The sequence below is a fragment of the Lathamus discolor genome, chromosome 18, assembly GCF_037157495.1.
Source record: "Lathamus discolor isolate bLatDis1 chromosome 18, bLatDis1.hap1, whole genome shotgun sequence".
Taxonomy (NCBI): Eukaryota; Metazoa; Chordata; class Aves; order Psittaciformes; family Psittacidae; genus Lathamus; species Lathamus discolor.
Window position 1 is genome coordinate 6,694,434 of NC_088901.1, and position 69,324 is coordinate 6,763,757.

General features: G+C 55.1%; 2 protein-coding genes across 2 annotated transcripts; both read left to right on the forward strand.

Annotated features, from left to right (window-relative positions):
* Positions 1–2,588: 2,588 nt before the first annotated feature.
* Positions 2,589–32,065, forward strand: SLC9A1 (solute carrier family 9 member A1). Its single transcript, XM_065698006.1, has 12 exons — positions 2,589–2,947; positions 24,028–24,488; positions 25,864–26,114; positions 26,582–26,799; positions 26,935–27,137; positions 27,611–27,700; positions 28,072–28,142; positions 28,703–28,876; positions 28,999–29,113; positions 29,456–29,557; positions 29,722–29,794; positions 30,455–32,065. The coding sequence occupies exons 1-12, from the start codon at positions 2,623–2,625 to the stop codon at positions 30,775–30,777; spliced, it is 2,406 nt and encodes an 801-aa protein (XP_065554078.1). The 5' UTR covers positions 2,589–2,622; the 3' UTR covers positions 30,778–32,065.
* Positions 32,066–36,157: 4,092 nt separating this feature from the next.
* Positions 36,158–43,277, forward strand: TENT5B (terminal nucleotidyltransferase 5B). The gene is made up of 2 exons (XM_065697793.1): positions 36,158–36,488; positions 39,814–43,277. The coding sequence occupies exons 1-2, from the start codon at positions 36,309–36,311 to the stop codon at positions 40,831–40,833; spliced, it is 1,200 nt and encodes a 399-aa protein (XP_065553865.1). The 5' UTR covers positions 36,158–36,308; the 3' UTR covers positions 40,834–43,277.
* The last annotated feature ends 26,047 nt before the right edge of the window (positions 43,278–69,324 follow it).

Genomic DNA, 69,324 nt, shown 5'->3' on the forward strand with positions numbered 1-69,324 from the left:
GCCAAGTGAGTTGGGAATGGATGGTACCAAAGGAGCAAGAAATTCATCTGATGCTGCATCTACTGCTGGCAAACATCCAGCAGTGAGCTTCTGCCCAGCTCAGACCCACCAAAGCTGCCAGTTGATCCAGGCATGAGGAGGTAAGGAAACCTGACCTGATTATTTCATAGAACCCCAGCCTGGTTTGGGTTGGAAGGGACCTTAAAGCTCATCCAGCTCCAACCCCTGCCATGGGCAGGGACCCCTTCCACTGGAGCAGCTTGCTCCAAGCCCCTGTGTCCAACCTGGCCTTGAGCACTGCCAGGGATGGGGCAGCCACAGCTTCTCTGGGCACCCTGTGCCAGCGCCTCAGCACCCTCACAGGGAAGAGCTTCTGCCTAAGAGCTCATCTCAGTCTCCCCTCAGGCAGGTTAAAGCCATTCCCCTTGGCCTGTCCCTACAGGCCCTTGTCCAAAGCCCCTCTCCAAGTTTCCTGTAGGCCAGTCTTTGGTACAGGAGTATTGTACCCGTTTTCTCCTGAGTCTTTAGCATCTCCCACAGCGTGGTCCTGCTTCCGCTGAAGCTGTCAGCCAGGATCAGCTTCTCACCCAGATATGACTAAGCCCTTTCAGAGCCAGAAACACTCAAGATTTCTTGCTTAATTGCTAAACCAGCTCAGTTTGAGTGTGCAGAACATAACCAAGAGAGGAACTGACACACCTACCTGGTTCCTGCTCAGCCTGATGACTTGCCTTAATGGATGGCTCACGTTGGTTGATGATTTCCACCAAGCAGCAAGGCTACTGTGCCCCTTGCCTGTAGCAGGGGAGGCAAGGGGCCACGTTCCTTGCAGCCCTCTCCAGGTGACTCCAACCACCCGCACTTTAGCTGATACCATCTTAAACCAATAACATACCTGCTGCAAACCAGCAAGTGTAACCTCCAAAGCTCCAGGTTTAGCTGCAATGTGGCTCATGTCCTCCCCATACCCTGTGCCCCCAAGGATTAAGGGCTGCATCTTTACCAAAAAGGTTCTTAGCCCCTCAAGTTGAGCAAATCAATCAGTTCAGAACAGGTTTTGATCACTCCGGTCACACACATGTGAGGATGGAGCAGAGCCAAGAAATGAGGGTGGCTGATCCCTGCTGCACAGTGTGAGCCAACACCCCACACACACATACCCCCCCACCCAGTGATTTTATTGGAGCCTCATCAGATTTCCTGGTGACTCACACTTCGCCAGTGACTGGGACGAAGGGCATGGCGGTACCAACAAGCACCATGTCCTATACCCCCGTAAGTCATCCCTTTGCACCTCCCGCCACCCAGAGCTCTCCCCTCTGTGTTGAGGCTCTGCAGCCTATGGCTGGCCCTCTCAAAGCAGCAAACACGGCAGCTTCTCTTCTCCCCAGTGGCCCAGGGTACCTTGGCCAGGCACCCACCATCTCCCTGCCAGGCCCATGCTGCTGGGCATGGTGTCACCCCATTGCACCCCTCCAGCAGCCAGCACCCATAAGGCCAGTCCACGCATCCTGCAGATCGTGTTTTCCTCACTTTCTTTATGGTTCCTTTGGCTTCTTGCACCCCACTCATCTCCATGCCTGGAATTACCTCCTTTAATTTCCCCACAGGGCCTCATTTTGTCCAGCCTTGCATTGGCAGCTTCTGCCTCCATGCACATCCTCTTTGTGTTGCACCCTCTTGTCTCCCTGTACCCCACGTTGCACTGCATCTCCCTCTGAGGCTTACACCCTCACCCACTACTTGCCTCTCCTCTCTGCACCCTCTTTCCAGTTGCATCTCACCTTGCCTGAGCACTCTCCCGTTTCTCTGCTCCCCTTTGTGCTGTACCCCCTTTGCAGGAGCACCCACCTTGTGTTGTACCCTCCTCCCCTCCTTGCATCACATCCTCCTCCCATTAGTACCCACCGCTCGGTGTTCCCATTCTGTGCTCCAGCCCCACTTTGCAGTTGCACCTCTCTTTGCTCTGCACCCCATCTTCCACAGGAACCCCTACTCACCACTTTGTACCCCACCTTGTATCAGGACCTCAAGGTCCCACTCCTCTCCCTGTTCCTCTGCAGGATAGAGCACCCCACCATCTGCCTTGCTCTCCACTTTACATCACATTCAATCCACCGCACCCCTCTTGTATCAGCATCTCAAGGTCCCGCATGCCCCATGCCTACCCCTCCGTTCCTCTGCAGGACACCTGGCTTTCTAGAGCAGCCCATCTCCTCCCTTGCATCCCCTTTGCATTGCACTCTCCCTCCGTTGCACCCCTCTTGTGCCAGCACCCCCAAGTCCAGCAGCCCCCGTTCCCATGCAGGGCACCCGGCTTTGTAGAGCACCCCATCTCCTCCCTTGCATCGCCTTCCCGTTCCTCCGTTACAGAGCACCCCCTCCACCGCACCCCTCTTGCACCAAGCCCCGCGCCTGCTCCCCTCACCCCGCAGAACCCCCCCCATCCATCCCGCTCTCCCCGCCCCGCCGCAGGCGCTGCGCCCGCCCCCCGCCGCCGGTGGGATGTGCCCAGCGCCGCGGCCGCCCCAGCTCGCTCCGGCGCTCGGCGGGGCGGCTCCAGCCCCAGCCGCTGGCGGGCCCAGCGCCCCGCCGTCCCCCGCGCCCCCCGCGCCCGCCGCCATGGGCGCCGCGGCCCTGCGCGCCCTGCCCTGGGCCCTGCTGCTGCTGGGGCCGCTGCTGCCCGGCCAGGGCTTGCAGGCCAACTCCGAGCCCCCGCAGCGGCACCCGGCCCCTCTGCCCGCGGGCGAGAGCGGCGGCTTCACCACGGCGCCGCCCGGCTCCGCGCAGGAGATCATGCCGCTGCACCGGCAGCCCGCCAACGCCTCGGCAGAGGAGCACGCCAAGCCCCGCAAAGCCTTCCCTGTCCTGGGCATCGACTACACCCACGTCCGCATCCCCTTCGAGATCTCCCTCTGGATCCTCCTGGCCTGCCTCATGAAGCTGGGTAGGTTGGAAAGGCGCCGGGGAGGGAGCCTCCAGCACCCCAGGAGCGGGCACCCTGAGCATCCCTTGGAGCATCCCAGGGTGGGACCCCCCAGGCATCCTAAGGAGGGCTCCACTAGAGCATCCCAGGGTGGGACCCCCCAGGCATCCTAAGGAGGGCTCCACTGGAGCATCCCAGGGTGGCAGACACTGGCTGAGCAGCACAGACACCGCAGGGTGGGACTGCCAGAGCGTGCCAGGGAGGAACCTGCCGGAGCATCCCCTGCATCCCCCCCAGGCAGCCTGAGGCAGTGGTGGGCACTGCTCTCCCCACGACCTTGCGTCTGTCAAGGCCTGGTAGACAGGGCAGCAGCATCCCGGCCTTGCTCAACACAGCCTTCTGCATTTCACCGGCTGGGAACAGGGCTGGAGATGCTCCCCAACCCTTGAGCATTCCCCTGCTCGGTTTCCTATCCTCCCTTCGGCACTCTGGAGGAAGCATCCGATTCGTTTCCTGCCTTTCTCAGCCACAGATGCATTTTGTAACCTTGGAGAAGTCACTTCAAAACCTCCCGGTGCTTCAACCTCTCTTTCCTCCCCCTCTGTAGCAAAGCAGGAGGGCAGCTGCCCCTGCTGCAGAGCATCCAGAGGATTCCTGCCTTAAAGCTGAGTAGCATCAGGGGCCAGAGGGCTGGAAAAGTCACCCTCTGCAGTCCCCCTCTCTGGGCAAGCATCCGGCTGCCGGGGTGGGGGTTGTTGACAAACTGTTTTCCAAACTTGTGCAGCTGAATCGATAGCAACAGAAATATCCCGAAGTGATGTAACTTTGGGATACAGCTCAAATCTCAGCCGGGAGGCTGGGCTGGCCCCGCTCCCATCAGTGGTCATACAAAGCCAGGATAGGTGAAGCGTTTGCCTGTTCTGCCATAGTGCGGTGCTGGGAGGGAAGGCAGCTCTGCCTTCATTTTGCCTCTCAATCACCACCAGCGATCTAAGAATGCTACGGGCAGCTCTGCCCCTTGAAATCTTGCTTTGGGAGCTCTTCAGAAGCTGGTGCTTGTTGGAAACCGTGCCCTGGCCTGTCCTGGAGGGGTACGAGAGACCCCCAGGAGCTTATTTCTCCTTGCTCAGCTTTGCCTCATCCCCTTCCCAGCCCCCTGGGGATGCGGAGGCAGCAAAGCTGTTTCCACATCCCTCCTCGATGGTTTATTTACATGCAGGAGTGCAAACAGTTCAGACCCGGCGGCTTCCTGCCTGTCTGGGAGACAAGGCAGGGGCAGATCCAGATGGGATCCGTGGGGTTTCTCCCTTCCCAGCTTTGCCTAGGACGATTTAAGGTGCATTTAACTGGAAGGTGCCTTGCGGGAAACGCAGCCGCCGAATCAATCTGCTTTCCAAGGGCTCTCCCAGCGCGGATCAAGCGACCTCTGGTAGCTGCTCGGAGCTATTGCACTGCGCTTGCAGTCCTGCCTCGCAGAGCGGGGAGTGATGAAAGCAGAAGTATCAGTGCGGAAGCTGGTGGAGAAAGGAGGGGCCAGCAGCGCTGACCTGCGCCCTGCTCCAGGAACCGCGGCTGGAAAGCGCCAGAATGGGCAGCAGAAAGCGGCCCCGCGGGGCGCGGGTGGGGGTGGGACACGGGGGACATCGCCGCCCGCTGCCTGTCCCCCTCCTGTGGGGACCCTCCGTCACTGGGGGTGCGTGAAGCTGCTTCTCGGCTGGAGTTAGGGCTCGGGTGCGCTGCAGAAATTATTTCTGGCGCTGGGCTGAGCCCCACTGGTTCTTCCGTGCTATGAGCATTACGCAAGGCTGGGAATGAGGGGGTATATTTTAGGAGGAGCTGCCTTGCAGGCTTGGCAAGGGGCCTTTGGGGATGGCAGGTGCTCTGCAGCACTCCAGGGATGTGGATTATGCCACAATCCGTACCCTGGGTTGCCTGCCGCTTTCACAATGGCTTCAGCAGCGGTCCTGGAGCATCCTTCTGCTTGGCCTCCTCTCCAGGGTTCTGAAGGGAAGAGCGTTGCTTGTTCACCTTGTCTTGGTGTGGGGCTCCCAAGCTGGTGGTGCCGCTGAACTGTCAGCTTCGCTCTGCTTGTGCTGCTCACTGTCTAAATACTGGCTCCATCAGTGCCACTGTGGATCAGAGGATGTTGTTTGAGAGCAGCAGAATAGCCTTTTTTCCACCCAGGGATAGCTCTTGTGCCTGTGCAGTACCAGCTGTGAGGGCAGGATGAGACGCACAAGTCTCCAGGCTCCCTAAACCAGGCAGGATTTGGAGAACCCAGTTGTCATTTAGAGAGGAAGGGGGATGGTGAGCAGAGCAGTGCTTCCTCTCCCCCCTGTCCTGTTAATGTGTATCCATTGATGCAAAGGAGGAACCGCTTTACTCCAAGAGGGGCAAGTGTGGAGCATGGGCTGTGCATGACAGCTTGCCACCTGCCCCAGCTTCTCCACAACCTCCAGACACCCCTTTACCAGGTTAGTGCTGGTCATTGAGTCTCATGTTGCTGCAAAAGTGAATCTTCACCCTGGTGAATGGCTTTGGGGTGTCACCCACACACTGCACATAGTGCGGGGTGACTACTTGGAGCCCAGAAGCCTTTACAGGGCTCTCCTCTAGGCTAGGAGATACAGCCTGACCCTTGTCCTGTTGCTCAGTTTCCCCTCATCACTCTCAACACTTTAGGCAGTCCCTTCCTGAGGATTTATCCTGTCTCCAGCAGCCCTGACTGTGAGTTAGGTTGGGGAATCAAAGGTGTGAGTGGAGCCCTTCCCTTCTTGACACAGTCTTTGTTGATTCCTGGAGGATTCACACGTGAGAGGGGCTGGCTTCCTGGAACAGTGGGACTGGTTACCCCCGTGTGTCCTACAGGCATGGGCTCTTTCTGCTTTGCTAATCCCAGCTGAGAAGGGGAATGCTGGTGCTGGCTGCTTCACTTCATACTCACACGGTATTTTAAGACTGTAGGAGAAGAGGGGGTGAGGGATAGCTACAACCGTGCCTTTACAAGGCCATGTGCAGACCACATCTGGTGGTGGCTTGACTTGGCCAGCAAAAGTGGAGAAGCCTTCCCGGCTGAGGGTTGCAACCGGACATTATCAACCTGTTGCATCGCTGCACAAGGTCAGAAAACATAGACCATAAACCATCCGGGCCAGAAGCCCTCTGTGCCTGTCTGCAAGGGGTTGCAAGGATATTGCAAGGGTTTCCTTCCCTCTGTGCCCAAGGAGTGGTAGGAAAGGGCCATGGCACAAGAACCTGGTTTCCTGGCACTGAGGAGACGACCTGGCTCCAGGAGATGTTTAGGGGAATTCAGATCTTTCTGTTTCAGGGGGAAGGGAAGGAGTGAGTCAGGAATGTAAATAACAGATTGTGGTTAGCACGCCTTTGGCTGTGGCCTGCTGGTCAGAGCACCAGCTCTTGGAGAAGAATTGGGGTTACCTGTGTCTCCCAGGGACATCTTCCAAAGCCGCAAAGCATAGCAGTCATATTTCCATAGTGCATTAGGAGCTGCCTTCCTATTGTCTGTCTGCACCAATTGACTCTTCAGCCTCTTCCCAAGCACCCCTGGAGCATCCTGGCCATTCCACTTTGCTGCTCAAGTGTGTAGTGAAATGTGATGGCTTGGCCTTGAATGGACACCACATGCTGACCAAGCCGCTCTGTCCTTTCCCTCCTGGCAGGAGAGGATGGGGAGAAAATGAGATGGAAGAAACTCTTAAAGGCAGATAAATAAGGAGAAAGGGAAGGCCATACATGGAAGCAAAGGAAAACACAGAAGATTCATTCTCTACTTCCCATCAGCAGGCCATGTCCAGCCACTTCCCAGGAAGCAGCAGTGGTTGCTCTGAAAGACAAGCATAATAAGGAATGTCCCCAGTCCTTCTTTCTCTTTACTTCTATTGCTGAGCAGATCTCCTGTGGTGTGCAATGTCCCTTTGGTCAGTTGGGGTCTGCTGTCCTGGCTGTGTCCCCTCCCAAGATCTTGACCAGCTCCAGCCCCGTTCTAAGGAGGAATGTCGGAGACAGCCTTGCTGCTGTGGAGTGCTGCTCAGCAGTGGCCAAATCAGTGTTCTCTTCCTGGCCACCAACACCCAACACCGTGGGGAAAACTAATACATAGAGGACAGCTGTGGAGAAAATGAACTCCATCTCATCCCAGTACATGAGGACTTGATGTCCCATGTGCTCATGCTGGCTGTTACTGCAGAGGGTCCCTAGGAGGCACTGCCTTAGAGCTGAGCTCTTACCCTACTTTTGCTCACTGATGTGCACTAGACGTGAGCTTGCTGCCTGATGCAGTGCTCCTCTTGGGCTTGGAGCCTGTAGCAAGAACTGAGTCATTGCTGTCTCTCCCCCCTTCACAGCACTCAGCGTGTGTCTGGGTCAGGCTGTTGTCAGGGATGTTTCCTCTCCTTCCCTCCCTCCCAACCAGCACCAAACTGATACTTGAGAGGCTGGGCTGAGTGAGCAGAAAGGGGGCCCAGAGCTGCAGGGAGCTCTGTGGTATGTGGGGATGTGTTGCTGCTTTGGGGGTGTTTGGTGACAGACCTCAGGCATGGGGCATCCTGGCATCAGGCTCTGGCACTGGCAGTTGCTTTTGGCCTCACCAACTGTCCCCAGTGCTGCTCTCTGAGGAGGAAGAAGATGAAGGAAGTTCCCAGGGCCTGTGGGCTGGTGATAGGAACTGGGAAAAGAAGAGCGAAACATGATGGGTACAAGTGGGGTTGTGGAGCCTCATGGAGGAGCAGGGACGATTTCAAGCTAGAGAAATGTCTAGAGGCTGGCAGTGAGATTTGGCTGCTAAAACTCTCGAGTGCTTTCCAGATGCTTTTAGCAGCCCACATCCCTGAAACCCTGGATTTTGGAAGGGCCAACCCATAGGTCTCACAGGGACCTGTCAGTTAATGGTCTCGAGGGCTGGTTTGGCCGGGGGGGGTGATAAGCAGGGCAGGAAACATGGCACAGGATGTAGGAATTGGATCTGGGAGACCAGATGTGGAGCAGAGCCACTGGTGTGGGGTGTGGGGACGTGGCTGCTGGTGCCACCTTCAAGGGTGGGGAAGGGGACAGCAGAGAAACTTCCCAAGATGTGCACTGGCCCAGCGCTGTCCTCGTGGTGGAATTGTGTGTCTGATGGATGGGATGAGCGCGCTGAGGGTTCTCTTCTGCCACCACAAGATTGGCTTCTTCTGGGCTGTGCTGGGGATGGCCGTCAGCAAAGCCTGGCTGGTGGGAAGGGCTGGAGGTGTCAGGGTTGTTTCAGCTGGATCCATGGGACTGGTTGATGTGGGGAATGTTTGTTTTAAAGCCATGGCTGATTTCACGTGTGGGTGCAGATACCAAGGTGCTGTGCGGTGAGATCACCCCACATGCTGCCTGGTTTGTATTGGTGAGCTTGTGCTTGTTCTGCAGGGAATTGGGGCTCGATGAATAGATGTTAGGAAAGGATTTTGAAATACCCATGCAGCTGGTGCTACAGAAGTGTAAATTGTGATGATAATGAAGTTAAACAGCCTCTTCTAATGCAGACTTGTTGCATTCCCACTTCCTTATTGGAGAATGATCCAAACACATGCTGTGGTTTCCCTTTCTTTCTGCTTTGCCATCTCAGAAAGAACAGCCATGGCATGTTTTTCCCCTTCCCTGCTCTGCCCATTGTTGATGCCTGGGCAAAAACCCTCCAAACTGTTCCCTCTATGGATCTGAGAAAGCCATTACATTAATTAGGGCTGGAAGAGTGAAAGATTCCTGCTGTGAAGTACCGGATGGCAATGGAGTGGGAAAAGCTGAAGACGTCTGTAATCACTGCTGCAACCTCCCCAGTGAGCCCTAGTGTCCATTAAAGGATGATTACACTGGGTTTCAGCCCTGGCTTTGCACCCCACAGGGACCCTCATGCCTGCAGTGATGCCTGGATCTGCTTTCTGTACCTTGAGGCCACTCAGGAGCTGAAGCTGTTGTTTCATCCCGTTTATTAAGGAAGGCTTGGAACACCCAGTGTAGAGGTGGAATGTGGGTGCTGGCTTGCAGGTCCTGCAATGGCAAGAGCCCACATGGGTGCTGGTCTGGCTTTCAGGGAGATTCTGTGAAGTTCTCCCTCCCCTGAGTCCTCCAACAGAGCTGGGCTGGTTTGTGGGGTAGGAGCAGAGGACACCACTATTTGGCTCATGTCCTCCATCCGGCATTGCCCAGGCACCCAGCCACGGCTTATCCATGATAGCCAGAGGTGCTGGAGCTCCCTTGGGAATAAGTGGGGTGGAGAACCAGTCTGCCAGTCTTTTGTCTGTAATTAGTGTGGCTAAATAGGGATTGAGACTCACACATGGGAGAAGGGAAAGCTGCACAGGGGTGGAGGGAAGGGGAGAGGGTGGTTCTATGAGTGACAAACCTGTGGCACCAAGGGACTGGAGCCCTTCTGCAGACATGACAGGCATCTCCTGTATAAACCAGACGCTCTTTAGGCTTCTGTCGTGGTTTAAACCCAACCACACAGCTCGTTCACTCACTCCTCCCCTTCTTTTCTCCCTCTTTCTTTCCTCCCCGACCCTCCCTGCTCCCGGAGGGATGGGGAGGAGAGTTGAGAGAGTGTAACTCCCACGGGTTGAGATAAGAACAGTTCAGTAACTAAGGTATAACACAAATCACTGCTGCTACTACCAATAATAATAATGATAAAGGAAATAACAAGAGGAAAGAATACAACACCTCAACACCAGCTGACCGATAACTCGCCCCACTCCCCCCAGCCGAGTACCGACCGATACCTCCTCCAACCCTTCAATCCCAGCCCTTCCGGGTAACTCCCAGTTACATCCTGGGCATGATGTGCTGTGGTATGGAATACCTCTTTGGCTAGCTTAGGTCAGGTGTCCTGTCTCTGCTTCCTCCTGGCCTCCCCTCCTTCCCAGCAGAGCATGAGGCTCACAAAGCCCTTGGCCAGAACAAACATTACTGAGCAACAATTAAAACCAATCGGTGTTATCAGCTCTCTGCCCAGGCTGGAAGTCAAAACCCAGAGCTTGCACCAGCTACTAAGAGGGAGGAAGACGGCTCCTGGTAAACCCAGGACAGTATCCATCCCTTATTCCGTACCATTCACGTCATGCTCAGATCCCACATTTTCAATATACCATCTCTCTTACATATATATATATATATATATACACATCCACATACACGCACAGACAAAGAAAAAGAAATCATTTCTTAGTGCATGGACCAATCCCTATAATGCTGTCGAGTCCATTCGGTCCATGATGTCAGGTTCCATCCCTTGTAACAGTCTTTCAGGGCAGGAAAGGCTGTGTACAGTGTTGGATCGTTGCCTGCTGATGCTGATTGTTCCTTCACTGCAGAACTTGTCTGGTTCTATCAGAATTCATTCTCTGTTGGGATGATGGTTGGAGGGAAGTCAGGGCCAGTCGCAGGTGACCCGAAGACATCTAGTTGATGGGCTATAAAAGTATTACACAGCAGGCAACAGCATACAGTTAAGTTCATTGGCTGTTTTCCTCTAAAATCAAATCCCCTTGAGGTATACATCGGACTTCCCCATCTTCCCGCATTACCCACCAAGTATATCTGGGTCCCTGAGCAAATGCAATCCCACGAGTGGGTTTGCCTTTACCTGGAGCAGGAATAACCCAGACTGTCTTCCCCAGCAAATTCTTCATGTGCACCACAGGAACTTTGTCCCCCGCTACAATATGTAAAAGTTCTGACTGGGCTGGGCCAGCTCTGTTGGCCGATCCTCTGGTGTTGACCAACCAGTTGGCCTTTGGTAAGTGTGTATCCCAATGCTTGAAAGTTCCCCCCCCCATTGCTCTTAGTGTGGTTTTTAACAGCCCATTGTACCTTTCGATTTTCCCAGAGGCTGGTGCGTGGTATGGGATGTGATATACCCACTCAATGCCATGCTCTTTGGCCCAAGTGTCTATAAGGTATTCCGGAAATGAGTCCCATTGTCTGACTCAATTCTCTCTGGGGTGCCGTGTCGCCACAAAATCTGTTTCTTAAGGCCCAGGATAGTGTTCCGGGCAGTGGCGTGGGGCACGGCGTATGTTTCCAGCCATCCGGTGGTTGCTTCCACCATAGTAAGCACATGGCGCTTGCCTTGGCGGGTTGGTGGGAGTGTGATATAGTCAATCTGCCAGGCCTCCCCATATTTGTACTTCAGCCATCGTCCTCCACACCAAAGAGGTGTGGCTTGTTTAATTGCAGCACATGTTTCACAGTCATGAATAACCTGGGCAATAGCGTCCATTGTTAAGTCCACCCCTCGGTCACAGGCCCATCTGTATGTTGCATCTCTGCCCGTATGGCCTGAGGTGTCATGGGCCCACCGGGCCAAAAATAATTCACCTTTATGTTGCCAGTCTAAGTCCATCTGAGCCACTTCAATCTTAGCAGCTTTATCCACTCGTTGGTTGTTCTGGTGTTCCTCAGTGGCCCCACTCTTGGGTACATGTACATCTACATGGCGTACCTTCACCACCAGGTTCTGCACCCAGGCAGCGATACCTTGCCACAGTGCAGCAGCCCAGATGGATTTACCTCTGCGTTGCGAGTTGCTTTGCTTCCATTGCTGCAACCACCCCCACAGGGCATTTGCCACCATCCATGAGTCAGTGTAGAGATAAAGTACTGGCCAGTTCTCTCATTCAGCAATGTCCAGGGCCAGCTGGATGGCTTTCACCTTAGCAAACTGACTCGATTCACCCTCTCCTCCAGCAGTTTCTGCAACTTGTCATTGAGGACTCCATATGGCTGCCTTCCATCTCTGATGCTTCCAAAGAACTGGAGGGGCCCAGTGGACTAAATACTGGCTCATACTGTCCCACACACTGCCAGTCATGACTGTCCAGCCCTGGGGAAAATCTCTTGGTCCTCCCATATTGTCGTCTAACCCCAGACAAGAAACAAACCTGACTCTGCTTGACTTCCGAGATCAGACAAAATGGCTGTGGGTAGAACACCCTCTGTGTGTGTGCCAACATGCTGATCCCCATCACAATCAGCAGGCAGGTCCCAAGGGTACCCAAAGGCCATTCAAACCTGTCAGAACTCTCCAATGATGCTGCTGTACTTGTCCCTGGGGCTGGTGCAGCTGCTGTGCTTGCCGGTTCTCCCACCACCAGCTTCTCTTTCCCTGGGTGCAGATCTTCCTGCTCTGCCTTGCTGGGAAATGCTGCCTGGGCTCCTGCGTCCTCCTGGGGCTGGGTGGGCGGCTTCCGGGGGACGCTCTCGGCCACCGCGAGGCTGGGCTCAGCTGTGGGGCTCGGCTGCTCCTCCGCGTCCTCCCGCTGCTCGGCAGCCGCCTTCCTCCCAGCCTCGGCTCCCCGCAGCCTCACGAAGACAGAGGCAAGGACAAGGGCCAGGGTGGTGAAGAGCAGCGGGACGGCCAGGTACAAGTCCACGGCCACGTCCATCCCGCCCTGCTGCCGGAGCCCACCCGTATTACAAGTCATTGCCATAAAGTACAGTGAGACAAGAACCTTAGCCCAGGCCCCACACTTGATAAACACTATCACAGCAAATACTGGCTCTAAGTAATGTACAGCATTCTGAAACTGTGAGAGCAAGAGAAACAACTTTGAGAGCCATAAATCAGCATTGTGACGACTATTAATCCAATCATCTCTGTCGTTGTCTCAACCCTTCGTGCCCCACATTGGGTGCCAAAGAACTGTCGTGGTTTAAACCCAACCACAAACCTCGTTCACTCACTCCCCCCGCTTCTTTTCTCCCTCTTTCTTTCCTTCCCATCCCACCCCCCCTGACCCTTCCCACTCCCAGAGGGATGGGGAGGAGAATTGAGAGAATGCAACTCCCACGGGTTGAGATAAGAACAGTTCAGTAACTAAGGTATAACACAAATCACTGCTGCTACCACCAATAATAACAATGATAAAGGAAATAACAAGAGGAAAGAATACAACACCTCAACACCAGCTGACCGATAACTCGCGCCACTCCCCCCAGCCGAGTACCGACTGATACCTCCTCCAAGCCTTCAATCCCAGCCCTTCCGGGTAACTCCCAGTTACATCCTGGGCATGACGTGCTGTGGTATGGAATACCTCTTTGGCTAGCTTAGGTCAGGTGTCCTGTCTCTGCTTCCTCCCGGCCTCCCCTCCTTCCCAGCAGAGCATGAGGCTCACAAAGCCCTTGGCCAGAATAAACATTACTGAGCAACAATTAAAACCAATCGGTGTTATCAGCTCTCTGCCCAGGCTGGAAGTCAAAATCCAGAGCTTGCACCAGCTACTAAGAGGGAGGAAGACGGCTCCTGGTAAACCCAGGACAGCTTCCAAAAGAGTATTTCATTCACGTAATCCCTTCCGTTTTCTGTCTTGCAAGTGCTGGGATTTGGCTGTACACTGCAAAGATGATGGGGCTGTAGGAGTCATGCAGGAGTGAGGTCTTTACTAGAGCAGCATTTGAGTTGTGGGTATGAGAAGGAAACTTTAAGCAATAATTAGGATGAGTTACTGCAGCTGCCTTGTAAACATTTGATTTTCTTCATTATTTCTCTTGTTTGGCTCCCCAAGGCTTCATTTGTTCAAATAAAAGCTGAAATCCATCCGGAATGCTCTGTAAAAATACAGATGGAGTTGGGTTACACCTCTCCCATGTGCTGGTTTCCTTGCCTTGCCTGGCTTGTCAGCAGTTTCTTCTCACCCATTGGGACTCAAAGCTGCTGGGGTAGGTTTGAGAACAGCCTCAGTGGTTTGAAATCTGGGTGGCTGCCTTCAAAGGGAAGAGGGGTTGTGGCAAGGGATGATTTGAACCAAGTGTCCATGCTTGGTCCTCTCATTTCATGGTTCAAGGCCAGGATGGACGGGGCTTGGAGCAAGCTGCTCCAGTGGAAGGTGTTCTTGACCATGGCAGGGGTTGGAGCTGGATGAGCTTTAAGGTCCTTCCAACTCAAACCTGTCTGGGATTATGTGACTCTATGAGAAAGAGGCAAGCTCTGCATTTGCCATCTCTTCTACATGGCACTTGTATGTTTTGCTTTTCTCTCTAATTTCCCAACACCCTCCAGCTGTGTGTTAATGGAGGGATGCCTATCTTGGCATGCTTTGTTCTCCTGCTCTTTTCTGGTGCAGAAGGCGTGTTTGTGCTTGGGAAGGAAGACCTGAAATGCAGAGCTCTGCAGGCGGGCGTGCACACACACGTTGCTGTGTGTTTGGCAAAAAGGTGTGATCAAAGATTGATCAGTGCTTGGAGGGGAGTGGTGAGAATAAATCTGGTGCTGTGATGCCTTTTGGTGATGGATTTGAGAGGGGCACGACCGACCAAAGGCTTGTTTGAAGCTGGGGTGATGTTTTGAGTGGAAGGTTGGAGAATGCAAAGTACTTCTTGTAATGGGAAGAGAACAAATGCGTTTCCTTGGGTTGCCCAGGAGTGACTCATAAATGTCGGAGTATCGATGCTCTTTGTCTCCAGGAAGTCACAACACATCAACCTTGAGGGACAGCTTTTAAATTCACTTGCTAGCGAGTGCTGGCAGGGAAGCCATTCCCCTCTCTTTAGCAGGGCTGCAAGACGCAAATCTGCAAGATGCAAATCTGCAGAAACAGGCTCCCTTTCCCAGTGCCTGGAATTATGCTGCAGTTTGGAGTCATGACACGCAAATTCTTACTGATGGATATGGAGAGAAGGCAGCTTCCTATCCTGCTGCTGGAGTACAAATGCCACAGGTGCAGACTTAGGCACGCACAGGCCTTTAAAGAGAGGAGTTGGTGTATCAAGCCCTGCTAGTGCCTCAGTTTCCCTTGGGAGCACTTTTCCCACTGCAGCTTTGGTCCCTGGGGGGTGCATTTTGCAAGGTACAGGCTCTTCTCTCTGTGAAGTGCTGCCGAGAGGGGAGAGCATCTGCTCCCAGGAGCACTTCTGTTTGCTTGGCTGGGTGTGAAACAGCATTGCCTGCATCCCAATTGAGAGTGGATGCTTCTCCAGCTCCTGGTCTCACCAGGGTGCCTCAGGCAGTGGGATCTCTGTGTGCTGGCAGCTCCTGCCAAGAGCTGGGGAAGAGAAGGTGACTGGGCACTCCTGTTGGCTGGGGAAGAGAAGGTGACTGGGTGCTCCTGTTGGCTGGGGAAGAGAAGGTGACTGGGCGCTCCTGTTGGCTGGGGAAGAGAAGGTGACTGGGTGCTCCTGTTGGCTCTCAACCCGGTGCTGGCGTGTGCTGCGAGTGGTGTTGCTTTGTCTGGGTTTGCAAAGCCCGGTAGTAATCAGTGCTAATTGCAATTACCTCCTCCCTCCTGGTGGAGGGGGAGCAACAGGTTCTTTCCTGAAAACCTTTTGTTTGTCCTTCCTGCCCCTGTTCCCGGTAGGAAATCTGCCCTTCCTGGGAAGGGCAATTGGCACTGCTCTGCCTGGGGAGCTTGACCCTGCTTGCCTTGGGCTGGCTCAGCTTTAACTCTTCCCGAGGCTTCAAGGGCCAGCAGGAACCGTGTGTGCTGTGCCGTGTGCTTGAGGTCAGGGAGCTGGGGAACAATAGAGCCTTACTCTGGGTGAGCAGGGACCATCTCTTCACAAGGCCTGGAGTAATTTCTACTCCGGAGCAGTTCGATATTCAATTAAACAGTGTGCAGGCTTGCTTTGCATCGTGCAGAAAGTAACTGGGAGGATCCTGTTCTAGGAGACCCCCAGCTCGAGGCAGATGTGTTGCACTGACCCCTCCTAGCCCAGCTATTCATGGCATCCAGATGAAGCAGCCTGGGAATAGTTGTGTTTAGCTCTTGGCCCCTTTCCCTTGAGCTGGAGCAGTATTTCCACTCTTTTATTAGCTCCAAATGCTCAAGTTGTCGCTGCTGTGATACTTCTGAAGGATATAAAACAGGATGAGGATGCTGTTGCGCCATAGAGAACTGAGTTTTGTGGGGTAAATGAGCTATGGCAGGAAGAACCCAGGCTTGCTAGCTTGGCTCTGGATGGGAGATGGTGGAAAAAAAAGGTTAAAATGAGCTTCTGAGCCACAGCAGCAGGACATTTGCATGGCAGTTTGTCCCTGTTCACCTCCATACCTGTGTGCCCGGTTCCTGCTGCGTGACTGCCAAAGGCTGGTAAGGATCCATATGGTCCCGCCTTAGAAAATCTGCATGTGGAGCATGCCTGAGGGCTTCCAACAGGTTTACTAATCTCAGCCTGTGGCTTGGGAGCAGCCTTGTACCGTGCCCGTTAGAGGAATGCAGTCAGCAGGGAGTGGGGTTACTGGCATCACTGCAGGTTGTTAATGGCCATGTAGTGCCAAACCCTCTATGGTCGGGCCAATCCCAGGCACAGCTACAGGGGGTTTCTTATTGCTGCCCCGGAGGAGGACATTGGGTTTGCAGCATCTCATTATGGAGCTGGAGAGAGGTGGCGGGTGGAGGGGAGCTGCTGTGCTCACCACAGCTGGATCTGCAAGGTGTTTCTTCACAATGTGATGGGACCAAACCTTGAAGCCTTCCAAGCCACCAGTGTTTGCTACAGCAGCATCTCCAGTTGGCTCCAGTTCCTCCTTACTTGATACGGTGTAGCTGTTGGATGAACCTGTATGTTTCTCAGTCTTCAATAAGTCTTCCTCAATGTCTCCTTCTCTTGCAGTGTGTCCTTGGCTTTTCTTCTGGGTTGAAGGAGAAGCATTATCTAAACATAGGGCTGGGAAGGGGGAGCTGCTGGGTTCTCCCGCCAGCTCTCGTGCCGCTCACTTGGGGACTTGGGCAAATCCATTTAATGCCTTTTGTCTCTCATTTCCTTTTACAGCTGGGAGGAAATTAATACGAGCTCTGTAAAAGACTCCCAATTGATCTGTTAATTTCTTGTGAGTGCTTTGGAGGTAAAATGAGGGTGTGTGCTTTGCTGCATTGCTTCTGTCTGCTCTTGGAATGAGAGTATTCAAGTGTTTCTACTACACCTCTGTCCATGGAGTGCCACCACAGCGTGTTACGGGAGCGTGCAGGTGCCTCCTCCTGGGAGGCTGAGTGCTGTCAGCCCAGCCTGAGCTGTTCCATGCTGCGTGCCTGGGAGAAGAAAGGGACACAGCCCCTTTGCATGGGGGAGAGCTGAGTGGGCAAACAGCTTTGTGCTGGCGGGTGAGCTGGTGCTGTGCCTGCCCTGGGCCCCAAGAAGGGCTCTCTCCTTGTTATCACTGAAGTTCTGTGGCTCTGTGTAAACAGCCTGTTTGTAAGTGCAGCTCTCTACAGGTGGCTGCCCATCCTGGCAGGCTGATAGCCGGGGTGCCTGCGGATGATTCAGAGCTCTCCTGTGCATCCTTCTCCAGCTATGCAGCACTGCCACCGAGGGCCCCCGGCCCCCGAAGCGCAGCAGCCTCCTTACCTGCCACCTTCCAGCGGGGCTCCGGGCAGAGCAAATGGGTTTTCCCTCTCTAAGGGTAGTGTTTGGCTCCTGGGGGGTGTCAGAGCTGGGCTCATCTGCATGCAGCTCGTCATTCCATCTGCTGCAGCATGCAGCAATGCCTTTGGTTGTATTCCCCAGGCTGCTTCTCTTTCTGAAACCTTTCTGCATCTCCACATCCAGCCCTACCTGAAGGGAGCAACCCCGTGGTTTCCAGATAGTGCCATCACCATCACTGGGTGACGTCGCTCATGCCCGCGAGGGGGCTGCAGTGATGGGGTGTCATGTTTGACACCCCTGCATCCCTCTGGAGCCAGGCAGTGACTGCTCTTGGCAGAGCTGGCAGCCCGTGGGGTGCAGGGGGCTGCTCCCAGGGGAAGGCAAGGTTTTGGCACAGTGGTGAGGATGAGAGGCACTTTCCTACATGATGCTGCTGCAGGCACTGAGTTACCAGAAGAGTCTTTACATTGCTCTGCCCCCCTGCTTACCTCCTCTCTGAAAGGTTCCAGGCATGGAACAGCAGGGCTGTGCACCCCAGACAGGCTATGAGCTGTCCTCTCCTTAGCCCTGGACCTTGCAGAGAGCCAGACCAGCATCACTCCTGCTTATGCCCTGTGTGCACAGGGAGCCTTTAACATCCCCCTGAGAAGGAAGGCTCTGGCTGCAGCTTATTCTCTGCTCATCCTATCCTGGGGCATGGGCTTTGCTCCCCAAAGGTCCCTAGGGGACTGTGGGAAAGGCAAGTGCCTGCCTGCTCTATCCGGCTGCCTTGGGGGTGTCTGGATTTGTCTCCCCTTCCATCAGAGGGTTTATTCAGGGCCTGCCAGTGGGAACAGGCTTCAAAATGCTGCTGCAGGAGGATGGTGCAACTGGGAAGGGATCAGACATCGCAGCCCTGCTGTAAACCCTGCCAGCTCCTGGCAGGGATACAGGGTAGGGATGCAGGGATGCTGTCTGCCCTTTGCTTGGAATGGAGGGCTCTTCCCTTATGGTGCTGCCCAGCAGGTTGCCTGCTTTTGCTGACATGGCTGCACTTCAAGAACTTGGCCAGGCTGGCTCGCAGGGGTGCTTGCCAGGTCTGCAGGGGTCAGGCCAATGCACGCTATCAGTGCTGTGGCTGAGTGGCTCAGCTGCATGCTCGTACCTGACAGTGTCTGCTGCTTGTTCTGTAGCTGTTGGGTTTTGACTCACTCGCGGGTTGGCCCCGTGCTATCAGCGTTGTTCTCCTCTGGAAAGCAGGCAGGGTGCGGGCAGGTCACTTTACCATGCATGCTTGCCTCGCCACAGGCGTTGGGGTTGAGTGTGTGAGACCGAGGAGCTGGAGGCTGTACCAGGCGGCTCTGGGTCTCCTATCGCAGGGAACTCTTCCCCTTTGCTTCTGCTTTGTTTGCAGAATGGTGGGAAGAGAGGGAAAACAAGGGCTAATTCAGTACCTGAGGTGGGACCCACTGTTTGAGCAAAGGGGGTGGTGCACCAAGGAAAACAAAGCTGTACCTTTAGCAATGGGTGTTAATGGCTATTGACTGCAGCATCCAGCTCGGCACTGAGGTCTGGTTGGGCACCAGCTGAGCCAGGCTGTGCTGGGCACTTTGCATTAGGGGGCACAGACCATGTGGCTTCATCTTCTTCCCTGCCTACATCCCCTTCCCTGCCTACATCCCTGCTCATGGGAGGCTGGGGTGCAGAAGAGGGATCCCCCAAATTAGGGCTGGATGTCTTGCTTTTCCCTTCTCTCCCTGTGCTTGTTTTGCAGCGAGGTCTGGGTGGCTGCTGGCTGCATGGCCCCTGTGTGGTATCTACATTAACTCAGTGAGTCACAAAAAGCAGTTGTAATTAATTCCCTTCCTGCTCCTTGGCTTTGCTTTGTAATTAGTGACAAGAAAATAATAAGGCTTGAATGAAGCATTTGGGTTGATCTGGAGGAAATGGTTGTGCGTAGGAGCTTGTTCTGTACCCGTCTTTGAACCAAACAACAAAACAAGTCAACTTCTAAGCAGGAAATGTCACTTTTGAGGTGGAAAATCAAAGTTATTCCCTTCTGGACATTGACGCCATCTGATGTGTCTCTAAGAGGCTGCCCCAACCAAGCCACATTGCTGACACCAGCCCAAAGAGAGCTGCAGGAGAGCACCTGGGAGACTGGGACTTGCTCCATGGTGAAGCTGAAAAGCGCTTGGCAAAGCCGAAGCTGCTGCAGGGCCTCACTCGTGCCATCCCCACCTGCCTTGGTGCTCGGTGGCAGGAGGTGATGGTGAAGCTTGTGAGATGCAGTGGATGTAATTTAAGTATCCTGGGTCTCCCACCTCCCCATGCAGGGTGATAGGAGCCTGGCCTCGCTCTATTTTCAGGTGTAAATCACCAGCTGTTTAGTTCCTCCCCTTCCCTTGAGATGTGCCCATTACATCTCTGCTGGTGCTGGGCGCACACTGCTTCCTTTCTGTGCCCTTCCCCAGGCTCCTCGCCCCTTGTCTTTGTGGGCAGGTCGATGGGTCCAGCTCCATTTTACAAGAGAGGCTGCACAGCAGGGCTGAGACACACTCCCAGCCCCCTGCCAGGGCCTTAGCATCCTCAACCCCCCCAAAGCACAGGGCGTGAAAGTCAGGCTGTGGTGGTCTCTGTGCTCTGCAGACCCCAGAGCCCATTCCCAACCCCTCTCCCTGCCTGCTGCTTCTCACTGGAGAAAGAGGAAGGGATGGAGCAGGGGAATACTTTGCAGATGACTCATCCCCATGGCTGGTGGCACCTCAGTGGCTCTGGGGCTCGTCCAGCAAAGCACTGCCGTGTTGGGGCTCCCCATGGTCCCTGTGTCCCACGGGAGCATGGAAGGTGTCCATACCCACCTGCATCCCTCACCAAGGGGGTGGCGGCTTTGCTGATGCCACAGAGCATCTCTGTACAGTCCCCGGACCCTGCCAGCCTGGTGTCCTGGAGGCTTAAAGTGGCCTTTGGAGGGGCCCTGGTGGTGCTGAGCCACGTGTGCCTCCTCCAGCCCTGCTCTCTGCAGTGTCCTTCACAAGGGCAGCCCCATTCCTGGACTCCGTGCCTTCTCCCAGGGCTTTTCCAGCGCCGCAGCACTCTCTGTACCTAAGCCATGTGGCTGCTCAGTCCCACCCTGCAGCGCAGAAGGGCACCCATGGGTGCCTGGGGCTGCACAGAGCATCACATGGAGGGCTTCCAGGGGTGGAGAAGCTCTAATCCACTTAACTGTGAATGTGCCGGGTCTCTCCAGCTGTGCCACATGCTCCTTCCCTCCTTCCTCCCCCTCGTCACCCAGCTCCAACTCAAACACTGGCTGGGTTTTCATCCCTGCTCCATCACATTCCTTTTCCTCCTGTGACAGGAGGGGGTGTTCATCCCAGCCAAATCCAACCTGCAGCTCTAAGGAGGATGTGGTGTTGATCCAAGTGATGGGCACTGGCCCTTGGTGACCCTGTAATCCCCAAGGCTGGGCCACTGCCTCATGGTTCAGGCTGCCTCCAGCAGCAAGTTATCCCCTCTGGACAGCAGTGTTTCTCAGGGCCATGGGCATTGCAGGGGCTCTCACAGTTCCAGCTCCAGCCCTGAGGAGAAGGACTTGGGGCTGTTGGTTGAGGAGAAGCTCCCCATGAGCTGGCCTTGAGCAAGGCGGCGTATGAAGGCTTTGCCTCCTTCCTTTCATTGTAAGTGTTTGATTAAACTGTTCTTTCTGTGCTGCTTTGGGAGAGGTCTTTAAAACCAGGGGAACACTGCCAGAGCTCTGACTAAGCCTGACCCTGGGTCTTGTGCCATATGGAGCTGTATTGCAGCAGCCAGTGTGATGGGGGGGAGAAGTTCTGCATGGCTGGGATGGGGAAATGCTGTGGGCTGGAGAGGGCAGAGACCTTGCAGATGCTGTAGGACACGGTGCTTGTTGGCCTTGGGGCTTTCTGTTGTAGGGTGAGGCTGGGCTGAGCAAAGGGGGATGCTCCCTGCTCCGTGTGCAGTGGGTTCCCAGCACCTTCAGAGCTGCTGTTGGGTTGAGAGCTGGAAATCTTCCTCTTCTGGCCTTCAGAGCAGCTCAGGGCATGGGGCCACTGCAGGAACATCACCACGGGCAAATGCTTGTGTGGGACCCAGCTTTTCCTGACAGCAGAATGGGGATGCAGGGCTGGGTGCCCAGCACCCTTCCCTCTGCCTCTCCTACCTCCATATCCCTTCAGGCTCTTCCTGCCCAGGCTGAGGATGAAAGCAGATCAGATACAGTGGGTTTGGAGTCATGAGGCAGCAAAGGAGCAGCTGCTGCTGGATGGAGCTTATGTAAGAGGCAGGCGCTGCATCCGAGCCGTGCTCTGGGACTGCAGTAACCCACAAACAGCTGAGGAAGGAGAAAACCGCACGCAGGTCAGAGGCTTTCCCAAGCTGTTTGCTTGGGAGTAAATGTTTACATGGCACCGCATCCGCCTTGGGAACAGCAGCCTGGCTCCCCCTTTGTAGGGAACCTTTCTGCCCTGCTGAGGATCAGCAGAGAGTGATTCCTGTGCTGAGCACGTGCATGGTGAGGACAAGGAGCCATCTTAATAGGAACTCTTAACTTCTGAATTCCGTTTTCCTTGTTTGCTCAAGCTCTCGGTGCTGGTGTTTACTCAACTGGGCTTGCTTTTAATAGTCCGGGAGGTGTGTCGTGCTGTTGATGGGGAACTGCTCCCATGGAGTTTGTTTTCCAGAGGAAGAAACTTGGGTGCCTGTGCTGGTGATCTGGGGGCTCTGGGGGCCCCTCATGGAAATGGGGTCTCATGGGACCTCTCTGCCATGAGAAACCAGCCAAAGCCCAGTGGGTGCTTCTCCCAGTTGCAGCAAGGCCCCCATGAGATTTAACCTTTAACCAAAGCAGCCAGAACAGGAGCCTGGGGGTTCTTACGGCTTAGTATTCTTAGTAAGGCTATTACCTACTCTGCTGTCATGAGACCCCCCCTGCAGTCCTGATCCAGCTCCCCCACCCCAAAGCAGGATGTTGGCCCAGCACCCGGAGCAGGATCCCAGCAGGATCCCGGCAACAGCTTGGTACCGATCAGCTTCCGAGTGCTCTAAAAATACTGAGCAGAGCAAGCAAGTAGCAAAACATGGATGAGATTCAACTAAATCAAAGGCATAATTAAAATGCAGCCCGTGTGAGTGTATTTTTAGGGCTCTACAAGAAGGTTCTAAGCCACTGAATTCACATCAGCACCCAAATGTTCCAGTGGAATGGGATCCTGGGGCCTGTGGGGAAGGAGTGAGAGCTGCTTAATCGGCACTGTTTGACTTCTAGTCATGACTGAACATACTTAGCAAGCAAGAATGGATTTGTGGGCTTCTCCCTGCTTGTGTGATTCTCAGTCTTATTGTGGCCCAGGGCTGGTGTGTGCTGGGATGGGTAATTGCCCCAGGGTGCTGGAAGGGGACACTTGTTCCTTGAGCTGTGCTTGGAACAGGGATTATCACTCCCCTCCATAGGGAGCTCCCTGCCAGGGCTGCCCTGGGGTGCTCAGTGCTTGCGTGAGCTGCTGAGGGGTCAGAGACAGGAATGATCAGGAATCATTTTCAGCCCAGGAGGTCCCTGGATGCTGGTGGCTGGACACTGGGAGAGCACTGGGAGAGAGCTTGAATGCTTCCCATCTCCCATGGGCTTCCTCACATGCCCAAACCTGAAGGCCACCAAGCAGTTTGCTCAGAGATTGGTGCTGAGCAGCTCCATACCAGCAGCAGGATGGTGGCTCATTAGGGAGCGGCGCTTAAATCTGCAGTGAATCCGTGCACAGATGGCACAGGCCGGAAGGAACAGAGGAACATGGGATGCCAAAGCAGGGTTCCTTATTTTAAACTGCTTCCCTTGCCAGGGAGCAAATGTGCCTCCCTTCAAAATAATCATTATAAAGCCTGGAAGCGGATCCAGGGAACCCAAAATCCTTCTGTGGGCACTGGCACGTTGGCTGAAGTGCTGCTTCGTGGTTGTCATCACACAGCGCGCCCAGCCCTACACGCAGATGCCCACGTTGCAGAGGGGGAGCTTGGTGGGTGGATGTTGTCCCAATGGATTGTGGTTGGCTCAGAGACCTGTGTTTGGGGTTGTGCTGTGATTCACAAAGGGGGAAATGAGTTTCCTCTCACCCTCCACCCCCAGGAGCAGCCGTGATGTGTCCTGTCCCTTCTCCATGCCTGGGAGCAGCAAGTGGCCACCTAAAACCTCCTGACATTGCAGGAGCAGCTCCAACTGCACCCTCAACCCCACCAAGCACCATCTCCCCTCCATCCCCTGCACCAGGGACACGTGGGGATGGGCACGGCTGCCTCTTGCCAGGCTGGCACGCCGGGTGCAGCAGCACTGGTGGGCAGGCTGCCGTCTGACAGGAGGGAAATGCCAGAACCCACGTTGCTGGGGATGAGGAGCTGTGATGGGCAGAGCTGGAGCCAGCGACAGCTTGTGCTGTGAGAACTGCCTGTGCTGCACACAGCTGCCAGCGGAGCCTGGAGGGGCACTGGGCATGGGTGCCACAGGGTGGCTGCTGCCTGATAAACTCTGGTACCAGGTCTCACTTTCTGGCCTGAGATTGAGCAACGCCAGGGGCTGTGGGTCTGGTGAAGCTGCAGTTTCCACTTTAGAGCATGAGGAAGAAGGGGGTTGGAAGAGGAAGCTGAGGCACACAAAGGATCCTGAAGAGCGCAGGGAGGGCTGGGACTGGTCCCTGACTCTTGCAGGGGTGTCCTCCCACAGAGAGCATCCTCCATTCATGTGACGTGTCTTGCTCTCTCCTCCTCTCCAGGCTTCCATGTGATCCCTTCAGTGTCCAGCATTGTTCCCGAGAGCTGCCTGCTCATCGTGGTGGGCCTTTTGGTCGGGGGCCTCATTAAAGGGGTGGGTGAAAAGCCCCCCATCCTCAAGTCAGACATCTTCTTCCTCTTCCTCCTCCCACCCATCATCTTGGATGCCGGCTATTTCCTCCCCTTGCGCCAATTCACCGAGAACCTGGGCACCATCCTCATCTTCGCTGTGGTGGGGACGCTCTGGAATGCCTTCTTCTTGGGTGGCTTGATGTATGCCGTGTGCCAGCTCGGTGGCCCTGGCCTCAACCACATTGGCCTCTTGGCCAACCTGCTTTTCGGCAGCATCATCTCGGCTGTGGACCCGGTGGCCGTGCTTGCTGTCTTTGAGGAGATCCACATCAACGAGCTGCTCCACATCCTGGTCTTCGGGGAGTCCCTGCTCAATGATGCCGTCACAGTGGTGAGTGAATGAGGGGCATCGGCCAAGGGGGTGGCCTTTGCTTTGGTGGAGCCTCTTTGGGTGCTGGCACCAGGGTTGGCAGCTCTCAGTCAATCCCTGTAGGCAGAGCTGTAGACTGTGTCATTCCCAGCCTCCAGGGGCCTCCTGCCAGCTGACCTGCAGCAACTCGTCTTGCTCCTAACCCTCTGCAGATGCAAAACTAAATATAGTGGCTTAAAGCACTGCAGAGGCGGGTTGAGGTGAAGCATTGCGCTTGGTGGTTTGGGTTGACCAGGAGCATGCGCTCAGCCAGCGCAGAGCAGGGCTGCTCCTGGTGCCTTGCTCTCCTGAGAATCTGTTCTCCCGCTTGGAACTGCCTCCTGCTGACGTGCTGGTGCCTGGAGAAGTGAGCAGGAGCTTGGGCTGGTGCTGGTTTGGGCAACACTGCCGCAGAGCTGCTGCTCCCTCCTGTTTCCTTCCTCGCGTGGTCTTCCTCACTGTCCTCCTGTTGCAGCACCAAGGAGGTGGGAGTGCAGGACATGGCCCAGCCATGGCAAGGGGGGAACCCCAGGGGCTGTGGCCGGGCTGGATCCCCCCCAGGTCACCCACAGCCCCAGCCTTGGAGCAGCAGCTTTGCACGGACCTTTGGAAGGTTTGGGGACCAGGCCACTGCCAAAGGACATCTGCGTGCAGGTGCTGGCTTGGCCGTTCTCCTCCTGCAGAGCTGACCTCTGCATTCACTTTTAGCCCACGGCTTTTTCCTGGCTCTTCTCCCATATCCCAGCTGTCCATTCCAGAGCCAGCTGCTGACGAGGCTCCAGCTGACGAGGAACACGCTGTCCCACCACAGGGCTTTTCCCAGACAATTCCCCCCCCCTTTTCACCAGAGGGGCTGCCTGCAGGGTCTGTGTCCCTGCTCCCATCCCTAGGGAATGCTTTTGCCTTCTGCTCTCACGTCTGTCCCTACCCATGTACCAGGACCCAGCCTTGGTAGGCAGGAGCTGGCACTTGGGCCTCGCCCTGCTTGCCAGCACTGCCATCCCTTAGGGTGCCCTAAAGCTGCATGAAGGGTTTGGGCTGTCCTCTGGGCTGAACAGGGCAGGTGTTGGCTTTGTCAAGTGTCCCCCAGCCTGGATCTGTCCTGACCTGCTCATTAAGAAACAGGAACAGGCTCTGACTGGTTCAGACTTTGACTGAAGACCCCCTGGGACAGTGGTCGGAGCTGTGTTTGGGAGCAGACCTGTCCCAGCCACTTCTCCAGTGGCACCGTGTCCTTGTGAGCCCGACAGGCCTATATATGGGCCCCGTGCAGTGTTCTCGTGCAGGTCTCCTCTGAGGTGAGGTTGTCTCTTGGCAGTGGGACCGTTTGAACCCTCATCTCCCTTCTCCTCCCCAGGTCCTCTACCACCTCTTTGAGGAGTTTGCCAACTTCGAGCAGGTGACCATCATCGACATCATCCTCGGCTTCCTCAGCTTCTTCGTGGTGTCGCTGGGCGGGGTCTTCGTGGGTGTCATTTATGGGGTGATCGCTGCCTTCACGTCCCGCTTCACCTCCCACATCCGAGTCATCGAGCCCCTCTTCGTCTTCCTCTACAGCTACATGGCCTATCTCTCTGCTGAGCTCTTCCACCTCTCTGGCATCATGGCGTGAGTTGGGCATGGGTGGGATGTGGTGCCCTCCTGTCCCCTGGACCATTTGGAGGTGGTGTAACCACAGCCCTCTGGCTGTCCCAGAATGGCCAGTACATGCCCAGTAAGGGCTAGAGGTGTGTTAGAGCTAGGATGTGCAGGGAGACACATGCGGGAAGCGACTCTCTTGAGTTGTCCTACAGATCCTGGGGTGCTGGCAGCCCAGTGCCCTTTCTCCTGGGCACACAGTGACAGGCAGGGCCTGGTGAGTGCTCAAGACAATGTGGTTTTGAGCTCCAGTGCTCACTCCTGCCCTACCAGAGGGAAGGAGAAACCTCCTGTTGCCTTCTCTGGAGGCTTTGAATTGATGTTGGTGTCTCGCAAGCCCTGTCCTGCTCTGGGTTTTGGTATAGGAGCTGCAGGGCCAGGGGTTGGGGCTGTCCCCATGTTCCCATGGCTGCTGAGGGCCCCAACCTTGCCCCTAGGCTCATCGCCTCTGGTGTGGTCATGCGGCCCTATGTGGAAGCCAACATCTCCCACAAGTCCCACACCACTATCAAGTACTTCCTCAAGATGTGGAGCAGTGTGAGCGAGACCCTCATCTTCATTTTCCTGGGTGTCTCCACTGTGGCTGGCCACCACTACTGGAACTGGACCTTTGTCATCAGCACACTGCTCTTCTGCCTCATCGCAAGGGTTCTAGGTGAGGTTTCAGTGTGATGGCAAAGGCCTTTGGGACGGCCCTGGGTGATGGGCAGCTCTCGGAGCCATGAGGCCCTAGTTTGCCTTTGCAGGGGAGACTGGAGGGCATCCTTCACCATCCTGTCCCGCTCCTCAGGTGTCCTGGTCCTCACCTGGTTCATCAACAAGTTCCGAATCGTGAAGCTGACACCAAAAGACCAGTTCATCATTGCCTATGGAGGCCTGCGGGGAGCCATCGCCTTCTCCCTCGGGTACCTCCTGGACTACAGGCATTTTGGCATGAGGGATATGTTCCTCACAGCCATCATCACAGTCATCTTCTTCACCGTTTTCGTGCAGGTTGGTGGCATGCAGTGGTCACAGTGTGCTTTCAGAGGGCAAGAGGATTGTTCGTTGTATCACAGAGTCATAGAATAGTTTGGGTTGGAAAGGACCTTCAGATCATTCAGTTCCAGCCCCCTGCCATGGGCAGGGACACCTCACACTAAAGCAGGTCACCCAAGGGTTCTTCCAACCTGGCCTTGAACACCGCCAGGGATGGAGCATTCACAACTTCTCTGGGCACCCTGTGCCAGCGCCTCAGCGCCTTCACAGGGAAGAGCTTCTGCCTTACGTCTAACCTGAACTTCTAACCTGAACTTCCCCTGTTTCAGTTTCATCCCAGGCACTGTCACTGTCCCTTTCTCCAAAAGCTCATGGGGCTGCCAAGCGACACCGGCAGCGTGGGGGCCTGTAGTTTAGCTTTGCTGAACCCATCCCACTCCCACTAGTGTGCTTTGGGGAGAGGTCTAACCACCATCCCTGATCCTTAGGGCATGACCATCCGGCCCTTGGTGGACCTGCTGGCTGTAAAGAAGAAGCAGGAGACAAAGCGCTCCATCAACGAAGAGATCCATACGCAGGTAACCCAGGGGCTGGGCCTTCTCTTCACCACCTTAATCCTCTTCTCTCTCTGCTTCGGCCACCTCCACTGCTGTAACCAGGCAGGTTTACAGAGCAGGACCTGCCCCTAAATCAGTGCCCAAGGTAAGGGGGACAGAGAAAAGGCTATTCCCTGCCTGTGTTATCCAGTGCCTGCTCTGACCCGGAACCTCCCTTGGACCTGGTAGAGCAGCAGCCCAGTTGTGTAGGGCCGTGCTGCCCTCCTGAGGCCGACCCAGCCTGGACCCACAACCCTGAGTGCCCTCACCCCTGTGTCAGCATGGGTCTTGGGATGGGGGGAGAGTGAGCAACAGCCCTGCAAGCTTCCTACACCTTGGAACTTCTCTTTCAGTTTTTGGATCACCTTCTGACAGGTATCGAAGATATCTGTGGTCACTATGGGCATCACCACTGGAAGGATAAGTGAGTGTAGAGGTTTGGTGATTGAGGGACCTGCGGGGAATATGGGGACGGGTTTGGATCACCACCTGCAGGCTTCTCAGCCCTATGCAAGGCTTTTTCCCGGGCTGTAATAATCGAATCCGAGAATGGTTTGGAAGGAACTTTAAAGCTCGTCCAGTTCCAACCTCTGCCACAGGTGGGGACACCTTCCACCAGACCGGGTTGATCCAAGCCCCATCCAGCCTGGCCTTGTATATCCACGTACACCCCCCCTTGGTGAATTACTCCACCTGGGGTGTGCAGGTGGGGCTGCAGGGCTGCACCCCTTCGCCATGGCGCGTCCACAGCAATGCAGGAGCTGCCAGTGGCCAGTCCCTGAAGGAGCTCAGGACCACCCATTGTGGGTGCAAGCTGGTGCTGGGTGTTCTGGAGGCTGCCCAGGGAAGCCTGGCCTGACCGGTGCTGGTGTGCACTGGAACATCTTCTGCTGGCCTAAGCCAGGGCTGGGGAGCAGGCAGTGGGTGCTGGGGCAGGGGGAGCTCTGATGTCTCTGCTCCTCCTTTCCCCTTGTCCTTGGGAAGGCTGAATCGCTTCAACAAGAAGTACGTGAAGAAGTGCCTGATCGCAGGGGAGCGCTCCAAGGAGCCCCAGCTCATCGCATTCTACCATAAGATGGAGATGAAGCAGGCAATCGAGCTGGTGGAGAGCGGGGGCATAGGCAAGATCCCCTCTGCTGTCTCCACTGTGTCCATCCAGTGAGTTCCTCAGCCCTGGCTGCCCTGTGTCCCCTGGGCTCCCCTGCAGGCTGCAGGGCAAGCAGCCGCTCATCCTGCCGTGGCCACGGCAGTGTCACACCGAAGCCTCTCTGTCCACACAGGAACATCAACCCCAAGACACTCCCTTTGGAGCGCGCCCTTCCTGCCCTGTCCAAGGACAAGGAGGAGGAAATCCGGAAAATCCTTCGCAACAACCTGCAGAAAACCAGGCAGAGGGTGAGGTGCCTCCTTTGCTTCCCTGGGGGTGCCCACAGCCACTTCCCACCAGGAGCTCTTAGAGCACTTCACCCTGTGCCCTGCTGCCTTGTGTGTTCCTGGTCTGGCTTTTCCTCCTGGAATGGTGCTGGAATAGTGCTGAAGGGGATGCTGGCTTGGTTGGTGTCTAAGCCCAGCACTTAAGCCCTTGCTGGGCCAAGGTGGGTTAATCAAGCACGCAAAGGACGAGGTTCCCGGGACGCGCTCTGCCCACCGGTGGCTGCTTGAGCAATCTCCAAGGGGTTCTTTGCTTTCCCTGTGTTCTTTTTTAACTCATCTCCTTTTCTTGGGGCCTTTTCCCAGCTGAGATCCTACAATCGGCACACACTTGTGGCCGACCCCTACGAGGAGGCCTGGAACCAGATGCTGCTGCGGAGGCAGAAGGTCCGGCAGCTGGAACAGAAGGTGTCGAGGGGATGCTGGGGCAGGGGTGCCAGCACAGGGGGTGGAGGTCGGGGTGCTGAGGGGGGCTTCCAACCCCGGGAAGGACATGGGGGTCAATTCCCCGCTTCCCCTTTCCCATTTACCTTGGCCGCCCCAATGGACACATCCCTGTGCTCTGCTTCCAGATGAACAACTACCTGACGGTGCCGGCTCACAGGCTGGATTCACCCACCATGTCCCGGGCCCGCATAGGCTCAGGTAGGTGGGACTGAACAGAGGAGGGGTCACCACTGCAGTGCCTTGCTGGGCACCCGCAGCACTTGGGTGTTGAAGCACTCAGAGATTGTATTGTCCTGCACCTCCTCAGTTCCTCTGCATCATCCCCATCCTACTCCCCTGGGGCAATGCAACCAGGCTGGGGGACTGAAGCACCCCACTTGCTTCCCGGCATGTATCCCACTGGGAATTCACCTGGCTGGTTGGTAGCTCTGTCCAGAACTCATCTGGCTCCATCCACAGACACATTCCTGGCCATGCTTTGGGGAGGAGGCCAGGAGTGCTCAGGCCAAAGCCCTGACTCACAGCTTCTCTGTCACCCGTTTTTGCTTTGCCATCTTTGGTTCCTCCTGTCCCGTGTGTCCTCTCCTGCTCTGGGGACAGCGTGATGGGTTGTGACGGGTTGGGACAGGGTGTGATGGGTTGTGATGGGGTGTGACGGGGTGTGGCAGAGTGTGAGGCTGGTGCTTGTAGAACCCGTGGTTCATCAGCAGAGGGCAGCTGCAGCCCTCACCAATGGTGCAGATGGCGGCTGGGACCGCTCCAGATGCGCTGTGGAAGTCAGGCATCCCCGCCCCAAACATCCGGGCTCCTGGGTTATCCTGGCCGCTTTGTCTGTAACACCCCTCTCTGCCTCCCCAGACCCTCTGGCCTATGAACCCAAGGCAGACTCTGAGAACCTCCCCATCATCACCATCGACCCAGCCTCGCCGCAGTCGCCGGAGTCCGTGGACCTGATGAATGAGGAGCCCAAGGGCTGCAGTGGGCTCCCACCCTCGCCGGAGGAGGATGAGGAGGGGCTGGTGATGCGGGTGAAGGAGCCTTCCTCCCCGGGCACTGACGATGTCTTCACCCCGGGCACCGGTGACAGCCCCAGCAACCAGCGGATGCTGCGATGCCTCAGCGACCCGGGGCCTCGGCCGGAGCCTGAGGAGGGGGAGCCCTTCATCCCCAAGGGGCAGTAGCCAGTGTGCAAAGCCTCATGCACCTCCAGCCCATTTCTCTCTCTTAATTTCTTCTTTCTCTGTTCTCCCTTTCGGTTTCCTCTGTCACTACACACCCGCTTCGGGAAGGGGAGACTGTCCTGGATGAAGTGGGATCACCAGGACAGTTCTGCCCAGTGCTCCCTAGGCTGGCCCCGAGGAGCAGGGAAGAAGCCCCCGGGATGCACTGAGCTCCTCAGCCTGGGGGTGACCGACGATTCCCCCAGGGCTGGGCTTTGGGATTTGCAGGTGGCCCCGAGGAGCTTCCCTGGAGGCTGCCCACAGGGGGGGGCTCTGGCCAGGGAGCTGTGGGTGTCCATGAAGGCTGCCCCACGGCACAGGTTCACCTGTCCCTGGCTTGTGCTTTACCTGCTCCGGAGCAGAGGTAGGAGGACAGGAGCCAGGCTCTGCACCAGGGACCCCCCTGGGGACCTCAGGCTCATGTTGCTATTCCCACCTCGGCCGCTTCCCCCGCCCCGAGCACCTCTGGACCCGCATTCCACGCCAGGTCTTGTTCAATAGATATCCTAGAGCCATGCAAGGCGGGAGCTGGGGCCCCTCGCTCGGAGCAGCCCTACAAGCCTGGGCCTTTCCATCCCTCCTGGAACCGCTGCCACCTGTCCCCATGGGACCCTCTGCCCCTCGCCCCGTGCCTGCCAGCACCGGCTGCTCCTTAACCAAAGATGGGTGCCGGCTACCCGGTGTGGGGAGGGGGCATGTGGGGGTTCAGTTGACTGCATGGGGGGGGCTCTGTATCGCTCCCTGCAGCCACGAGGAGCTGGGGAAGAGACATGGTGGGGCCACTGGGGAGGGTGGCAGGAGGGGTTGGTCAGGCTGGGGGGGTTGGGGGTCCTAGGCTTGGAAGGCCCCATCTCTCCACATGGCTTGGCCGGGTGTTGACAGCACTCCTCGGGCTCAGGGGTGTCCTGCCGTGTCACCCCAGCCCCCACGTGCCCCCCTTCGCCATGGGGCTGCCTCTGCCATGCCGTGGGGTGCTCACCAGCCCTCCCCACGCTGTGCCTTGCCACGTGTCATCGCTGCCCCGGTGAGCACCATGTCCCAGTGGGGACAGCAGGGGCCTGATGTCCATGTGGCTCTGTCACACTGGGGCGAGAGCCCCCCCGCTGCCTGCGCTGCTGCTGCCCTGCTCTGTGTCCAGGAGGGAAACAAAGCAATGCGGATTCTCTGGTATCTAAAGGAAAGACAAACACTTATAAAGAGAATCTGGGTTTTTATCATGAATATTCTAATAAATTAATGGTAATTTTTAGCAGAGGTTTTTCCAGCTCTTTGGGATCCAACCCCTGCCTCGGCATCCCGGGAGGCCTCATTCCTGCTGGGATGTTCAGTGTTCGCCCTCCGCCTTCCCACTGCAGCTGAAGGGGCAGGGTTCCTGCACTGGGGTCCCTGCCTACACTGCAGACAGGTTTGGAGGTGTGTGCCCAGGGGAGGGGGCTCTTCTGACCCCTTGGCTAAAGCCAAGCCCTCTCATCAACAACCCCCCCCCCCCCAGGCTGGGGGTGCCCTGGAGCTCTTTGCTGTCACTTGCAGTGGGAGCAGGTCTCACCACTGCATATTAAAGCTCTGACTCCAGAGGCTGTGACTCAGGCCCTCGCCATCCAGCTCCAGCATCAGCGCTGGTGTTGCTCATGTGCTTCACATACCTGAGGCCCAGGGTTCCCCACGGTCCTGGGCCAGATTGTGGCCACCCCAGCACAGGGCTTAGCCCCTTGCCAGGGAGTCCCTGGGCAGGGTGAGGTGGTGTCTGGGGTAGGCGATGCCATATGGCCCATGGTGGGGCTGGTTTGGTGGCTGCTGTCCCTGCACCCCACATGGGAGGCTCATCCCCAGGGCATGGGGGACCCAAACCAGGAAGATTTGTCAGGAATGGGCCTCGGCTCCGTCCTCCCTGTGGGGGAGCAGCAGCGTTGCCATCCCAGTGCCAGGAGCACCAGGAGGTGCCGGCGCAGCCCAAAGGCAGGGGATGGCCCCCGCGCAGGCACAGAGGCTGCTGCCCGAGCATCCCCCACGTGCCAGTGAGCATCACGTGGAGCTCCCCCTGGTCCCAGTCACACCTTTACTGCAAGAACCCACAAATTGAGGCATTTCCAGGATATTCTTGTCTCTGTCTCAAAGGGTGAATAACTCCTTGTAATGAGGGAGGAGTAATGATCCCCGTGGGGCTGGGCTGTCACCACTGAGCAACTGCCAACACACGCGCAGGAGGGATAGACCAGGCCCAGTCTGTGCCGGTGATGCCCTTCCCCTCTGTACCCCTTGGCTCCCTCTGCTCCCCGCCAGAGCACGCTGGGGTCCTGCTGGTGCCAAGCGCAGTGAGAGCCCCTGCGCGGCTCAGGTCGGTGCTGCTGAGATGGTTGCCTCCTGCCACGGGTTTCAGAGTACAAATCACACCAAGCATTCGGTGTCACTGGGAAGCCACCGAGAGCAGGACACAGGAGCAGGGAACGGGAGCGGTGATGCCCTGGGCAGCTTGGAGGGGACAGCTCTGCCACTGCCCTGCTCTGGGGACAGGGGTCCCTGTCCCTGTGCCCCAGCAGTATGTGTCCGCCCCAGCTCCCCAGGCAGCAGCCCAGGGAGGTGATGGGGCCATTCCCCAGCTCTGTGTCACCTCCAGTAATGACACCCTGCGCTCCCTTTCATCTCAGTGCCTCCTCTCCAGGGCGAGGGTGTCCCAACAGCATCACTTGTCATTAGCTCCAGGTGGGGACTGGAGCCTGGGGGTCCTGAACGGGGGCACCCCTCATGCTGGGCAGGGAACACCAGTGCTCACCATGGAGAAGCCCCTTCTTTGGGCAGCTGTGACCACTGGGGTCACTGAGTCAGCCAGCGGCACCGACCCAGGGCCATGGGTGCCTTGTCAGTGGGGGTGTGGGGACAGGGAGCAGTGGTGGCACCTCTGGCAGGCTGCATGCAAGCAAGTGGGGCTGGGGGGTGGATGGACACTAGAGGTGCCCAGGAGCGCGGTTTGGATGTGGCCATGGAGAAGGGCTCCACCTCCTCAACCCACAGTGAACATGGGGAGGCAGGGATGTGTGCAGGGGTGCATGGGGGCAGCCTGTACATGCACAGAGGTGGCTGGTGCATGCATGGGGACAGCAGCCATGGGCTTGGGGACAGCCTGGGATGTGGCTGGGGTGTGCAGGGTGGCGATGCCATGGGAATGGGGCAGGAGGATGCCACCACCCCATCCTGCTGCTCTCTCAGGTGCTCTGGGTGATGGTGGTGGCTCTGGGAGAAGGGCTCAGTCCCTCTGCTTGCTCTGGGAGCTGGCTCACACCCTTCTTAATGGAGGGCAGGACAGAGCCAGGGAGGCCCTGAGGTCCCTCCTCACCTCCAGGTTGGGTTTCACCCCCTGCCCCTCTCCAGACCCCTGCCAGAGCTGCTCTTCCTTCCCACACAAGTCTCAGCTCACCCCACTGATGTTCCAGTGGGGTGATGCCACCATCAGGATGCTACCCTGCATCCGTGGATCGCGCAGGACTACAGCCCCCCTGCCTCACTCCAACAGCCCAAAAGGGGCTTTGCAATCGTTGTGCCACCACCCCGGGGGCAGGATGCACCTGAGTGTCACCCCCAGACGATGATTATTCCTTAATTGCCAACAAAACAAAGGAAGCCTGGATCAGCCCTTGCTGAGCTGGGAGGAAACAGCCTCAGTGCCATTCCCAGCTCCAGCGGCTCCTTGGGATAATGGTTTGGTGATGGATGTTAAGGAGCAGCTCTTCTAATGGGCCATCAGCACTCCAGTCCCTCTTAGCCCAGCTCATCACCAGCCTCCTGCACCCCAGTCCTTCCAGGATGGGCTGGTAGATCCCTAAAGCCATTTGCCCTCTCTCAGTGTCTTGGGAAGCTCTTCCTGATCCAGCTTTTGCTGCCAGGACCAAAGCTGGTTTGTGACAGGAGGCAGCTGCCTGGTTTTTTAAGTTCCTTGGAAAATCACTTTCCAACAAGGATCCCCTCCTCTCGCACCCCAGTCTGGAGCCTTGCTGGGAGTGAGCAGGAGCAACATCTAATCCTGATGGTTTCAGATGAATCCACACAATGATGCCAGAGGGCAAACCATGGCAGCACAAGGAACATCCTCACATGGGGACCCTGGTAGAGGGGACCCGAGATCCCCCTGGAGACCACTTGGGCAGTTGGGATGGAGGGGATCTCAGAAGGGACCAGGGCTTGGGGCACCCTTTTGCCTTCTCTATCCCCAGCCCCAGTTGTGGGTGCTCCTGAACACCCCATTTCCCCCCAAACCCAAATCCCCCATCACTTAAGTTCCTCTTCCTGCAGCTTCCAGCAGCAGACCCCTGGGATATGGAAGGGGAGAAACCAGCCTGGGCTTTGGAGACAGCTTGGAAGAGCTCTGCAACAGCCTCCCGGAGGGCAGCAGCGCAGCAGGGAGGTGCCTCCTGGAGCTGTCTGTTAACTGCTGAGGAGAAATGAGCTCTTTAAAGGGATGGGAATAGTTGGGAGAAAAGGAAATGGGTGTCAGAAAACAGGGATGGCCTGAGGAGGAGGCGGGGGCTCAGCCGGGCGGCAGCAGGGCCATGCAGTGGAGTTCAGAGGCTGGGGATACCCAGTGTCTGGAGCCGGTGGGTCCCATCACCAGGGGATGCCACCCTGTGTGTGCTGGGTAGCACAGCCTGCATGCAGCTGCCCCAGTGAGTCCTTGGGGACACTGCTGGGGGGTGGGGGTCAGGCCACGGGGCACTGGGCTTTTGGGGGTGCTAGGCCTTGGTGTAGCAATGGGCTTTCAGACCTTGGAGCATCAATGGGCATCAACAGGCATCAAGGGGCATCAATGGGTATCAGTGGGGCATGAATGGGTATCAACAGGCATGAATGGGATATCAATGGATATCAATGGGGATCAACAGGCATCAGTAGGTATCAATGGGGTACCAAGGGGCATCAGTGGGTATCAAAGGGCATCAGTGGGCATCAATGGGGCATCGGTGGGATATCAGTGGGTGTCAAAGGGCATCCAATGACATTAACAGACACCAGCGGGGTATCAATGGGTGTCAATTGGGATCAATGGGCACGAGCGAGGTGTCCCTTTAACCCGCGCTCCGTCGCAAGCCAATCACCGCTGGCACCAGCGCCTGCCGGAAAGGCGGGGCCCCGACTGCCTGCCCCGCCCCCTCCCCCTTCGCCCCGCCTCTTTCCTTTCTCCTCTCCTCTAATTGGCCATCAGCCCACCCCCACCCTTCCCCCTGGGCCTATGGCAGCGCGGGAGAGGCGGCACTGCCGGGCGGCGATTGGCGGCGGGGCCGGGCCAATGGGTGCCGCGCCGGCGGGGCTATGTAAAGAGGCGGCGCGGCGCGGGTACCGCAGTGTTGGGGCGGGTCGCGGCCGGGCGGGCGCTGCTGCTGCTGCTCCGGCACTGAGGGCGCCGCCAGGCCCCGCGGCCGCTCCGAGCAGCGCTGCCCCTTCGCTCCCCGTGCTCCGGCGCCGCTTCCGGGTGATCGGCGCTGCTCTTCCGGCGGGGCTGGGCCATGCTGGCGGCGGCGGCGGGGCCCGCTCCGGGCGGCGCGGAGCAGCTCTGCGGGGACCGCTTCAGCGTCCTGTCCTGGGAGCAGGTGCAGCGGCTGGACCAGATCCTGGGCGAGGCCGTGCCCATCCACGGCCGCGGCAACTTCCCCACGCTGTCGGTGCGGCCCCGCACCATCGTGCAGGTGAGCGCGGGGGCGGAGCCGCTCTCCCGCTGGGCTCTGCCCCTTTCCCGCGGAGGGGCCCGGAGTGCTGAGGCGGCGGTTCCCGGGCCCGGCCCGGCCCTGCTGCGGGCTGAGGGCTGGGCTCCCGGTGCGGGCGGACTGGAGCCGGGGGGGTCCCGCTTGCCGGGGCTGTTGGTGTCGGTGGGGCGGCTGCTTGGGCCTGGGGGGCCGCTGCCCCCTCCCCGGTAAAGTCTAAACCTGGGAAGCCCGACCTTGAAATAGCCTTATATAGGAAAGCGAATGCGTTCCCAGTGCCCGGTCCTGCTGGGCTCGCTCCCAGCCTGCATCCCTCCTGCTCTGGAGCTGTTTTGGCAGCTTCAGAGCTGGGCAGTGCTGGCGGCTGAGGCAGAGGGGGGTCGCCAGAGCTGCTCCCATAGGATTGCTTCATGCTGCTGGGCATGCTGGGCTGGTGTCTTGGAGCAGTTACTACTTGCCGTGTTAGATCGAGTGTCAGTGGCCTTTTGGTTGTCATCTATATCCTCCACGGCCTGCCCAAGACTCTGTCTTGCTAAAGAGTTCCTGTTAGTTTAACCATAAGGTAATAACTGTGTTTAATGTTGAACTAAGGATGTACTTCAAATGAGCTGATGCATATTCATATTTGGGAGGCAACTTCATGCCTCAGTAATGACTCATCAAATGTAAAATCGGGCATGTTGGCTTCTAATTAAAAGGGCTCTTCACAAAGCTCAGCCCAGCCTGGCTGTCACAAGAAACCCATCGCTGGGGTTCTGAAGCCTTGAGAAATATTCCTGCTAGAGCCTGGAAAATGGGCAGGTGCCGTTTGAAAGGCTGCTCTGTGGTTCCAAATGCCTCAAGTTCCTGCTGCGTCTGGCAGGGGCAGAAGTGCTAAATCTTGGCTGCTGCTGCTTTAAAGTGAGTGTGAGAGCTCCTGTCAGGACATTGCCCTCAGGTTGTGCAAGGCCAGCGAAGCCTGGCGTGGTGCAGCATCAGATGTTCCACAGTGTCTTACTGCTTAATTCCACCGAACTGAAGGCATTTGCTGCCAGAGCTGCTGAAAAGGATGTTGCTACTGGCAACTTCAGGCACCACGTAACTGAGGGCTGTCATTCCGACCAGCCGCACCGGCAGACCCTGTACTTAGGGCTGACTAATGTGAAACAAGTAACCTAAAAGGCAGTTCTTTATTGTGTGCTGTTGTTGTTGTGGGAGGTGGGAAGCGGCTGGTCAGGATGCAGGCGGGCTTTGCTCCTGCCTGCCTGTCAGAGTCAATTATGTGAACCACACATAACGTGAGGTGCTGTTTTGGGAAGCAGGTCAGCAGCTGCCTAACCCTCTAAATATCCACCCCTCTGGGGAAGACACATAGCTGAGCCCACTGCCTGCAGCCAGGGAGATGTGCTCCGGCTGGAGAACTGGGGGAGGTGGTGAGGCTGCAGGCTGGAGCTGCTTTGGGGTGATTTGGGACAAAGATAGCTTGAGCAGGTGGGGGGTTTCCCCCTTTTCTGAGTACATCTCTCGTAGGTGTGTCAGGAGTCTGAAGCTTACGGGTCTGTGGTGCTGCTGGTCCTGAGCTGTGCCCAGAAAGGGCTTGAGCAGATGTCCTTTGGCTCTAGGAAGCTAATGTGGACTGAGATCCTCTCAAAGCACTGGCCTCAGTTCTGCAGCAGGCACTTTTGTGACTTGTATCTTGTCTCTCTAAGCCTAATAGCGAAACACTCAACTCTACAAGTAGTGCTGGAGCTGTGCCTTGGGTGAGCAGCTCCAGTGGCTGATCACTTGGCACCAGACACACACCAGGAGCTGCATAGATGGCCTGTGTGATGTTTGTTCTATAGGGGGTATAACCCTGTGTCTCTTCTAGGGATAAATTCAGTTTCCAGATTCTCTGCCTTTGAAAACAGCCCTTTTTATGGCTGGATTGCATGTGCTGATGGGGACTTGGGACCTTGCTGGTTAACTGTTGCCTGGCATGTGGCTGTCACCACTGGGCTGGCAAAGAGCCTGGGTGCACTTCTGGACTGAGCAGCAGTGGCTCATGTCAGGGAGCAATAGGGGAAACACTAGTGGAGAAGCCGCATCATGGGATTTAACCAAGTCCCTGTTGAAAACCACTCCTCAGTTTGTACCAAGGGATCTGCTGTTTGCCGAGGGGCAGTTTGATACCTGCTGAGACTCATGGAGATGCAATGCTTTGCTGACCCCCAAGCTGTCTGCTCAGGGCTGTGTCAACCAAGCAGGTTCCCAGCTTTGAGTTTCAGTGGGGCCTCTCAAAGTAGGACAGCCTGGCAGAGCTTGCCTGGTCACACTGGCTCCCAGTGATATAGTTTGTCCATCTGTATCCCAAGCTTTGGCTCTTTCAAGCTCCAGCCTTGCTTTGGGCACTGGGGGAGCTGGCTGGCTTGCTGGGGCTCACAGGGCCCTGGGTAATTGCTGGAGAGGAACATGAAAGGATGAGAGATGGGAAGAGGTGAACTTAATCTTCCTGGGATCTTTGAGCTTAGTTAAACTCAAATTATAAGCTGGTGTCTAGATAGTTTATTTTATGGTCTTGGGGTTATTTCAGCCTCTTGCATGTTAAGTAATCGGGCAAGTGATTCAGCTTTGCTCTGAAGGAACAAAGCTTTGGAGGTACTGGTGGGTGTGCCAGGACTGAGCAGGCAGCATTAAAATCACTGGAGTAACACCCGTAAGATGAAAGCTGCCTCTTGTGCTTGATAGCATGCCAAGTGCAGCACGAAGCTCTGACACACTGGAAATTGTTAGGATACACTTACTAGTTAGGACATGAACTTGCATATGCCTGGCTGGGGCTTTGGAGCAGTCCTGGCATCTTGATTTGCCTTTAATGAATCTTGACAGGCAAAGGGGATGTCTGAAAGGAGTGAGCCACCCTCATTAAATCACCAGGGGCAGCTGCAGACTTTGCTGCTGCCTCCTAGTTGGAATCCTTGTTGGGATGGCTGCTCTTGGCTTGATGCTTGGAAAGGCTGCAACCTGGGGAGGGGGGGATGAAGGGAGCAGAGACCACCTCAAAGATGAGTGCAAGTAACATGGCTTTGGTGGGGGAAGGAGGGGAAGAGCAAAGAGCCACTTGTGCAGTAGGAGGCCTCTACTGCAAGGGGAAAAAAAGTAAAGCAGAACCACCCCTGGCTGCTGGCAAAACTCTGGCTGCTTTCCAAAGTGACCTATTTCTGGTGGATTAGCTCTTTATTTCACTGTCTTGCACTGGAGTGACCCATATAAGTGCCGGGAGTGAATCCTGCTGCTTTAACCGGGCTGCTCCAGGAATATTTTCTTCTCACTGACTCTCTCTGTATCTCAGGTTGTCCGTAGTCGCCTGGAGAAGAAAGGAATTGCAGTCCATAACGTCAGGTTGAATGGTTCAGCAGCTAGTCACGTTCTACATCAGGACAGTGGCTTGGGGTACAAAGACCTGGATCTCATCTTTGGCGTGGATCTGAAGACCGAAGACGTCTTCCAGCTTGTTAAAGATGTGGTCATGGACTGCCTGCTTGACTTCCTCCCTGAAGGTGTCAACAAAGACAAGATCACCCCCATGACGCTGAAGGAGGCGTACGTGCAGAAGCTGGTGAAGGTGTGCAATGAGACCGACCGCTGGAGCCTCATATCCCTCTCCAACAACAGCGGCAAGAACGTGGAGCTCAAGTTCGTGGACTCCCTCAGGCGGCAGTTCGAGTTCAGCGTGGATTCCTTCCAGATCATCCTGGATTCACTTCTGCTCTTTGGAGAGTGCTCGGAGAACCCCATGGCCGAGAACTTCCACCCAACGGTCACTGGGGAGAGCATGTACGGGGACTTTGAGGAGGCAATGGACCATCTCCGGAACAGGGTCATCGCCACAAGGAACCCGGAGGAGATCAGAGGTGGGGGGCTCCTGAAATACTGCAACCTGTTGGTGAGGGGATTTAAGCCCAAATCAGAAGTGGATATGAAGGCGCTACAGAGATACATGTGCTCCAGGTTTTTCATAGACTTCTCTGACATCGGTGAGCAGCAGAGGAAGCTGGAGTGCTACCTTCAGAGCCACTTTGTGGGGATGGAGAGCAAACGATATGACTATTTGATGACCCTCCACAGGGTGGTCAATGAAAGCACAGTCTGTCTTATGGGACACGAAAGGAGGCAGACCCTGAACCTCATTGCCATGCTGGCTGTGAGAGTTCTGGCTGAGCAGAACATCATCCCCACGGTCACAAATGTTACCTGCTACTACCAGCCAGCTCCTTATGTCAGTGAAATAAACTTCAACTACTATGTCACCCATGTGCAGCCCTTCCTGCCTTGCAATCAGTCTTACCCAACGTGGCTTCCCTGTAACTGAGCCAGAATGGACTTCAGGGTCTTTCCTCCAAGGTAATTCCGTACCTTGGGGGGAAATGGGGAGGGTGGGGGCAAGAAAAAGAGACAAAGCAACCAACCTTCCTAGAACTGCAACGAAAAGAAGCTTCCTGGACTCGAGTGCCTCGTTCCTGGGTTTGTTGGAATGAGGCCTGTCCACTGCTGTACACTGTGATGGGAAGTGCAGTGCTATGGAAACCAGATGACCTGGACGTTTACAGGAAGACTCAATTGCTTATTGAATTCTGGAGGTCATGGGGGTGGGTGGGGGTGTGTGCGAGGGGAGATTGTAGAATTACACTAAGGTAGAGCTGCACTGCCCTGGAATGGCTCTGAATGGGGCTGGTTTTTAGTGTGGGAGGTGTTAGGGGTGTGCAGACTTGTGGCTTCTGAAGTTAGAAGCCACAGTGGTGAATTCCTTTGAAGGACCAAAGAATCCTGTTTAAGTGCCTGTAACCATACAAACACAATTGTACTGTAAACCTTTGCAGGGGCTGACATCCCAGGAGCTCGAGTGGGGGTATCTGAAGAGGCAAATGTTTCTGCTGGGGAGGGAGGGGGGTCATAAGATCATTTCTAGTAACCTTGCCGAAGCATGACTGGGGCTGCAGGTTATGTGTTGCTGAGGTTTTTTGGCGTGGCTTCTGCCTGTGAAGGACTAGCTGGAGCAAAGAGCTCTCAAAGTGGAGTTGTATTAACAGGGGTGGGCTTGGATTCCATGTAAATGCCAAAATAGAAGTGGGGTAGTGGGAGTGCATGGTGGCCAGTGCTGTGCTGAGCTGTCTGGAGAGGAGGCAGCAGGGAGATACATAGGAATTTACTTCAAGTCTGCAGTGCCAAGGTGTAATCATGTACAGAAACGATGAGGCAGATCTGTCCGGGAGCCTGCCCCAGGCTCCTTTACCTAATCCTGTGTTTTGTAGGGGAATTTGAAATGCTGCTGCTTAGTCTCGGTTTTTGGCGTGCAGTGTGGTGGTAATGCACAAAGCCAGAGACCAGCTGGGTTATCTGGAGAGACGAGGCTTGTCCTTTGAAGCACAAACCAATGCGTTCACTAGTCAGGTATCTCCAGCTGTTGCTGTGACGGGGGCTGAAGCCTGTGGTGTTCTAGGAGATAGGCCGACCTCTTCCAGCCTCCTGTGGTGCCGATCTTCCCTCTGCCAGGGCCTATCTCCAGAAGCAGCCTATTTCCAGCAATGTGATTCCACATGTGAGCTACTGATAGCATTTGAAATTCATTCCCTAGCTAGAAATGGAGCTTTGTGGGGGGGTGGGTGAGCATGTGAAGGTCAGTTGGCCTTAGGGGAAAAAGTATGTCTTAACAAACCCTCTTGTGTGTTCAGGGTTTGGCTCTCTTGGCCAAACGTGGCTTTGAAGTAGTCAGGTGTCTGGAGCATCAAACAGTCTTTCACTGCAGTGCCTGCATTGCCATGCCCATTCTCTGGAATCATCATCTCGGCGTTAACTATGCGTGGAGGGAGAGGTGGGCCAGCAAAGCAGGCGCTCCCTAGAGATGTTGCTCTGGGAACACCGTGGCTCCATGGTGCTTCCTCTGAGGTACTTGAGTATTTTTATCTTGGGGTTTGTTTTGTTGTGACACAATTGTACTAGCTGGGCAGATTGAATGCTCTAATAAAGACTAGATCCTTGGAATGTCTATAGCCAGATTGCTACCTTCTTTGGGGATTGGGCATGAGGGGTTGGGGGGAGCGATCTAGGGGCTCTTGCACTTACCATGAACTAACGTGTTTGAAATTGGTCCAGCTTTGCTTCCGATCCAGTTAGAGCTGAAGAAGTGTCACTAACAGTGTTATGTGTTTAACTGCCTTCCTGTGGAACAGCTTTGCCTTCCTGGGCCAGGCTGGTGTGTGGGCTCTGCCACAGCCCAGGAACTTCCCAGTGCCCAGAGCCTGGTCCCTGTGGTGGGAGCTTGAGCTTTTTCCAGTGCGAGGTAAAACTGGTTTAAGGGCTGCTTTTGAGATCCAAAGGATGCAGCCTTCACAGCTGCAAGGGGAGATAGAGTTTGCTTTCATTTGAAATCTCAGTTGAACCTGTAGCATGCTTATTTTTTACAGGCTGCTTTACCTGCAGGCACATGGACGCACTAAACAGATTCCTTCCTTCCCTTTAAGATGTCAAAAAGATTCCCTAAAGGGCAACTTACGTTGAGATTGCACTTCTGATTTACAGCGTGTGTGTGGTGGGACTCTTGTGAGTGGGTTGAACCCGAGTTTTTCTAGACCTTGCGGTGATCCTGTACTGCCTCCTGCGAGGGGGCAAGTGGAAGATTCCAGTAGCTTGAATGGCGCTTGGTTTTTGTTTTAAATGTCTTTTCCCCTACACCTGTATCACTTGTCATGCAATGGGCTTGACATAAACTCACTAGATTCTTTAGAATCTGTTGCAAATAAATACAGTGTATTCAAATCTGTTGGGTTTTTATTTGCTTGTCCATGGGGGTAGTGTGGTGTGAGATGCTGACCCTCCTCCCACCGAGAACCAGTTGGTTGCCTCAAGAGGAGCAAGCCTGGTTCTGGACCTGGCCAAGTGCGCCGAGGTTGCTTAGTCCCTCCAAGTGAAGGAACTGGAGCCTGGGAAGCGTGTTGCTGTTGGCAGGTCACTGCCATGGTGAGGAAGGTTTCTATTTATAAGGGTGTTCTTTAGCGTTCTGCATCTTCCCTTTTCCTGGAAGCTCCTCAAGTTGCTGCTGGGGGAGGGAGCCTGACAAGGAGCCTGCTCGGTGCTGGTGGTGATCTGTGGGCCCTGCTGCTGGGGATGGTACTGGGAGGCTTGTGTTTCCTATGGCTTTGTTCTCAAGCAGAAGGTGGCTTGAGTGATTAAGAGTTGATTATTCCCGTGCAGCTGATCCACCTGCAAAGGGGTTCCTCTTGGAAAGGGGAGGCTTTGAAAGGTTTGTCTCCCACAGGAGCTTGGATCTGCTCATGGTCAGGCCAGTGTCTTGTGTGATGGCTGGAAGCTGCCTGCCTGTAGCTGGGTGCAAGCTCTTCCAGCTCTGGCTGCCCTCCAGCCTCAGATGAAGTTTCACTTCCCCTTGTCAAGCTCAGGCAGTTCTGGTTCCACCACAGCAATCACTGCTGATGTGCCAGTCCCTCTCTGGAACAAACTTGCTGGCTCTGCATCTCCAGATGGTTACTGTTGATGGTTACTGTTGAGGGCTGAGCTTTGCTCTGATGACAGGTCTGGGTTGTTCTGCTGGGGCTGGCACCATGTAAGACTGTGTCTCAGTCACCTGCTTGAGTAGGACTCTGCTTTGGCCAAGCTGATTCCTCTCTCAACCTGCTCGCAGTGAGAGGGGACTCTTATGACACAGCACAAAACTGCTGCTTTCCTGAGCATGGCTCTGAAGCATCAGCTTAGTCTTTCAGTTGTCTTCTCAGTGCCAATGGTTGGTGCTGCTGATGCTCATAAACTGCCTCTGGATTTGTGACCCTGAGCAGAGCAGCAAAAGCCCTGACAGAGTTGGCTTCTCATTGTTGGAGCGGATCAGGCGCTACAAAAGGACACTGGTGGAAAGTACTAGTAGTGATCAGAAAGGAGGTATCAATGTTTACAGCGTGGAGTTGGATCCCTCTTTTGTTAATTGCCAATTAAAAACAAACCCAACCAAGCCAGCATCTCTCTTCTCACAGCCTGTAGCCTCTCACTGTTTTCTCCTTGAGCAGAGGCTGATGGACAAGTTGGGATGTGCCTGAGTATCTGGTGGAGGAGATCTGGGCTCCAGTGCTGGGTGTGTTGGTGTGTGCTTCTCTCAGCCTTGGATCTGGAGCTTTGGTCTGAGGAAAGGCATGTGTTGGGATAGACCATGGTGGTGTGCCTGTGGGAGGCTGGTCTGTGTTACACTGGCAGTGTCCAGCTTGGATAACAAGCCCATAGTGCAGCCTGTGTGTGAGCACAGCACGTGCCCTGCAGCACCTCTGCAAAGGGCTGCTGGGGTGATGCCTTGAAATGCAGCCAAAACCATTTGGTGTTGTATCAGCAGGATCATTTCCAGGGTTTGCAATGCAGATTTTACAGCTGCGGCCCTGCCCATGCTTGCTTTCCTCCTGGAAGGACATTGAGCCGTGCTGCAGGATCGCTGGAACAGGAGTACTTTGTCTTGGATCTGTGGAATGTAAGAAGCATCTTGCTCCAACCTCCCTCAGTCTGCTCAAAGGGTGGCACCATCTCTATGCAGACAGGGTGCTAGACCCAGCCTTGGTGTCCAACTTGTGTCTCTGTGTGTATTTAGTGTCTTTGTTGTAGTCCACCTGCTTTTCCACCCTGCAGGAGCTGCTGGGGCAGCGTGGGTGCTTGCTTTTCTATTTGAGATGATGGAGGGTGAGAGAACAGTCTGTCTGCAGCTTCTCTTTCCATTTATAGCTGTGTTGGGCGATGCAGCGCACAGACCCTTGTGCTCGGGTGCCTGGTGCCAAGCATGAGACAAATGCTTCATTGATATGGACATACCAGGAGGGCTGTGGCAGAGCTGAGCTGCTGGAGGATGGCACCAACTTGGTCCCTTTTGCTGTAGTCCTGAGCCCTGGGGAGGTGAAGGTTGATGGGAAGAGCCCTGCAGCTTGCTCTCTCATTGACCTTTCCTGCCTTATCACCCAGCTACTGTCTGCTGAAGGTTCTGGTTCAGGCTCTTGTATTACAAATAGGGTTTCAGCTCAGGTTAGAGGAGGAGGAAGTGTTTAAAAGGGTTTTTTCCCCCACTCCGTGCATGGGGAATTGGTGCTGTTCAGCTCCAGAAGCAGTTTGCTGCAGACCTGTTGGCTGGTGGCAAGGAGGCACAGTGGGAAGCTCAGTGAATCCCCTTCATCAACCACCTTCTCCCATCTGTGACTTTGCGCATCCAGCCTCAGACTGGAAGCTCCGGTATTCCCTTCCCTCCTGAGCCACCACCAGAGGCTTGTGCAGAGCCTGATCTGCGCAGGGCAGCAGTGCAGCTCCCCCCAGAACTCCTGTGTGCTTCTGCAGAAGCCACCACCAGCTCCCTGCTCTTCCCTGCTCCTTCTCTTCTGGAGCTCCTGCTCTGAGGAGAGAGATGCAGCACTGGTGGTAACGGCTGTGTGCCCAGCATCCAGCTGCTGCTCCCTCCCCTGGGTGGATCCCGGTGCTTGGCTGCCCATTTTAGCTTGTAGAGACTTGGTGGCTCTGACAAATGTGATGGAAATCATCTCTGGCATCCCAAGGTATTACTGGGGATGACTGACCACTGCAGCATAGTGATGTCCTCTTAGGGAAGGAGGGAAACAAGTCAATCGGCACATCTGAGCTGTGAGATCAGCCAAGGATGAGGTGTTCCTGCACCCCCTCCCCTGACCCAATGCGCATTCCTTCGGTGATACCAAGGGCATTTCCAGGAAAGAACGCCTCTTGTAGGTGGGACCATAGTTTTGGAGACAGGCATTAGGCTGGAGCAGTGCCAAGGGAGGTGCAGGTGATGTGGAATGTGTTATCTCTCCCAGTGTACAAGCAAGAACAAGCATTCTCAATCCTAACAGCTCACAGCATTCCTCCAGAGCACCAGAGCCGTTCCCACCTCTCCTTCCCAGCCAGAAGCTTTGGTGATGGATGGAGATGGGGCAGCTCTCAGCCGGCAGCACTGGGGTGATCATTGCCCTCTCTTGCTACCACAGCGTATTTACCCTGCTTATCACGCTGCTATCAACTCCCAGTGTCAGCAGGAGCAGTGTCACCCTCCCTTCAAAGGGAAAGCCACCAAGCATCGCATTCCCCGGGGTGTTTGCTTGCCCTATATTTTTGCCTTGTAATCCAAGGAGGGGCTGGACGCAGGACACCCCTCCAGCTCTCCTCCCTTCCCCCCATAGCCATGGGGCTGGCTCGGCTGGAACAGCTGATTACTTTAAGCATTCCTCTACTACTATGCAATTAAAGGTCGCTTGGGCTTGAAATCCTGGTTAAATCCGCATGTCCGCAGCCTGACTCACCTAACTACTGCTGCCTGGTGAATCCTGGATGCATTCCTTAAAGACTGGACATAATGTTAACATAGTACTTACCACCCTTTCCAAACATCACCAGTTTAACGAGTTCAGCCAGTTTCTTCTCCTGCTCCTCCTCCTTCCCTGCAGCCCTATACATTCCCTGCATACTCTGGAGGAGCAGTGAGGGTGGAATCCTGCCTTCAACAGCCATGGAGCTCAAGAGGAGTCAGTCCCTAAAAAGGTGATCATCTGCCTGGGTGAGGAGATGAACAGCACTGCCATCCTTGGAAGGCTAAAACCCACCTCTAATGGTGCCTGGTGGGAAGGCAGGAGGGGATGTAGCCCTTCCCTAAGGTGACACCCACCTGTGAGGGATGCAGAGCACCAACGTCCTCTGCAGCATCGAGGTTGCTCCTGCCACAGGCAGTTCAGGAGTGTTGTAATGCACTCTCCCAAAGGCAGCAGCCTTTGAACCCATTTGGGGCTGGATGTTGCTGTTTCAGCTCATGCTCAGTAGGTGCCCGTGACGGAGAGTGCAGAGATGTGAGTAAGAGCATCCTTACCCCCATCCCACATCATGGGTGACCTAACCCTGGGAGGAGCTGGGTGCCCTCCACCTCTCATTAATGCTCAGGGAATTGAAGGTGGTCAGCATTGCTAATGACAGTAATTGCTTGGTGGTTATTTAGTTGATGATTTGTTTGATGCAGGCAGGTTGCTTGACGTCCAACCTCAGCCTGTCCACCCAAGGCCATCCCAGGCTGTGCAGGGGAGTCAGGAGAGACTGCAGAGACCAGTACAAGCACAGGATGGAGCAGCCCTGGGGAGAAGGACCTGGGGGTGCTGGTGTATGAGAAGCTCCCCATGGCCCATGACTGTGCACTTGAGCCCGGACTACCCCACTCCATGTGCTGGGCTGCACCCCCAGAGTGTGAGCCGGAGCTCAGGGAGGGGATCCTGCCCCTCTGCTGTGCTCTGGGGAGACCCCCCCTGCAGTCCTGATCCAGCTCTGGGGCAAAAGGCCAACAAGGAAGCTGGACAAGGGCCTGTAGGGGCAGGACAAGGGGAATGGCTTTAACCTGCCAGAGGGGAGATGGAGATGGGATCTTAGGAAGGAATTCTTCCCTGTGAGGGTGCTGGGACACTGGAATGGGTTGAACAGAGAAGCTGTGGCTGCCCCGTCCCTGGCAGTGCTCAAGGCCAGGTTGGACACAGGGGCTTGGAGCAAGCTGCTCCAGTGGAAGGGGTCCCTGCCCATGGCAGGGCTTGGAGCTGGATGAGCTTTAAGGTCCTTTCCAACCCAAACGAGTTGGTGATTCTATGATTAACCTCTCTTTTCCCAGCAGCTCCTAGCTGGATGAACGTGATTTATCCAGTGCCAAAACCAAGCCTCATCTCTGAGCCATCCACCCAGCTTCTTCTCACCAAGAACCTCTTTCTTTGCTGCTTGGGCTGGGAAGAATAAAAGAGATAGCCGGGGCTTTTGTGGGAGATCAGGGGGCTGCAGTGGGGGAAAACAGTTTCAAATCTGGCTCCGCAAGTGCTCCTCAAGCTCTGTCCCACTATCCTGCCCCAGTGATAGGGATGGTGTCTTTTTGACTGGAGTAAAGGGAATGCATCCAGCTCCTAGGGCATGCTGCTCTTCCCCATGCAACAGCCTCAACAGCTCCATGCAGCACAAGGTAAGTGCAAAACCTGGTGGCCAGGAGCTGCCAGGATGGGCTGGAGGGTCCCTCTGCCCTGGGCAGTTGATGGTTCATAGCTGATAGGGTGTGATCATGCTGCAGGGTGTTTGGGTGCTGGTGTTTGTGGGCAGGCAAGGAGCTGCTCCACTCCCTGGCACAGCAAAGGATCCAGGCTCCTTGGCCATCCTGTGCGTGGGAGGGAGCCAGGCGCATCCCACAGCAGCTGTCACTTGCCTGAACCTTGGAAAGTCAGCCTCGCTGGCATCATCCTGTCACTGAGGAATCCACCCTCACATGAGCCCCATCGGTGGCTGCTGCACCGGTCCCTTTCCTCCTTGCTTCTTGAGTGGGTGCCCGCTGCTCCCTCAGCCCCTGCCCAGGACCGGGGCGCCTGGCAGGCTGCTGTGTGGCCGCAGGGTTCCCCCAGCCGCCGGCGCCGCACTGAGGCTGCGGCATCCCAGGGGCTGAGCTGGGTTTGGTTCCCTCTGCTCTCACTGCAGCTGCCTGCGTTTGCCTTCGGGGTAAAGATCAATCGTCTGCACAAAGCGTTCTCCTCGGGAGCTGCCAGCAGAGCCTGCTCCTCCCTGCAGCCTTCCAAAGGGAGCGTGGACACTGATGAGCCTGGCCCTTGGCACCCCAGCTCCTGGATTCCATGCTGGGACACCCCTTGGTGGGCAGAGAGCATCGGCTGTCCCAGCCCTGGGCATTCCTGTAACAGGACTTGGATCTGAATCCGCCTTCACCAGGGAGGTCCAGATGTGGCACAGCTGCCTATGAGGAAAACAGTGCTGAGCTCTCCTGGAAACCTCAGTCCCCTGCCTTATGGCAAGGAAAATGGAATCCTGCCTGATCTCGGCCAAGCGGCTGGGAGCCGGTTGGGCTCCATCACCCATGCATGGCTGGGCTGGGCCAGGGCTCCCAAGGCCATTCACAGGGAGGACTTGGCTGTGGGATGAGGCAACAGGAGAGACCTGGGTGCTGGTTCCACCCAGCGTGGCTGGACACTCCCCAGGGTCTCCCCAGTGATCCGAGCCCTCAGCTGGGCTTCGAAGCACAGGTGTGTGAATGCACTGGGCAGATCCATCAGGAAGGATGGAGAGGTGCATTCAGGCAGGAGCAGCTCTGTGAGAACGGGAGGATGATTTCCAACTGCACTATTGATGGAGAGGGCGTGGGGCACCCAGGGCTGCCCTGAGGCTGACTTCAGGTCACATGGGAGCTCAGGAGGTGTTCGAAGCCTTGGGGCTGGTTCTTCATGTCATAAAGGGGCACAGAAGGTGCCATATGCAGAGCTGAAGTGCCAGCATGAGGTTTTGGGTGTTGGGAAGGGCTGGAGGGGCCCAGGGACCCTCCCGCTGCCACAGCCAGGGCAGGACCAGGGCCCTGCAGTGGGGTGCTGGTCACAGCGTGGGGGTGTCAGGGGAGCATGACGCTCCTGAACTGGACCGAGCAGCTCTGGGAGTCCCCATGCCATGTGTCACACCAAGGGAAGACCTTTTAATTGTCCCCTCATAGGACATGGGCTGGAAAGAGGCGATGATGAGGTGCTTTGTGGTACCCATCTCCTGGCTCCTCTGCAGCCAGTGCCGCTGGGGCTGGAGCTGTGCACAGGCAGCGTGTGCCTGTCCCCCATGTGGTGGTTGACAGCTGTACCCAGCTGCGATAAGGGCAGCCAGGGTAAGGACTTGGTGTCCAAACTCCGAGAGCAGGCTAGCGGGGATAATCCAGCCTTTCCCTTCCTGGGAGAGGGGACAAATGTTCCAGCTGCACATGAGTGTTCTGGAACAGGCGTGTGAGCTGTGTCCTACCCCAGGACCAAACGAGTCCACCCAAGGAGAGATGTGGGTCCACACCATCACCCCACACGTCTGTCTGGCATGTCAGCATGGCATGGAGCTACCTCGTGTACATGTGAATGCTGGAGAGGTTGGATCCTCCTGTCCCCGGTGCTGGTGACCCTGCTGCCAGCATCAGCTCCATCCCACGAAGCACGGTGAGATGAGGTGAGCCTAGAAAATCCCCTTCTTATCTCTCTGAGGTCAAGCCCAGCAATGCAGCATCATCTGCGCCACCATCGCAGCACTAAAGCCACAGCAGGGCTGGGTTATTTGCTATCAGAGGTGCTGTTTGTATTCATCCCAATGACTCCACGGCTTGGGCAGGCCCGACTGGAGCACATCAAGGCAGCAGGTAAGAAATTTCCCTCACCATGCCTTGCTCTTCAGGTCTTTCAAGATTACAGCACCCTTTGTATCCTGGTGCTTTCTCCCACTGCGGCTTTTGTGTGCAGTCTGGGAAATTACAGCCATTTAGTGTTAGTTAAACGTGTGTGTGTGTATACACATATATATATTTATATGTGTATGTGTATATATATATATATAACTTTGGAGTTATCTCTCGGAGAGAGATAGCAACATTAAAATAACTTTGGGTTATAATGCAATTATAAGGCTAAATTGGGTTCCTAAAGAGCATCAGCTACAGTGAGTGTGACTATTGTGCTTCGCTCAGGATCAGCCAACCTTGTGTCAGACAAAGCTAAGTGAGGCTTTTACATTTTTACTTGATTTGTCCTGCTTTGACAAGCCAGGAGGAAAATAACATGGCTGTTTCTCTGTGCATCCCAGGATCCATGGACACCACAGACAGGAGGTTTTCTCCCCAGAGCCCTCAGCAGCTCTTCTCCAGTGGAAATACAGCTTCACTTTGGCCAAACTGTTGGCAGCAGGTAGGGATTTGTGTTCGAATCCTTAGCTGGAAGCACAGCAGGTGATGGGAGCTCAGAGGGTTGTGGCCCTGGAGCTTACCTTTAGGCTGTTGCCAGGCTTTGGGCTGGTCTGTGGTTCAGGAGCCATACCTCAACTGTTTATTTCCAGAGGTAGGAAGGACTGAAAAGCTTTCAGAAGGAAGGGGGGAGGGGAAAACACAATTCTATGATGTATTTCAGAAGGGCTTCAAAAAGATGGACAGTGTTTTGGGGTGCTCAGAGCAGCTTTGCCAGAAGCAAACAGCAGGGACCAGATTCAAAACCCTCGCTGGGAGTTATTCCATCTGCTGTGCTGGGCTCAGGATCAAAGCTTGGGTGAGCTGCAGGGCTGACAGACATAGAATGGGCTCTTGGGGTTTGTTTAATGTCCCCAGAGCTGGGAAGGGACATTCCTCCCTTTGTTCTCAGGTTGGGCATTGTGGCGCAGAGCCGCAGCTGCGGATGCCGTGCCCCAGGCTTTCTGCCTGGGCTTTGCTTAGCTGGATTAAAGCTGGTTTGGTGCTCACAAGGCTTTGCAGTGGGGTTTAGGGCTGTGCACGTGGCAAGGGTCTGCTCTTGGGGGTTTTACAGAGAAGAGGGGGAGGAGGCTATGCTCTGTGGTGGGAGTGGAGAGCACCATCCCAAAGGAAGGATGGAGCAGGACTTGCTCCATGTGTCATAGAACCCCAGTCCAGCACGGGCAGGAGGTGCTGGCTAGGGCAGGGGTAGGTAGAACCTAAATTTCTCCGTCAGGGCCTCCCCTATACATGGGTGCAGGAGGAGGGTGCCGGTGCCTCCCCCCACTGGTGGGTTTCAGTTTCAAGTTTTCCACCGGCAGCAGCAAGAACTGAAAGAGGAATTGGCACCACCAGGCTGGATGTGCTGAGCCACAGCAGCCCCCCAGCCTGGCAGCTCCCACATCCTGAAGGCCCCACATCCTCTTTCCCAGCAAAACCAGGCTGCAGAACCAAACCTGTCCACAGGGCAGGGCCGTGGAATCCCACTGGCAGCAGCAGAACTTTTCATGGTGGCCATTGGTGATAATGCTTTCTGCCTGGGACACGCTGGAGGTGATGTGCCTTGTCCCCATGTCCACCACTTGCTGTTTGGTCACCCGAGGAACCACAGGTTACCCATCATGTTGATGGGATAGATTACTGGTATCCCAGGATGGGTTACTCAGTGACCCACACTGGGAATGGGATCTTACGGGATGCAAAACAGGTACCACCTCAGAGGCAGGGTGAGATGCCCATCCCAGGGAAGCCACCATGGTGCTGCCAGCCCCCATCCCTTCACATCCCTCTGGTGCATGTTTTGCTTGGCAGCCCCCAGGCAGGAATGTTTCCCGCTGCCATGTGGGAGTGGAGGCAGGAATTGCTGGAATAGCGACAGGCTGAGTAACAGCACTAACTTTATTCTCTGAAACAAAGGGCAGTGTCCCAGGCGCCGAGGGCTGCTCCGGCTCCCAGTGCTGCGGAGGCCAGGGCCGGGGAGCATGGGCAGAGCCAGAACCACCACTGCTGCAGGGGCTCCTGCCCTGAACCCCCTCCCAGCCATGCCCAGCTCCCACCACCTGCCCCCTGCCAGCCAAAAGTGAATTTCTAGGGTCTGAAAACCAGCAATGGCTGGGATTGTCCTCCAAGCAGCTTCCCAGTCCTTCCCAGTGCTCTTCCTTCTGCAGGTCTGTCTCCAGCCCTTCCCCTAGGATTTCTGGGGGCTCCAAACCCAGCATGGACACCCAATACCCCTGAGCACCCTGCATGCCTCTGCTGTGCTCCAGGCACCCCAGGGTGCTGCTGACCTTCCCTCTGGCCCCATGTCTCCTTTTCCTGGATGATTTCCTGGCCATGGAGGTGGCCAAGGAGGGGATGGAGGAGGAGGGGTGTCCCCTCCGCAGTGCCCACAAGCTCCGTGGGCTGTGGCAGCACCTCCCCATCCCGCTCTGAGGAGGGTCCCACGTTCCTGCAGAGCATCCCTGGAGCACAAGGCCAGCTTCAGGCTGGCTGCTTCCCTTCGATAAGGAGCATGGTTTGTATGTGAGTGGGATTCAGCCTCGCTCTCTGGTGTGAGCAGCTCTCCTGCCAGGGCTGGCCTTGGCTGTGGGGCTCGGGGCAAGGCAGCACTTTCCAAAGCAAACATTTGCCCAGTGCAGTAGCAGAAGGGAAAGAGCAGCGCTTGTTTCCCTGGCACCAGGGGGAGGTTCCCAGGGACCTGCACTTGATTCTGGGGGGGGTTCTGCTGTGCCCTGACCTGTCACTGTGCTGAGCTGCCCAGGTTCTGAACCTCTTCATGCTCTGCAGCTTTGCACAAAGAGGCTTTTACCATGTACTACAGCAAAGGGGCATTGAGCTCAGCTGGCCCTAGGAAACCTCGCTTGGTGTTCAAGGTGGACCTGGGCTGTACCAGGACCCTGCTCCTGTGCCAAAGACACTCAAAGTCTGCAAGGACCCCAAATTCCTTCATAAAATTGAGCACTATTCGGTGGTGGCAGCACCAAGCTGTTGGAATGGGGCTTTGCACATTGGATGCTGGATGCTCATCCTTGCTGAGGATGCACACCCCAAACTGCCCCCAGCCCCTCACCCCTGTGCTTGGGGGTTCCCACCCACTCTTTAGGCTCTCCAGGCTTCATATCTTCAGGCTTTTCCCTGTGGCTGCACAGGGATAACGGGGAATGGTACTTTAAAGCATCATTTTCTATTGCTTATAAAGCAAGACTGTCCCACAGCTGAGCACCAAAAACCCCTCCTGCCCTGCACTGTCAGTGCGGTGACATTGGCCCAATGCTGCTCCCTCCCCACAGCCTTTTCCCGGGCTTGGGCATGGGGGCAGCACATTTCCCACCCCCTCCATTTGTCTTGGAAACAATGTGGGAACCGGGGAACGAGCCTGCGCAAAAGGCAAAGGCTGATGCACCAGCACTGGCCCCAGCCCACCAGGGCACCCAGCAGCACTGAGCACCCCTGGAGCGCCCACGAGGGCCTTTGCAGAGCCTGGCTGACCCCAAACATCAAGGGTCAGTGCTAATGGGGATTAGGAGCATGGAAAGCCCCAGATTAATGGCCTGGCTGTTCCCAGCCAAGTCACCAGCACCCGCTGTGAGCTCTTCCTCCTTTTCCTCCTCTCCAGAAGGAATGTGGAGGTGTCAGCCCTGCCTGTGGTCCTGCTGGTTTTAACTGGGTGCTTTAGTGCAACAAGTCCCTCTGCTTGTGCACAGGGAGCCTAACCCCTGGGGGGAATTAGTGCATCTCCAGGGGAAACCAACCTCCCCTCACCAGCCATGGTGGGGACACAACCTCCTGTCCCACCATGGTTGGGCAGCTCCAAGCTGTGTCTCAGGGCTGTCCCCATGGCGTGTTCCAGGGCTTCCCCAGGGCTTCTCCATAACGGGAGCTGCTCCTTGTCCCTCTTCCCTCCTGCTCCTCTCCATAAGAGGCGAGGCCACAGGGAGCTCCGAGAGGAGCCTGCACTTGGCTTCCCTCCATGCATTCCTTTCCTGCCTGTCACTGACTGATATAGTCCCCAGAGTCAGCCCGGCCTCACGTCAGCAGTGCTGGGGCCAGCAGCAGGCACTGAGCAGCGGCACCCTGGGCACGTCACTGGGTCTCAATGGTGCCTGGGAGTTCCTTGCAGGGCAGTGGCTGCAGAGCCCTGCCCAGGGGCTGTTTCCACCTGACGATGATGGGAGTCCTGGTGTCAGCAATCCCACAGTATGGGATGCACTCACTGGTGCTGCAGGGCCACCACCCCTGCAGGCTGAGAGGGAAGAGAAAGATGAGTGCAGATCGCTTTTCTTTCCTCTTCCATCCTTCCTTCCTCCCTTCTTCCCATCCTTCCTCCCTACAGCTCAGCTCTGCCATCACACACTCAGGAGATGGGTCCTTCCCAGGAGCTGAGCAGCAGGACCTGTGTGCTCCTGCGCTGGGATTGCTCGAGTCCCAAAACCCACCCTGTCTTTAGGCCTGCTGCTTGGACAGAACCCCCTGCAAACAACAGAGGGCTGGAGAGGTTTGGGGCTTTTATTTCTTTAAATACCCCCTCTCCTGGACTCATGGCATCACACAAGCCCTAGCCCAGAGATGCTGAGGTCAGGGTGTTCCACAGGCACAAACCAGCACAGCAGGGACAAGCACCATGCACAGGAACCAGGACATGCGACCATGTCCTGGAGCTGCTCCTGCTCCACAACCACTGGAAAGGGGAACCCAAACCCTCCAGGCTGGGAAGCCTCTCCCTGCAGCCTTGCAAGCAGTAGCTGGTGCTTCTGGCAATTCATCTCTTTAAGCTCCTCTATGGACCGTGATGAGGTTACAGGTCTCCCATCACGTTGGATTGCTGAGGATTAGCAGGGGCAGGCAAACCAAATGTGCAGGGGAGGGGTTGTCTCCTTTCGTGTCTGTGCATTCTTGCTGCAGGATGGGGTGCTGGGTTTAATGTATATATATACTACATTTTATATGTCTATGTATATATACAGCTTTGGTTGCAGAGGGGGCCTCTTCCCACCTCCTCCAGCTCGGCCAGTGCCAGACAGGGCAGTGAGCAAGGCAAAACCACTCCCCTGCACCCTGCCCTTTGCTGTGCACCTTATGTAGCTACTCTGGGGGGCAGCCCCTCTCTCCATCACCCTTTCCCAGGTGGGAGTGGAGGGAAACCCTAGTGCTGTCGGGAAGGGGCTTGGGCAGGTGCTGGGAAGCTCGGGATCAGCTGTGGAGAGCAGCAGAAGGATAACTTCCCTCTGGTTCTCTGTGGCCCTTGGAGCAGACGCCAGATCCTGCCCAAGCCAGTGACATAAAGCATCTGTGGGCTTGGGAAGGAGCTGGCTACGCCACAGGTAGAGGCGTGCTTTTGGATTAGGGCAGCCAGGGCTGGAAACAGAGATGCTGCTCCGTGACTGGAGCCTCATGGGGTACTTCAGCCAAGGCTGGGACAGAAGCAAGAGGCAGGGCTATTTGAACACTGATAAATCACAGCTTGGACAGTCCTGGCTGTTGCCCAATGACCTCTTCCAGCCTGGCCTTTCTGAAAGGAGAAAGGCCACAAGAAACCACAGCCCTCAGCACACATGCAGCAGGGTTAATCACCCACTTTCACTTCAGTGATTCCTTTAAAAAAGGGTTCAAATGCCTGGAGAAAACCTTTCTTAACACCCAAACACTTGGAAAGCATGTGAGGAGGGGATGAGGAGGAACAAGATGCTTTCTGCTGTCTACACCCACGAGCAACAAGGCTGGAGGGGGGACACCAGAAGAGTGCCACCAACATGGCCAACCACCCTTGCTCTGCCACCTAACACTCCATCTGTGTACTGCCTCTTGGGCATCCCAGAAACCAGCTCCCAAAGTGCAAACGTCCGGCCACTGCTCCCACACACAAGGGGCCAGGACAGAAAGCTGGTGCTGGGCATTACCTAGACATGCTGCCCTCCATGGTGCCCTCCACACGGTAGCTTGTGTTCCATGGGGCAGTTGTCATCTCCTGTTGCCTCCAGTGACAGGTTCTGAGGCCTTGCACACCTGAACATGGTGTGTTCCAGAATCAGCCATCCCTGTGGTCCCCGTGGTCATCGTGATGCCTGAGTCCCCATGTGCAGGGGTACTGGCTGTGCCCCATGGCCTCGAGCAGATCGGGGCCCTGCTCCATGATAAATAAGGGAACAAAGTCAGGATAAGGCCAGGCCTGGAGGAGCCCCCACCTCAGTCTGCGGCCTGCAGCAGGTCCGTTCCTGGTTCAGGGCACGCAGAGGCAGCTCTGCCCGGACTGACCATTGATTTAACAGAGATCTGCTGGGAAGGAGAGAAATTCTGTTTAAAAGGGTCGGGAGCGAGGAAACGCTCCCGGCTTGGGCAAGATAGGAAGAACCCCAATAACCCCCAGTTTGTCGGATGGTGGCCGTGGAGAAGCCTGAAGTGGCGCTGGGCGCGCCGGTGCTCCCGGGCAGCCCCGTGCCCGGCCCAGCTCCCCAGCAGCACAGCTCCAAACTGGTTGAGCTGGGGCGGGGGCTCTGCGTGGGGCCGGCACGAGCAGGGGTAAGAGGGCTCAGCACCTGCATTAGGCGTGTTCCGCGGGGCTGACCGGGCTCTCGAGGGGTTCCAGTTACCCCAGTTGCCCCCAGCAGGGGTCTGGGCTGCCCCGGTGGCTCCCAGGAGCGCCCCCCCGCTCTCAGACCCTCGCACAGGGCGCCCAGGTACCCGCAGGGCCCCAGAACAGTTCCCAGTAGCCTCTGGGGGTTCCCAGTCACTCCCAGTTGCACCCGGACGTTCTCAAGGTCTTCCCGCTTGTCCCCCACGGCCTCCGGTCGCGCTCCGGGCTCCCGAGCTGCCCCACGAGGCTCCGGGGTGTCCCGCGGGGGCTCCCAGGCACCCCCACCCCTCCCGGCCCCGCCCCCCGGGCTCTGCAGCGCCCCCCAGCCCCGCGCCGCGCCCTCTCGCCCTCCCCCCGCTCCCTCTCTGCCGCCGCCTCAGCCAATCAGCGCGCGGCTCCCCCGCGCGGGGCACGCCGGGAGCTGTAGTCAGGGCTCCGATGCTTGCGCACGGCGCAGCCGCCGCTGGGGGGCCTGGCGGGGCCGGGCAGCGCCCGAGTCCGACTGCCCGCGTGCGCAGGCGCAGAGCCTGAAGCCCGGCGCTGCCGCGGGAGCGGCCCCGGCGCTGCCCCCTCCGTCCCAGCGCTCCTGTGGGCCCAGCGACACCCAAGGGGTGGGCGGGAGAGCAAAGGCCGAGGGCTCCGGCTCAGCTCCAGCGGCAGAGGAGGAGGCCGGGAGCCTCGGGAACCGGCCCCTGGGTTGAGCCTTGGGCACAGAGAGTCCATGAGGAGAAGGGAGAGGGGACAGGAGGGACATGGGGGGCGCAGCCCCAAAGGCAGCAGCGGTGCTGTCACAGAACACACCCACACGAACTCTTCTGTGCGATCGATACAGCGGGGTCAAACACAGCCCTCCTCGTGTGCCCCAGCCCTCACTGCGGGCAGACGGAACTGGAGAAGCTTTAAGGTCCCTTCAACCCAAACGCTGCCATGATTGTATGGTCATGGCAGGACGGGGGCTCGAGGGGACACAAGCAAAGTGTGCAGGTAGCGTGGGGTTCTGGGGAACGCGCGTCCGAGATCGGTCTGTTGTGAGCCCTCTCTGCCAAGTGACCCAGAGAACAGTTTCAGATGGAGCCTCAAGTAACAAGAAGCCTTTGAACAAACTAAACAGGACCTTGGACCAGTGCGGAGCAGGCAAGATGTGACAAATGTGCTCTGCATCACAGCCAGCAAGAATGGTCCTACTGGGAGCCTCTGGCGGAAAGCACCAGGGGAGACTCGAGGTCCTTGCTCTTCCCAGGCAACCAGAACACTTTGTTCCACTCAGCTTGGAATACTTGAGGGAAGTGATGTGCAAAATTCATCCCTGCACCCCTGAGCACCACAAATTCTCCCTTCCCCTGCATTTCAACAAGAAATGGAACACAAGCTTGTAACAAAAGAGGCCCTAACATTTACATGGACACATGCTCCAGTCCTTGGTCCACATTCTGAATTCACAGATTCATCCTTGTGCAAAGCTAACAGTGCTGGTCGATGAGAAACCAAACATGAGCCGGCTTCAGTGTGCGCTTGCAGCCCAGGAAGCCAATTGTGTCCTGGGCTGCATCAAGAGGATTGTGAGCAGCAGGTCGAGGAGGTGATCCTGCCCCTCTGCTCTCCTGAGACCCCCCATGCAGCACTGGCCGCAGTTCTGGTGTCCTCAGCATCAGAAGGACATGGAGCTGCTGGAGCAAGTCCAGAAGTGTCCGTGAGTTTGATCATCAACTGGAGCAGCTCCCGTATGGAGCCAGGCTGAGAACACTGGGGCTGTTCAGCCTGGAGATAAACTGCGTGGAGAGCTCTGAGCAGCTTCCAGTGTCTGAAGCAACTTCCATTGTCCCTCTCCAGCATCTACAGGGATGCTGGGGATGGACTCTTCGTTAGGGACGGTAGCAATAGGACAAGGGGTGATGGGTTCAGACTGAAACTGGGGAAGTTCAGGTTTAGGTCTAAGGAAGAAATTCTTCCCTGTGAGGGTGCTGAGGCTCTGGCACAGGTTGCCCAGGGAAGTAGTGAATGCTCCATCCCTGGCAGTGTTCAAGGCCAGGTTGAATGAAGCCTTGGGTGTGACCTGGTTTAGTGTGAGGTGTCCCTGCCCATGGCAGGGGGTTGGAACTGGATGATGTTAAGGTCCTTTCCAACCCAAACCATTCTATGATTCTATGATTCTAATGCCCCAAGACAAGAGGCAGATCATGAGCTTTTGCCAGGAAATGCTGCTATTTGTGCACAGGAGTGAAAAATCAGCCACTGCACACACGAAGTTCCTCATCCTCATTGCCAGCTGGCAGCAGAGGTCAAAGGCATCTGGGACCTCTTCAGGTCTGCAAGCAGGGATTTGTCTGCTGGGAAAGGGTTTTGAATGGCTGTTTATGACATCCTCAGCTCTGTGAGTAGTAAGGCACAGGGCCCGTAAATTCAGAGTCAGGGGTACGTTCCAGCCAGGGTACAGAATGAAGGAGCAGCAAAGTGAAACAGAATCCATGTCCTGGACAAGAGAACCCCCTTTAACACAGCTGGAGACAATGGTCTGCAAAAGCTGCCAGTGACACACAAGCCTGTCATCACCTTTGGCCACCTCTATGAGAACCAAACTCATCAGCTTCCATTGCCACGAAATATTAAGCAATTCAAAGTAATTAATGTTCTAATTCATGGGGTTTGCTTGCTTTTGGATGTTTCTAAAGGTACTGAGGATACCTGCCTTCCCCTTAGGACACTCTCCCTGGACACTAGAAATCCGTTCAGTTTCTCGCATCAAGTGCACACAGATGGTGAGAGCCATGGATAAGTGGGGGGTTGCTTTTAAAGCATGATGCTCTTCAGATAAAGCAGCACACTCTCCTGAAGCAGCGTGCCTGCTCTCAAATACCCCCACAGCCAGTCTGTCGTGTCTTTAAATGCACCCAGGAGCCTCAATAGAGCAAACAGCTGCTCCTGCCTCTGAACAGCTTCGGCTGCAGTCCTCAGGCAAACCAGCTCCTGTCACAGTTAACTCTCAAGAGAATCTGCAGCAACTGGGAACCGACAGAGTGCAGTGGATCTGAACAGCGGGGTGCCTTCATCTCACACCCTGGTAGTGAGGGGAATTCGTGTCATCTGATCTCAGGCACTGTGCAATGTCTGGGTTAAAGCCAAGGCTTTCTGGGCAGTTGGTCACTTGTATCTAAACTGCGTGAGCCCAAGCAGAGCACACCTAAGTAAGAAGCAGCCTCTAGAACACACAACAGCCGGGTTCCTGCAGCACCATCCATGCACACCCTCCAAACCTGATGTCATGCCCAAGAGGAAGGAGCCAGCAGCTCCTGCACACAGAAGGCTCCTGCTTCACCCCAGCACCTCTGCAGGCAGAGCTCAGCTCCAAGCACATGAACAAGCCCAGTGCCTCCTCCTCACCCATCCCCTGCTCCTAGAGCTGGGATGGCACCAGCACACCTCCTGACAGCTTTTCCTCCCTTCACAGCACACACCCATAATGTGTTTCAAGCCAACACTAGAACAGGATGGCAAAGTCAAAGAACACGTACCTGGATGCGCAGGGCAGCCATGGGAGATGCAGCCTCTGGAGGAGGGGTCTCCTCTGCACTGGTTACTGCAGGGCTCTCGCTCCTGAAATAGCCCACGCTCACCATCGGGCCCTGTCACAATGGGCAAATCCACAGCGATCGTCACGGCTTTGTGATGGTGGCAGCATCGTGCCCATGGCCACTGGGCACCCAGGGGTGCTCCAGGAGTCACCGCTCCATTTTATTCCCAAAAATTGAATCTCCTGTGCAGGCCCCTTGACCTTACTCTGTTTTATGGTGAAACCGGCTTTCAGCAGGATTTGGATTATTTTCCTCCCTTTCTCAAAGACTTCTTCCGCTGTATCGCCCCACACGATGATGTCATCAATGTATTGCAGGTGTTCTGGAGCTTGCCCCTGTTCCAGTGCAGTCTGGATCAGTCCATGGCAAATGGTAGGGCTGTGTTTCCACGCCTGGTGCAGTCAGTTCCAAGTGAACTGGACACCCCTCCAAGTAAAAGCAAACTGTGGCCTGCACTCTGCTGCCAAAGGAATTGAGAAAAATGCATTGGCAATATCCATCGTGGCATACCACTTGGCTGCCTTTGACTCTAATTCGTACTGAAGTTCTAGCATGTCCAGTACGGCAGCACTCAATGGTGGTGTGACTTCATTCAGGCCACGATAGTCTACTGTTAGTCTCCACTCTTCGTTAGACTTTCACATGGGCCATATGAGGCTGTTAAAGAGTGAGCAGGTCCTGCTGAGCACTCCTGGGATCTTCAATCAATGGATCAGCTCATGGATGGGAACCAGGGAGTCTCAGTAAGCCTGGTTGTCCCTGTCCTGCATGTGGCTGGAGGCAGGGCCCCTCTAGTCCTGGTCCACTTCCTTCTTGTAAAATGCTCCGCTTCCTTTTTGTAAAAACGGACCAGGATTCATCCCCATCGGATCAAGTGTAACATCACCCTCCCACTCTGTCTGGAAAGCTGCCACTTCAGGTGCTGGTGCCATCCCAGTTGTAGGAGCAGGGGATAGGTCACCAAGTCTGTTCACTGTGTTTCCCCCTGTCCCCTTACAGGAGGTAGTAGTCTTCCCATGTGGGAAAGAGTCCACCCAACTGGCTGGCAAGGGACGGCGGGGACTGGTGCTGGCAGGGTTTGGCAGTAATGCCATGACAGCTCTCCAGTGCCTGCATCAGGGGCACTGTGCGTCTCTGCATGGGAACAGCTCTCTAAGGGCATCACCCATGGGGATAAGGTGCCAGAGCCATCCCCTAGCCAGTGCCTGCAATCGCTCTCTCTTCTCAGTGCAACACAATTCCTTGTAAAGGCTGTTCCCCAAGGAAAGGGGAACCAAGTCGTGCCTGTTCCTGCCTTTGTGGGTTTGTGAGTGCTTTCTGACTCTCTCATTGCAGGTGCCAACCTCCTGTTGCTTGTTGAAGCCCGGGCACTCCTGCTGCCCCCACCCACCCACCCACCCACTGCAGTTTTGCTGTTGCTGTTGAGATTAAAATGACCTTTTCTCTCTTTGACAATGGCTGCCGTGCGCTGCTTTGGAGGGGGCAGAGACTGTTTGGGGAGGAATCCTATGAGAGGGGTTTGGCACCATTCCTTGTCCCAAAAGCCTTGCTAGTGGGCATCAGGGCTGAGTTCCAGTGCTTTAGGAGTCAAAGTGCAGCACCACTGGGCTGGGCTGGATGAGGCATGGAGCAAGCTGCTCTAGTGGAAGGTGTTGCTGTCTGCAGGGGGTTGTGACTGGCTGAGATTTGAGGTCCCTTCCTCCCCAGACCAGGCTGTGACTGTCTGACTGTAAAATACGACCTGCATTTGGCTGCAGAAGAGCTCTCAGCACTGAGTCAGGGCCAGGATCAGGTGCAGACATTTGTGCAGAACATCCTGTCTCTGCTGCTGGCTACGGTGAGAACACTGCATTCCAGATGCTGCTGAATCTTGTGAACTGTGACCAAGGAACACGATAAGGGACTTTGTATAAGATAAATCGCTGTACAATGCCAACTGTAAGCAGAGCAGGATGCTTAGGTTAAAGGTATCTGAACCTAACAGATGCTCAGGATGAGCTTTAGCTGAGCTAAGTAGAACGGGAAGAAATCATTTCGACACCAGATGGCAGCAAAGACTGTGAAATACCAGCCCCAGAGCACCCCAGAAACACCAGCGCGCTCGTGGGAATGACTTCCGAGCATTGTAGTGAATATGCATTAATCTGGTGAACAGAAGCAACGCGAGGACCTCTGGTAAGGAAAAAAGCGTTCTACATGGAGTCTGGGGCAAGATCGATCTGTAGGGGGCCGGGTTTGCTATAAGGGGGCACCCCACAAGTCGTCTGAGATAGCAATGGGATGAAGTGTTATATGCAGATATATTCTTTACTTTGCGGAATCATCCAGGGTGCCAGAAAGAATGTGAGATTAATTTAGCTGCCCAGGATCCGTTTGCGTTAACATTAGAAAAGGAAAGGGAGTGAGAAAAAAGAGAGTGGGGAAAAGTAAACCAGTCTGGGTCTAAGAAATCAGAGGAAGGGGAGGAGAGGTTGGAGGGCCATGTGTCTCCTGCGCCTCCAGCTCCGCCTTCCACTTTAGGCACCCCTGAGTCTGTGACACCCAAAGGGGGAAGTGTGGGAGAACCTGAAGAGCCAATGTTCTCCCCAGTAAGAACTGGAAGTGAGATGGGGCCGGTGATACAAGCCCCTTTATGGGAAGCAAGGGGATCTCTCCCAGGGGATACCACCGAGGATCGCTCTGACAAGGAGGGAAAACAACAAGTAAGATCTTTATTTTTAGGACAGTTTTCTGAGGATACTGGGAGAAAGCTGCAAAAGTTGAAGGAACTGGATGTCAGGGACCTGTATGTAGTAGCCTTAGGGAAAGAGTTGAACAAACTCCACAAAACTGTGTTAAGTGCTAGAAACAGGGGTTTGGACCAACCGACACATTGGGCATATGTTAAAACTTTTTTAGGACAACCACTGGAAGAAAAGTGGAATGGAGCTCGTTAGGTGCTTTTGCCAACCTTTACTGCAATCACGATTGGAGAACAGTTGACTTGGATGCACTATTCTCGAGTAAAGAAAGCACCTGAAGGACCTGAAGGATGGTATTGGTTATGTGGCCAGAAGGCCCGAAAGGTTTTACCCCTGGGGTAGAAAGGAGAATGTGCCTTGGGGCCAGTTCTTCCCCATGTATCAACTGAATCCCAGTTAAAGGTGAGATTGGTTGGGTCCTTTTGGAAACATACTAAACGAACCTGCAACCCTTTGACAGACAGACTGTTGGCTTTCCATGGGTTTGCCAGATGTGTTTTACCTTGGTTAGGAGTAAGAGATTAGAAAAGGCACTGGTCAATATTTCAGCGACCATAGGAATTGTTATAAATAATACAGTGGATGCCCTGATAGCACAACAGAAAGAAATAACAAGTCTCTCCTATATACAAAGCTATGCAAACCAGGATGGCATTAGATATGTTATATGCCTCCCAGGGAGGAGTTTGCACTGTGATTAATGGTAGTTGTTGTACATATATGGATCAGGACAAAAGAACTTCCATGGATATTGAGAAGATCTGGAACCATGTAAATGCCCTACACGAGATAACTAAAGATGATGCCTCTTGGGGATTTAAAGAATTATGGGATAAAATCACATCTTGGCTTCCAAATTTTGCATGGTTAAAACAACTTGTTATCTTTGTGATAACTGTTGGACTTTTAATTTTGTTGACTTGTATTTTGATCCAGTGACTGCTCAGCTCGCTTGGTTGTTCACATATCAAATCTATTGTAAGGAAGGTCTGGAAAATGTAAGCACATTGCTAGAATAGGATGGATGTAACTGTGTTGTAAAACAGACTCTTTGTCCATATGAAACAACCACAACAAAAGCTGAGGCTAGTCCAAAGAGCCTATATAATCGGAACAGAACCTGCGCATGATGAAGCTAAAAGGTGACTGAAGGACGAGTGATGAAGGAAAGACCACCTGAGGAAGGGAATCACCAGAGGGACTGAAGTTCCAGAAACAGGTCAATAGATGGCAGCAGAGACCCTGAAATAACGAACTTCGTGCCTAATGTACCCAGTTCTTGGGATGGGGGGGAAATGCTAACTTAATTCTCGGGAAGTTTCTGTATAAAGTAATACTTCCGTATTAAGCAAGAAAATCTAAACTGTGCACGGGTAGGCTATTATTGGGGAGCACTTGCGAGGAGAAATCCCCGTGCAACGCCAGCGCTGCAATAAAAGAATAGCGGCTGGACAGCCGCCCTGCCTGTTGGCTATGATTGTTCTGTACTTCAGGGGTTTGGGGGTGTTGGGGGGGATTTTGGGTTTTCCTTCCCTCCCGGGACGCTCTCTCCCTGGCGGGGCCGTTTGACCGTGCAGTGGCGCTGGCCCCTGGCGTGAGGTAGGGGTTGTGCGGTGTGGGTTTCGTTTACTGGTTTGGAGGGGTGGGACGAGACGGGACGGGGCTGTGCGTGCACAGCGGGGAGCGTGCTGTGGGGGTCGAGGTTGGTCCCCCGCATGGGCGCATCACTCTCCCTCGTGCCCTGTCCTTGAGGCTGGGTTCGGTTGACACTGAAATACAGCAGACTCGCTGCTGGGGCGAGTTATCGATCAGCTGGTGTTGAGGTATTGTAATCTTTCCTCTTGTTATTTCCTTTATCATTATTATTATTGGTGGTAGCAGCAGTGATTTGTGTTATACCTTAGTTATTGAACTGTTCTTATCTCAACCTGTGGGAGTTGCATTCTTTTCGATTCTCCTCTCCATCCCTCCGGGAGTAGGGGGAGAGCAAGAAGGGGGGGAGTGAGAGAGCGACTGCGTGATTTATGGATGACTTTTGTTTAAACCACGACAGCTTGTTTCATCCACTGTGCATGTTATCCAGCTAGTGTGTGATTGTTCTGTTGAGTACCCTGCCTGGCAGCAGAACACTTGTGTACCCAGCAACCTGCAGCCTCTCTTGCAGACACCAGATCCTGCTGCTTTCCACACGGGGAAACTGGATGTCTGCAATAAAGGAGCTCCCATGAATATGATGGAACCAAAAGCAGCCTTGGAGGAGATAAAACAGCGAAGCCGGGGCCAGCAGACTACTGCCCAGGAAAGGTAAGGCAGCCTGCCCACCTCTCCTCCTCTGCTTTGCAACTACCAGCCTTTGAGCCTCCCCACCTTCTGTTGGGGCTTCTGAGGACACATGACCACCTTAGCACAGTGACCAGCCACATGACAGCAGGCCTGCAACCCTGCCTTGGCCCAAAGCTGAGCAGAGGGAGGCCAAGGAACACATCTTTGCCTCTCCACTAGCTCCCCTATTAGTTAATCTCAGCTATAAACATTATGCAGGCAGGGGCTTAACTTTATTGAAAATAGACCTAGAACAAAATAAAGTGATTGAAATTGAGTGAAGTTTCCATCAAGTGACAACAAAACATAAAATGAAGCGGTGTGAGGAGGGGCATCTGTAGCAAAGATGGATTTTACTGTTTATGTGAAAATAGGATGTTATGGGCCAGTGGTGCCCAATGGCAGCTTCTCACAGCTGTAGCTAAATGACAGCTGGCACAAAAGGCTGTGAGCAGCTATAGCCTATTAGGAGCAAGTGGAAGTGAAGCTAGAGTTAGTGTATGGAAGGAATGGAAGGAGAGCAGAGACAACTAATTCAAGGGTGTTGCCAAAGGTTAATGTTGCTAATTCAGGCCATGGCTGATGGCAAAGGCCTTGGAAGCAGTCCTGGCTCAGCTAGAGGAGTTCACCATCTGATTGCCCACATGCATGGTGTGTTTGGGTCACTCCTAATGCTGTCTCTTGTAAAGCCAGCTTGTTTCAGATGTCAAAGGGAGAAATAGCAGAAATGTATGAGGACTTGAAAGGTGAAAAGTGGAAGGGAACTCAAATTATCTACCTGTGAAAAGGATGAAAAGGTAAATATTAAGATAACAAAAGATCCAAGTGATCTGAGTTTTTTTCTTTCTCCACCTGTGTTTCTCTGGGCAAATCACGTACTCCCCAACATAGAGGTATCACTGTACCAGCGAAAAACTCTAAGCTTGAGACAGTCAATGGTTAGTTGAGAAGCTTTCAAAGAAGTGTGTTGGTTAACCAGTGCGTGGAACCAGCTGTGGAGTGTGGCAGACATGCAGCTATGACTAGCATAAGCAACTGTGATTGATCAGAGACCTTACTGTTTCTGTTGAGTCATTCTTCTGGGTACTGTGGAGCCAGGAGTAGCAGGGACGCTTTATCAGAAATGAGTTGATATGAATCCACCCTACCAGTAGTTCAGTTTTATTAGAAATGAAGGTCACTGAACATTGGATGGTCAAGGGAGTATTAGCTTCAAACTTGTCCAGACCTTGAGAAAACTTCATAAGTAATGACCACATTCTTGGCTGGTTCATATTTGCATGACTGTGCTGAACTCCCCAGCTGCAGGTCTGTCCAGAAATTACCCCTTGAGCTTTCCTTGATAATGAAATCGACACTTTAAATGTGGACCTTTTAACCATACCCTATTGATATAGCCAGATTTAACTGATATTCATACACAAAGTGGATAGTTAGATAAAAACTGCAAGGACCTATTCTTTATTAATGGAAGTTATTCCAAAATGTTTTGCTGGGTTTCTAGTGTAAGGAAAGCAATAGAAAACAATGTTGGCTTATATTGCCCCTACTTTGCAGCCCATTGAATCCCGAGGCAACTCTTACACGTCAACAGCAATAGAAATTACTCCTAGAAAAACAGCACTAAGGGCCAAGTACTGGTGTAGGAAGCATTCTTGCTTCCAGAAACTGCTGATGTTTTCTCAAAATTTTTAAGGTTTTCAGCAAAGAATTTATCAGATGCCACAAGTTTAGGAATGATAGGAAGGTAAGTGTGAATTACTGGATCAGAGAATCTGTAGTGTCTTGCAGGTCATGGAGAACTTTAATTTTACATCCAAAAGAGATAAGAAGTTTTATATTTATTTTTCTTTAACTTTGATGCAAATTGTTATTCTTACAGAGCTTTTTTTTCAGATCATATGATACCTTTTCCAAGTGAGACCCATGCAGCCGTAAGCCACTCTGGGATATTACGAGTATGTAATCATAGAATCATAGGATAGTTAGGGTTGGAAAGGACCTCAAGATCATCCAGTTCCAACCCCCCTGCCATGGGCAGGGACACCTCACACTAAACCATCCCACCCAAGGCTTCATCCAACCTGGCCTTGAACACTGCCAGGGATGGAGCACTCACAACCTCCCTGGGCAACCCATTCCAGTGCCTCACCACCCTAACAGGAAAGAATTTCCTCCTTAGATCCAATCTAAACTTCCCCTGTATAAGTTTTAACCCGTTACACCTTGTCCTGTCACTACAGTCCCTAGTGAATAGTCCCTCTCCAGCATCCTTGTAGGCCCCCTTCAGATACTGGAAGGCTGCTATTAGGTCCCCACGCAGCCTTCTCTTCTCCAGGCTGAACAGCCCCAACTTCCTCAGCCTGTCTTAATATGGGAGGTGCTCCAGTCCCCTGATCATCCACATGGCCTCCTCTGGACTTGTTCCAACAGTTCCATGTCCTTTTTATGTTGAGGACACCAGAACTGCACACAATGCTCCAGGTGAGGTCTCACAAGAGCAGAGCAGAGGGGCAGGATCACCTCCTTCGACCTGCTGGTCACGCTCCTTTTGATGCAGCCCAGGATACGGTTGGTTTCTGGGCTGCGAGCGTACACTGCAGCCGGCTCATGTTCATTTTCTCATCGACCAGCACCCCCAAGTCCTTCTCTGCAGGGCCGCTCTGAATCTCTTCTCTGCCCAATCCGTAGCCGTGCCTGGGATTGCTCCCACCCAGGTGTAGGACCTTGCACTTGTCATGGTTGAACTTCATAAGGTTGGTATCAGCCCACCTCACAAGCGTGTCAAGGTCCCTCTGGATGGCATCCCTTCCCTCCAGCATATCAACCGGACCAGACAGCTTGGTGTCATCGGCAAACTTGCTGAGGGCGCACTCAATCCCACTGTCCATGTCACCGACAAAGATGTTGAACAAGACCGGTCCCAACACTGATCCCTGAGGGACACCACTTGTTACTGGTCTCCAGCCGGACATCAAGCCATTGACCACAACTCTTTGTGTGCGGCCGTCCAGCCAGTTCTTTATCCACCGAGTGGTCCATCCATCAAATTGATATCTCTCCAATTTAGAGAGAAGGATGTCGTGTGGGACAGTGTCAAATGCTTTGCACAAGTCTAGGTAGATGACATCGACTGCTTTACCCTTGTCCATCAGTTCTGTAGCCCCATCATAGAAGGCCACCAAATTGGTCAGGCAGGATTTCCCCTTAGTGAAGCCATGCTGGCTGTCACCAAGCACCTTGCTGTTTTTCATGTGCCTTGGCATGTTGTCCAGGAGAATGTGCTCCAAGATTTTACCAGGCACAGAGGTGAGACTGACTGGTCTGTAATTCCCTGGGTCTTCCATTTTCCCCTTCTTGAAAATTGGGG

Coding starts and splice junctions, on each gene's coding strand:
- SLC9A1 (XM_065698006.1), top strand. CDS start 2,623: ATGGGCGCCGCGGCCCTGCGCGCCCTGCCCTGGGCCCTGCTGCTGCTG. Junction 2,948..24,027: donor GGCCTGCCTCATGAAGCTGG/GTAGGTTGGAAA, acceptor CCTCCTCTCCAG/GCTTCCATGTGATCCCTTCA. Junction 24,489..25,863: donor TCAATGATGCCGTCACAGTG/GTGAGTGAATGA, acceptor TCTCCTCCCCAG/GTCCTCTACCACCTCTTTGA.
- TENT5B (XM_065697793.1), top strand. CDS start 36,309: ATGCTGGCGGCGGCGGCGGGGCCCGCTCCGGGCGGCGCGGAGCAGCTC. Junction 36,489..39,813: donor GGCCCCGCACCATCGTGCAG/GTGAGCGCGGGG, acceptor TCTGTATCTCAG/GTTGTCCGTAGTCGCCTGGA.